This window comes from Diaporthe batatas, assembly GCF_019321695.1.
Source record: "Diaporthe batatas strain CRI 302-4 chromosome Unknown Contig00007, whole genome shotgun sequence".
Taxonomy (NCBI): Eukaryota; Fungi; Ascomycota; class Sordariomycetes; order Diaporthales; family Diaporthaceae; genus Diaporthe; species Diaporthe batatas.
Window position 1 is genome coordinate 1,219,493 of NW_025408554.1, and position 61,656 is coordinate 1,281,148.

Consider the following 61,656-nt stretch of genomic DNA (forward strand, 5'->3'; position numbering starts at 1 on the left):
TCCTACACCACCATCAACCGTACATGCAGGCCCCCGATAGAGCACCTACCTAGGTATTCGCCCCCACCCCGTGCCCATTTAAGCCCCTGGCCCGCAGCCAAGCCAAAAAAGAAAGGCACCCCCGTCAGAAACAACGCACAGACATGATGGAACTAGTGCAGGTAGATAGCCTCAGGCCCTGGAGGCCGTACATCTTGACAGATCGGCAGACGTCCGCGGACCTCGACAAGACAGCCGACAGGCCACTAGTGCCGCCCACCCTCGCTGCCCCCCCCCCTGACACCCCCTTTCCGCACTCCCCGGGACGAACCCCCCGGTGATGGCCGCCCGAACCCCGCGGGGGAGGCTGGGCTCCTGTTCCTTTTAGGGCTGAGCACCAGCCTGCGCGTCGGCGTCGCATGCAGCAACGGGTACGCCAACCAACCCTGAACGAACATGCCCCAAGCTGCGGCGCATGAAAGCACTAGTGTAGGAAAACATCGAACGACATTTGCCTGCAGATGCTGCAGCGTGTCGCATTCCTTCTCGTAGTCCAGTTCTTGAGGAGGCATGCTGCAAACAGAGAGGGAGAGAGAGAGAGAGAGAGATTGCGAGAGAAAAGACCGGAGGATGGCGAGGAGGGCTGGGGGATACGCCAGCTGGCGGGATATCGGAGAGGAGGGGAGAGTCTCATCCTCAGTATGGCCCCTCGTTCACCCAGGGGTTTCCTGTCATCAGGGCTGCTTCCTCGGCCGTCATATTCCTGCCGCCGAGGAACAGAGGGACCTCGATTCCCGAGGGGGGCTCGAAGGCGCCCCCTACCTGGCTGAGCGTGTAGGCCGGTTGCGGCGGGTAGCCTGTAGGTGACAGTGCCGCTGCCGCCGGGTGGTGGTAGCTGGCATCGTTGCGGACGAGAAACGCCGGCATGTACGAGTGGTACTCGTTTTCGCATGAGAGCTCGCCCATCTGCGAGTCGTGGCCGGAGCCCGGGGGCGTAGTTGGCTCGGCAGCAGGGTCGGCATCGCCTGCCAGCCCTTGCCCGTGCGTGTCGTGTGCGCTCTCCGGCAGCCGGGGCTGGAAGTAGTTGATGTCCAGGTGCCCTTGTCGGCCGCGTGGCATCCCGCCGTGTCCGTTCAGGATGGGAGGAGCTTGTATCTGAAAGGGGGAGGACGTGTTCGCGGCAAATTGGGCGGGGTATTCAGGGTAGAAGTGGCCGTCCTCATCTGCTGCATATAAGTGAGGCCTGTATTGCTGAAGGCGTTGGTTCCGCTGCCGAGCTGCTTCTTGTTGCTGTTCAGCTTTCGTTCTTTTCCGGTTCTGGGCGGCTTGATAACCACCTTTTCTGCCTGAGACGGCCTTGACGTTCCCATCGATCGCTCGATCTCCCCGCGTGTTCCGCCCACCACTCTTGCTGTTACCCTTGCGATACCTGGTGGTGCTCTCAACGCCGCTATAATACCTCGATTCGAGAAACCACTCAGTTGACTTTCTCCCATCCGCCCCCGAAGCGTCCAGAGACAGACTCCCGTCGCTGTTCAGGGGCGGCTGATTTGAAGACCGCTTCGTGAATGCCTACAGAATTGTCACTTGTCAGCCGCACTCCTTCCACCTCCACACACCGGTAAAAGAATCGCCTACCCCATTCATCGACAAATTATGGCGGATGGAGTTCTGCCACCCTTTTCCGGCACTCTTTGCCTTGTCTGTGTTCTCCCGGAACCACTGGTAGATCTCCTGCAGAGTCATCGACTTGTTGGGCCGTGACATGAAGGCTCTGTAGATGAGCTGCGCGTACGGCTCGTCATTCTTACCTCCCACAGGCTCAGTCGATGACCTAGACCTGCGAACATCCTCGGCGTCGTAGAGGTTTGGGTTGTAGGCCATGTCCGCGTCCATGTCGACATCAGGGTCAGAAAGTGGCGCCGTGTCCTCCCGTCGGATGCAGATGGCGTCGCTTCCCATGGCTAGAGTGCTGCTGCATGGAGACAGGGTTGGTATTGCGACAGCATCTGGGTGGCTACGGGGGTCGTATACCGGTAATCCATGTGCCAAAGGAAAGGCAAGGTCGTCTGCTTGGATGCTTTGGTAGGACAGTCCTGGCTTGCTCGCTTCCACAGTGTAGGGCGTAGAGGAAGACTGCGCTCGATCCACAGCTGAGATGGAAGTGAAGCAACTCGCGGGGTGGAGTGGCTGCTGGTACGGGGGATCTTGAGAGGGGGCGCAACACTCCACAGACGTCCATTCTTCCGCCCGCTGGGTCTGTACGTCCGGGTCATACAAGGATAGCCTGTCGCTGCGGTTGACGACATTGTAGGTGAGGCTTTGCCGACGGGTAGAGACGCTCTCAGCGGCTGCCTTGGATATAGTGTCAGGGCTGTAGCCGTCGAAGCCAGTCGAGTGGCCCCTCTGGACGTTTTGCAGCCGTTGCGACAGGGCCTCTGTGTCATATCCATCATATTTGGAATGAGGATCCAAAACCAGTTGCCGTTGCGTTGGAGATGAGCCATCGCGCCCAGTTCCATCTACTGAGCCGTCTTGATCATCAGACGAGGCCGTGACTGCCGCCGTGCGGCGCTGATCATGAGCTTGGGGAGGGATAGTGGCAGGCAGGTAGGTACCGTTGATGCTCGGGCTGACGTCTGTGATAGCCTCAAGAGATGCTTGTGTCGTGCAGAAGGAATACTCATGTTTCAGATGGACGTTGCCGCACGATGAGTATGGTCCGGAGGCGTCGGGGGAGGCGATCGGCGGGAAGCCACCCACGCTTTCAGCGTCTTGAGCCATCTTGTCTCCGTTGTACTGCATTACAATGCTCAGGATTGACGGCGATAGCAACTGCAACTCGCGATAAATGTGGTCTCTGTCTCGGCTATGAAACAATAGATGTTGTTGAGTCATCCGGATCATTCCTGTTTGGCGGCCAAGGTTGGGATAGAGTGAAACAATGATAGCGACGAGTCAAGAGGAAACCAGAGACAACAACTTGCGGGATTGATTTGGGTGTCAGGCAGGTGCTTGCTTGTGGTGCTTGATATGACGAACTGCAGCACGGGGAGACAATCCAGAAGCTGACGGTGAATGGGAGCCTGCAGACCGCGGCGTGTGTAGGTAGGAGCTCTGCTCGAACATTTGTGGTTCGGAGGATACTGCCTTCACTAATATCTGCTTTCCTCTCTCCTCCCTCCGTCCATCCCGTCCTTATTCGTCTTCCTCCGATAGGATGAAGAAGACGATCTGGGCCAGTGGTTGACCCAGATTGGCCTTCGATGTCACTCAAACCAAATGGGTCGTAAATCTGCCTGTAGCCCACATAAGGAACGCTATTTCCAGACAAAGACAGGCAAGGGTAGCCCAGGCTACGTCTTGGTCGGCATACGCTGAAGCAGACCTCGGGACAGGGGGTTTTGTGAGAGAGGGGTACATCTGAACCTTCGAGGAGTGCTCCTAGCGAATGCAAGGCCAGTGATGCAAATGACAAGTAACCTGCCAGCTCATACATGCTTCAACAGAGCCCGGTACAGTATACATTCTACTTTGTACTTCCACGCTGGGAATGCGGGGCTGACTGGTCCTCCTCTACACACAAACCCAGGCAGGTGTGTAAGTTAGTGTGCGTGCCTGCTGCGTGCGTGCTTGTGTGCTGGCATTGGTTGCGCGTGCGTGGGCGGGCAGTGTAGTAATAAAAGCCCATGCAAACGAGGTATGGCTTGCTGCCATATCGACACTGATGAGACGGTGTGGACTGGGCCAGATAGCATACTGTCGCCTGGCAGATGAAGGTGTGAGTTACATCTGAGGATCTGTTCCCACTGCCCCAAGATACTACGGGATCTCCCATGGCTGCTAAGCACCTAAAGTGCTCGCATATGTACCAAAGCAGCCACAAAGCCGTTGAGGCCACCCTACTCGCACGCCGGCCAAGGTGTCAGCCCAAGACGTAACGGGGGGCTCAGCCTGGGTAGCATGGGGGTAGGGCATGGGGATGTCATCGCTACCACTGAGCTCAGAGTGACACCAAGGCGAGGTAAAAGGAAACGTAAGGAAAAGGCGAGCTTTGTGGCACAACAGGCGGGCATAAAGAACTGTGTACCTTTGATAGAGGAAAGGTGAGGCTTGACATGGCTTCTGCCTGGCAGCTCAAAGAGACAGGTACCTAATCGTGCCTTTTGCCTAACGGAAGCCAGGCAAGTGTAGATTTGGGCAGCACTTCTCTGGGATGGTGACCCTCCTCCATCGTCCCCAGGCGGATCCGGGCTTCTTGTGCCTGTCAGAGCCGTGACGGCTGAGTCGCTGAGACGTACGGGAGGCTGCATTCGATCCCGCCAGCGCTACCAATGATTTCGTTTGAAAGAAGGCTGCGGGACAGACCATGACCATGTATCCAAGGGGCAAGAGATGTGGACCATTCCCGCTTGAAGGAAGATGGCTTGCATGAAGACGGGAAGGTGAAGCATCTGGAAGAGACTAGAAAAGTCGGTCCGGATCTATCGTTAATCAGTCTCAGCTGGGTCATGGTTGCATGCATCTCAAAGAATGGCCAGAGGAAGGGAGTGAGCCTCTTCAGCAATTTGACCTCACCGCCCCCGCTGGACTGCCTCGTGGGATGTCGACAGTGGATACAAACACAACATCCGCCCGAGTGTTGAAACCACGCAGTCGTGTACCCATTGGAGGCCAACGGTCAACCAGTGCAAGTGTAAGGGGACCATGATAAGGGTGTACAAGAGCAATTAGCGGCATCAGCCTTCCCAACAGGGAGCCGCAGGCAGCTGAAGGTGTCACAGGTCACTTGCCGGGCGAGCGCGGCCAGACTCGATGGCTGAGAGCATAACGGTGGCGCGGTTAAGATCAGTGTGTCGGGACGCGGACAGCGGGTTGAGGAGGCCGCGATAGTACCGGTGAGGTTTCACAGAAAGCCTATTGCCTGCCATTAGTTCCATGCGCCTCACACCATTTGCAACGTATGATGCAGTTACATAAGTGCCCGTGACAATGGCCATCACAACAATGACCACCCTTCCAGCATCGTATCTGTTTGCCCGCCAGATGATGGCACTAAGGATACCAGGTCTACCCCTGCCATGAAATGGCCTCATGTGGTTAAACGACTGACCATGTATTCGTTCCCTGCCGGCCCCCACGTCGGCGTGTGCATCAGACAGCTGACCTTTCAGGTGGAGGTACTCTTGGGCCAGATGCTTGCATGCACATCTCGAACAGAGACTCCTCGTCGCTGACGTTACTTTCTGTAGTAAATCTGCACAAAAGTCGTTAATCTTTCATCTGTCCTTGTGACATAACAATCGGGGCTTCATCGATTTCGCTACGAACCTTCTTGAACTGGAAATGTAATTGAAGAATGCCCTTTAGACGGTTCGGTCAGCAATTGTGCGATTTGACGCCAGCTGGATGGACAAAGTGACGTACCTTGTCAAAGCTGCTGCGGAAGCCCCGATCCCTCTTCGCTGAGTAGTCCCATTCCCGGTCCACGATTCGAAATGCAATGTCTTCATACGGCGGACCTGCGATGAATCGGAGCAGGCACGTATCCTCCTCTCCAGCCGCGGCAAAGGACTCTCCTCTCCGGCGGCCGCCTTCCCTAATGATCTTGAATGTGGGTGCCTTGGTCTTGTCGATCAAGTCGGGGTAGAAGATGTTGAACTTGTACCCTTGGACCACCTTGGGGGGCGGGTTGTCGTGATCGTAGTGGGTTTGGTTATATTTATTCCACTCGTATCCCATCTGAACACGATTGAAGTATTGGGGTTTGCGAGGTCGATATTTGTCGGCCCATTTCGGGCTCGCGGCGCTGGGGACAGCCTCCTCTGCCGTGAAGATCTCCTCATTTTCGCTTATCCCGCGCGCAACCTCACGTTCGTAGAGGGCCCTGGTAGCCTGGGAAAAGTCTTGCGCGCCACTCGAAGCAAACCGTGCAGTCCCAGGTGGCGGATTACTGCCCTCAGGGTCAGCGAACCCTGCACCAGCGGCGGCGGAGGAAGAAGCGGCCGGCGGGTTCGGCGCTCGTGAAGTGCTCCCTGTTGAGGCGATCACAGCCCTGGAACTGTCACCGCTAGCCGACGCGAGAGCATCAGCTTTGGCTGGGTTCACCAGCCTGAACTGCTCGATGCGGCTCTCCTTGACAGCTTCGCAAATTTTCTTGAGCTTCGCCTTCGCCTTGTAAACTAGCAGGTTTCTCAGGAGCCCCTGCCAGTAGTCGGTGTCGATCTGCTCGTCCGACTGTAATTTCGCCTTGATCTGCTTCTCCAAGCTCTCGAGTTGCTCAAACGTCTTCGGACCAAGAATCCTGTCGACGTCTGAGGATACAGAGCTGACTGCGCGACCTTCGTGATCATTTCCCTGCAACTTGGTCCTCCGATCGTTGCAAAGTACGAGAAGAGAGCTCCAATACTCGCGATTCCTCTGACTGGTCTCCAGGGTGTGGAAGGATTTGATGCCCTCCTCCAGCTCCTTCAGCGCTGCCAAGCTTGACCCATCCACTATGCTCTCGGGTGATGGCACTTCGATCTCGAAATCCCCCTCATCATCGTCGATGACGTCCCGGTCGCTGTCGATATAACGGAGATTGAAAGCCAGATAGTCGGCGGGTTTGGCCCGTCCCTCTCGGACTCGTATGTCGGCCTTCTTCTTGGACTGCTTGAGGACGAACTTGTCTTCATCGGCCACGAACTTCCTAGATTGATCGTCTTGGCTTAGAAAGCGGGCGGCATTGGCTGCGGCGTTCGAAGAGCTTGGTTTCGAGGGCTTGGAGATGCGGTTGGTTGGATCGCGCCGTGGGCCTGTGATGTCCCTGCCTAGCCGTTGGGGCGATTTCCCACCATCTATCATTGCCTGTCGTCCAGGGTCCATGGCTTTTGGCGACGGGTAGAGCAGCAGACTGTTTCAAGGAAAGGTTCGTGTGGGCTTGCTACAAGCGCCTCGACTTGCTGCTGTGACGCAAAGGTCAACAAGACGGGAACCAGTTCAGGTCGTCGCTTACCCCTAGACACGCCGGACACGCTTGGCATCAGCTTATGTAAGCGGGCCATCAACGACTCCAGGCTAGGACGCCCCCAACTGCACTTGAGCAATTGCATGAGATGCATGTGAATAGCCATTCAGACGAGCTGATCACATACCGTCTGACAGTTGATTAGGTACTTAGCTACCTACGTGACTCCTCAACGATATAATACGGTGAGCTGGATCAGCAGAATCAAATCTTTCTATTTCACTGCGTCAGTAAAGACTTTTGAGATTTGTCTCCCCTTCTGAATCGGAACATGCGCAAGTGAGCACGTAAGGACACATATGATTAACGCTAGCTTTTACGAACCCGACATGCCCATGTATGACCCTCTATCCTTCATTCTCAAATTCTCCCTCTTGGTCCTTGCCTGTATCAGCTTCTGAAGAGGATCCATGTGTGCAACTGCTGCTAGACTGGTGATCGTCATGGTTCCTTGAACTGGCGCTTGGGAGGGGCACGTGAGACGGAGGGTGAGCCATGGTCGTCACCGGGTCTTGTACACTTGTTGCCACCGGCAGGAGTGTATGGTGAAAGGCAAGTGTTGACGGCGGTGCGAAGCTTGATTACATTCTCGACGACCATTAGAGATGTGTGAGTATAATGGCACGTGTGAAAACGATTTATGATTATTATGTGGCAAATATCTTCCTCAAAACCAAATGCGGGCCGGAGATCTACTCCATCCCTTGCCAATAACCAATCAAACAACCCATATATCTTCAACACACTTTTTACTTCTCATTGCCCGTGGGTGATTTACCACTCAGCGTTGGCCATGACATTCCGGGTCTTCATGAGCTTGACCTTGCCAACGGCGCCTGGAGGAAGGTTCCTGCCAGCGGCAATCAGAGCATCGATTGCCGAGTTTCCGGTGCTGCCCTGGGCCTGGCCTCCTGCTGCGCCCTGGTTCTGCGCACCCGCAGCCTGAGCACCCGCGCCGGCGTTGGCATTACCGCCTTTAGCGTTGCCAGCTGCGGCCTGTTGGGCGTTTGCTCCGTTGCCAGCCTGGGCTTCTTCCTCCTCATCATCATTGGCGTTGCCGGCCTGGCCTTGGGCGTTCTCCTCATCGTCGGCATTTGCTGCGTTGCCAGCCTGAGCGTTCTCCTCATTGTTGGCGTTGGCATTTCCACCCTTGGCCTGTCCGTTCTGAGCATTCTCATTGGCGTTGGCGTCCTCAGCGTTGGCATCCTCAGCGTTGGCGTTTCCACCCTTGGCCTGTCCGTTCTGAGCATTCTCATTGGCGTTGGCGTCCTCAGCGTTGGCATCCTCAGCGTTGGCATCCTCGGCGTTGGCATCCTCGGCGTTGGCATCCTCAGCGTTGGCATCCTCAGCGTTGGCGTTTCCACCCTTGGCCTGTCCGTTCTGAGCATTCTCATTGGCGTTGGCGTCCTCAGCGTTGGCATCCTCAGCGTTGGCGTTTCCACCCTTGGCCTGTCCGTTCTGAGCATTCTCATTGGCGTTGGCGTCCTCAGCATTATCGTCGTCGTCGTTGGCTTGGCCCTTGCCCTTGCCCTTTCCCTTGCCCTGCTGCTCGGCTCCGGCCTCAGCTGTGGCATTGCCGGCGTTGCCAGCGGCGGCTTCGCCTATATTACTCGAGTTAGCGTCGGTGCATATGGAGGATGCAAGTATAGTGTCAGGTGGACTGAATACGTTCCGAGGGCTGTCAACTTACCAGCGGCGGCGGCATCTCCGGCCTCAGCACCTTTGCCCTTCTTTCCCTCCGCAGCGGCAGCCTCACCGGCGGCGGCGGCATCTCCGGCCTCAGCACCTTTGCCTTTCTTGCCCTCCGCAGCGGCAGCCTCACCGGCGGCGGCGGCGGCATCTCCGGCCTCAGCACCTTTGCCCTTCTTGCCCTTCGCAGCGGCAGCGCAGCCTGCATTGGCAGCATCTCCGGCCTCAGCACCCTTGCCCTTCTTGCCCTCGGCGGCTGGGAAAGAGTTAGTGAAGCCGTCTCTCAGGAATATAGACGAGAAGTCATCTTACCTCCGGCCTCAGCGGTAGCGTTGCCCGCAGCACCAGCAGCACCAGCGTCTGTGTGTGCAGTTAGCCTTCTACCCTACGTGGATGACAAGGTGATTCGACAAGGTGATCTTCTTGGGGCTTGTGGACTTACTGGCTGCCTCGCCTGCAGCTGCAGCCTCTCCAGCTGCGGCGGCGCCCTCGCCTTGGGCCTGCCCCTTGCCATTATCCTTGCCGTTATTCTTGCCTTGCCCCTTGCCTTGGCCCTGTTCCTCCTCGTCGTCGGCCTCGGCATCATTGCCCTGGGCCTCTTCTTGGGCGTCTGCGGCGTCGTCGCCGGCCGCGGCCTCAGCGGCCCCGGCAGCTCCGTCATTGGCCTTGCCTTTTCCTTGGCCCTTTGCGGCCTGCTCCTGTCCAGCGGCCGCATCAGCAGCATCGTCGCCGGCTCCCGCTCTGGCACCGCCAAGCAGGTCTGAGAGGGTGGAGAGTAGGTCTCGTTCCCTCAGGGCGTTCGCGTTGGCGTTAGGAAGGATGTCGCGGACGGCATGCTCGCCGCGGCGGACGTGTACGGTGCCATAGTTGGCCGAGACGGCCGAGCTCATGACGAGAGCTGACAGGACGGCATGCTGCCACGAGAAGTTTGTGTTGACATGCATAGTGACTGTGTATTTCCTGATATGGGTGGAATGTCTTATCAAAAGATCGAAAGAAGTGAATATAAAGTGGAAAAGGGAAGAAAGGAACGTCGTCTAGCCGGTAGACTGGAAAGAACCACTAAACAATCAAACCTGTAGGACGAAGAAGCTTGATGATGGCAGAACGAATAACGCAGAAACGGTGAGCCCGGGAATCTCTTGATATATCTCAACTACCCGAGTACCTGGGTATTGAAGAAGCACGAGCCATCCATCTGCCTAATTATGGTGTCACGGGCGACCAGTGCGATGTAGTCGTGCTCCCCGCCTCCAAGGTTCGATGCTGCTGGGTACGTACCGCTTGCCCCCGTTGGAAACGTGGTTACGGAAGGCTGACCCGAAACATGGCTAAGGACCGCGAGGTTGGCGATTTGCCAAACATCAACGGGATGATCAACGTCAGATGTTGATTAGGTTCGAGTAGGCATCGACTGCTGCTGCTGCTGCTGCTGTTTAGTGCTCAGCATTGCTCATAGGTGAAAAAGAAGGGGGGGGGGGGGCGTGTAGGCATGACCAGGCTCTCGACAACATTCTGGGATCGGTGCTTGGCCCGAGGCGCTGTCTCGGATCACTGCTTCAGGATCCCTTCTGCGCGGGTGAGGGAGAAGGTCATCGCCAATAAGATCCGCGGAAGATCTCAGGGAGATCCTGGGGCCTTGCGGTGGGGTGCAAGGGGAGTCAGCAGCGGTTGAGCGGCTCTGCGGAGACCTCAGGGGCAATGGGGCGCTGGATTTAAGGTTAAACCAAGGGTGTCACCCGTTGAAGCTTGGCCCTCTGGGGGGGTGGTCAAATCCCAGGCAACCAGGGCTGCCAGGCTGGAGCAGGCAGTGGAGCACTTGCGGGTGGGATCAGCAGGTCCGAGAGAGGGGAGCCAATAAGATGGGCGGCGGCCCGCCAAGTCGAGGCCCAGAAACGAGCAGAGTCAGGGCCGATCAGTGCTTGACCCGCCACAGCGGCAGAGCGGTGGAGGCCTGGAGGCTCAGCACAACGTCGGGGTAACAAAGGAGGCGTGGATGTACGGTCTGGGCGTCCCAGCACCCGGGGATCTAACATGACGGGATGCCCAGCAGTTTCACGTCGGCGTGCTGTGACAGCAGCTTCCCAGATGGCTGTCATGTCAACCACAGGATGCCAAGCGGGCGGCCAAGCAGCTAACAGGCTCGTAGCGTGCCTTTCAGACGATCCAGATAGGCCTTGGGATCTGGGCACGCCGCCTCTGTCGCCCAACTTTGGCATCTTGACACTCGGGATGAACAAACCCGGTCGTCAGGTTTTCATCCTGACTTCTATTCCTGTCCATCTCGAGCCAGCACCACACCAGCACCCCCGGGGCCAACCCCGTCGCATGGCTCAACGACACAAACATGGATTTGCAGATGCGCGTTGTTTTCCAGGCTTGGTCCTCAAGCCGCGGTCCAGCACCGCGGTACAAGCCAAGAGAGCCAATGTTGGTTGCGATTCGTAGATCCAAACCCGCGCCCACCCAACGCTGAAAATCATCTGGCATTTGCCCGGCTGGACGCAATGCAGGAGCTATTTCAAGCCTGCCACAGAACGATGCGCCTTCCAGACGAACTAGAGGCTTGCGTGACAGACAGAATGGGGAGGAGGAAGCGGCGTCCGAGAATCACAGAATCTTGGTACCGGTACTTCTTTCCTCTTTTGGAGCCACCAGGGCACGCACCATCGCACGGTGATCATCGTGCATCACCCGCGCGCATACCCAGGAATGCTCGTAACACTTGGGCCAGCATGGTCTGAGGAGCACACGTGCTATAACAGCCCAGGTGCCAACATTTGAACGTGCGTGTGCCTTGGATCACATGATTGAATGAGCTCGAGGACAGACAATTGCCGACGTGGAACATGCTGTGTTTCTCCTCTAGGACCGCCACGGTGTCAGTCAAGAAACCATCCGCTGACTCCCTCCCCCCCCTAGCGCCACAAAGGAGACACTGCTGGGCGTGCATAGCTCCTAGTAGGACAATTTTATTATTTGCGGGTGTCGAATCATATTCTGTGTGCTCTAATGCTCTTGACCTGAGAGTGTTCTTGGGGTCCCCGGGTGTGCCGGCGGCGCCTTGGCATAGTTGCCGTCTCGATCACTTGAGCCCGCCCGGCTTTGCAGCAGCGTTGTTCCATGATCACCGTGCATCATTTCCTCGTCAATGCTCTATTGTGGAGTGAGGGTTGACATCATGTATTGGCGTGTGGCGAGTTCATTCTGTTATGTCACTGTTTCCTGTTAGTCCATGGCCTCCTTCTCTGGGCATGTTTCGGCCCCTACAGGATTCCGCTATCCTTGCAACCCATCAACCACCACATATTCACTCGCCATGAACGCTGCAATGGCTGGAGATCGACAGCCTCGATTCAAGGTGGAGCGTTTGATCTACTTTCCTGTCTTGAAACCGTGATACTAGGCGACATAGCCTCAATCAATTTGCCCTCTCCTCTCCCCAAAGACAATTTGCATTCTGGCCCCTTAGCCCCTGGATGCTTGGGTCACTATCCTATGCCCTCGGGGTTAATACTTCTACTTCACCACCACTACCTGTCTCGTCTGCAGTGGATGGAAGCCTGCGCAATGCGAGGCCGCTCGCGGTGAGACGGTTCCGTGTCTCTCTTCCTCATGAAATTAAGCCTTTGTCAGCCCGAGTATCATGCGCTGATGCGTGCAGATTACATTTGCATGCATTATTGACCATCCCTTATGATCAAAAACCTGAGAGGGCAGACATACTGAATATTTTGCATGGTGCCATGCGAATGAGCCGCATGTTTCATGTAGATAGTCATCACTCAAAGCCGGGTGTAAATCTCGGAAATCCACGAGCCGAGAGTATGATATTTCTCTCCTTGGTCTGGAATCTGGGATGATGCTTTGTTCAGCCTTGCACTACGTTCTACCCAGGTACCTAGGTAGGCGAGCAATGGGGTAATCCAGCCGTGGTCTCATACCGCAATCATTATTCCAAGGGTTTCAACGGACCACAAAGGTTAACACGCACACGGACCACAAATGGCGGAATGTGAGTTTTTGGTAGTCATTCAACCATCGGAATCTTCAGCAGCCGACTGCTTCGACGAGGGTACAGGCTTCCATTATTCTCTTCCTCTAGGTCATTCTTATATTCATCCACTGTGATCTATGTGTTCAGCTCAGCACCCGTAACATTGCAGAACATTAAAAATAGCATAAAAGCTCGAGAAAATGATATAAACACTCGGTTCTGATCATGTAGGTCATCATGCGAGACACAAAGGCTGCATAGTCTACGCTATGGGAGATCATCCTCAAAAGGCTTGGCCTGACGAGCTTATCACCAGAGCTAGAGAATGAGATCCCACAAAAGATCATCCCATAGTCGATCATCTTATAGAGGATCATCCGCCTCTCAGCTCATTTCCATGGACCAGTTCGCTCTCACAGAGATTATTCGAATCGAGGATTACTATTCTGCTCAAGTGCTAGTGGGATCTCACCATTTACGATTTTGAAGTTACTAACAGTAATCTTATGGGTCGAGAATGTGGCCAATTTCCAGTTATTTCCATAATTTAAAAGGCTTCATAGTTCAGTCGTTGAGGTGCGGACTCCTGTCAACTGGTAGGGAGGACTACTCATGATTGCCAGGGAGAGTAGTAGAAGCAAATTTTCTAGTTGACTTGGCTAAAGTCAATAAATGGCTCAAATCAAACAAAACCACTCACATTATCCCGAGTTCACCGCACGTTTCTACCCATCGCCCCAATTTCACTTACTCAGTGGCAGACGACATTCTACCATCCTCGTGGGCACCAGCAGCGAGTCAACTTAAATGATAATGAGAAGAAGATCATTGGCATTTATGCTCATCGACAGGATACCGGATGCAATAGTTAGCGAGCACATATTTACTACTTTGGTAAGTCGATACCTCTGTACTATCAATGATAGCTTCCGAAGAAGTCCCCAGTCTTCAGAGCGAACGATGGGGACCATGAAGCCGAGACGGAGATGAACAACGGCATTGATGATGGCCCATTTCCTCAACGCTATCGAGTCGATCACACCCAAGCTCAAATTGGTGCTCCCGTAGGGACACACGGGATTATGGCATCTACCGTTCAGGGGGCATCTTCACCACGCCGCCCGACAAGCTCCCTCATCGGCACCATCGCCGCCGGCTGCGCCAAGACGGTCGCATACCCGCCCTTCCGGCGCCTGCTCGCCAGGACAAGCGAGAGCCAGTCTTGGACATGGTGTGAGATCTGTCCCGACGTGGTGGTAGCCTCCACGCCCAACGGCAGCGGCTGGTCTCTCGCCGCCCACTGGGCCATGTTCTTCGGCGCGTGGCGGCTCAGAAATGGCAAAGGGGGCGAGATCGCCTTTCCGGGCACGCTGGCCGCCTACGAAATCTGGGCTCCAAGTTCACGGAAGCGAGTACGAGAGCGCTAGGCGGCATCGTCGTCTACTCCTCGGCGGTGAGACCGGAGGCGTGTGGCGGCGGCAAGACCTTCGACGTGGCGGACACCGAAGGGCCGGGACCCACGCGAGAGCGTTGGCCGCAGATCGCGGTTCGATTCGGGCGTGAGTGACGATTCGAGATCTGCTCGCCCCCACCCCTTCACGTTCTTCTGTTGCCTGCCTCCTGGGCATCGTGCCTAGCTCTTCCCGTTCTCTTCCGATCATTTGGGCCCTAAGAATCTTGGGGCCGGATCTGCATTTGATTCGCCTGTCCGGCTTTGTACAACGTCGTGCTTGGGCACAGTGTCTCAGGGGAACGTGCATGGTGGTGAGAGCCCTGCACACTACACTGGCACACGGCTGGAGATACCATGTGCGGTCAAGATGGAGCACCTGGTTTTTATCTTCCCGAGACACCATGACAGCGAGTTCCTATCATTCTTGCCATTTTATTTGAGCGCATCCTTTACTAAAGTGGAGTCCCTGCAAAAGAGCTGGCACTGACTCTTTCGTTGTCTGGCCACTGGCAGTGAAAGGGGTTGCTTCACCGTCCGATTCCGCTCGGGGATGTCTTACTAGTTAGTGACTTTGCTCGCGAAAGCAGAAAATTGCCTGAATCAGCAGGCGTAAAAAGCGCCAGCATTTTGAATACGAGCCAGCTCGACAGATACGGTTGGTTACTGGCTCACATTTGATCGCCACCTGAGCCTTTGTCGGCTGCGCGCAAGAGGCTGGGTTTATTGAGAAGAGCAAACAGGAGGAAGCATATTTGAGCGCATTTGAACTTTTTCGAAAAGCTAGAATGGTTCCATAGCCAAGTTGAATCATTGGTGGGTTACTTCCAGGTCGTTACACGGTCTTGAGCACTTTACTGTCTTATCTGGCTTGGGATGTTCCCGACAGAGCTTTGAAACCGGGGCATCTTGTGCGACAAACATATAGCTGTCTAACTCGGAACCCTGCATCTCGTGAATCTTCGATCAGCCAGAATCGTTTTATGAAGATATTACACCATGTTTGATTTGCATTGTTTAATCGACCGTGCCTACTTATATCTGTACTTTCCCTATAAGTCTCGAATCGTGTCGGACGTACTAAATTGTTGACTTTCGTGTGGTACTTGTCTTGGTCAGCGTCAAAACAACTGCCTTTGCCTGCATTTTGAAGCAACCTGAAGAGCTACCGGTCTCCCCAGACGGGTAATCAACTCTCGAGAAATCATGCCAATGTGTAGGAGCATTCCGCACCGGAAACTGGCCGGTGCAATAGTTGTATCAGCTTCGGGTGGAGCTCAAAATACTAGTGAAATACTTTCCAGGACATGTCTAATCTCTCAGCGTCCAGAATACACAGTAAGATGTGGTCTGAGCTTATAGATCAACTGGCCCGGGAGACTAGAAGATATTTCATGCAGAAGGAAATGCCACAAAGGGTTCGTGCCAAATGATCGTAAATTCAGAGTTGGTGTGCTGGGCTTAGCCTTGCATTGAATATGTTCACAAAACGGCTTTTTCCCTTCCTGCTTCAGAGGCCTGTTTTTACAGAATTTTGAAAAGGGCCAAACTGCAGGGTGAGAAGTCTGACTATTATAGACCCGGGGGCCACGCCAACGCCGACGTTGTGCTGTGCGAGATTGACCCCACGTCCTCCGTCCGAGCTGACAGCTGTGCCGATGTCCGAAGCCCGCATATATATATATATCACACATATGAAGGACCCCTACGCAGCCGTTGGAACGTTTCGGGGAGTCAGACCGGATTAGGCAACATCTCTCGGCTTTTTCCTCCTAACTTAAGAAACTTTGGAAAATGGCAGCGCGACATGTTAGCTCATTCTCGTTGCGTCCCCAACGGCTGCTAAAGACTCAACAATGGAATTATAGTCTCCCCATCGAGACAAGATACTTGGCACCAAGAATTAGCAGAACTCATTCAAAAATGATGCACAAAAGCACATTTCGGCCAAAGACAGAGATTGACCGTAAACCGCCGAGCGAAACCTCAAAAGCAAAACGGTCAGAGGCAACGAACTCTAGGGGACGAGTGACCCGGTTCTGGAAAGACGCACCAAAGAAAAGACCATATGTTTTTCAAATGTGCACTTCACTCCTGATCTGGTTCACTGCCGACGTGATATCCCAGCAGATTGGAGACACAGAATACGATGCGGCACAAACCGGACGGATGTTGATCATCGGAGGCTCAGCATCGATTCCTATGTTCAAATGGTAACGGCAAAATATGAAATGAAAAGCAAACCTAGAGCACTGCTAACTTCATCTCTCAGGTTCTCGTTCATCTCCACCCGTGTTCAGGTCAGATCTGGGCTCCCTAAGGTCATCAACACTATCCTTACCGCCACGATACGTACAGCTATTACATGCTGCTTCATAACACCAGCCATGAGTGCCTACTTCTTCAGCATGCATTCTATAATGTTAGGAAACAGTATGGCAAGCACCTGGGAACATCTGCAGTACACTTTCCCAAAGAGTCTGGAATGGACGTTCCGATACTGGCCCATGGTCAATGTCATAAACTTCTCTTTAATACCTATACAATTCAGGGGAAGTTTCCAGGCATTGGCGGGCCTGGTATGGCAAACTTATTTGGCTTGGTTGAACAGGCGCACGATGGACATGGAGAAGGTTGAGGAGGGACAGTGCGAGTGTACAGAAGAGTCCAATGTGCTGATGAGTCAGGCACCGCTGGAAGCCCCAATTGAGTTTTGAAGGTGGGCACACTGGCCCATGGGATCATACGCTTCGCAATATGAATCGTAAAACCGTAGGTTAAAATTACGCAGTTGACGTCAACTGTTCTACAGCCAGACTCCAGGAACCAACAATCACACGAACTGAGAACGGGGGACAGCGACATGGCCAGCCGATGTTCAGCAATAGACCCGTTTACCATGATGAATGATTTATTCTCCCACATTCTCCCACAGTGCAGTCTCAGCTTGTGAGTCCAGGTCAATTCTCACGGTGAGTTGGTTGCAATTACCATTTGAGAGGTAGATCAATTCCATTCGTACATCTCCAGCTGCCCATGTGTCCGATCATTTATGCTTGAGGATGCCGGTCACGGTGTGTCTAGGGTCCTCGCCACCCCGCTTTCATTCGTACTGACTGGATACGAAGATATAGAGCAATACAAACAGGACTTCGAGTCAGTACGACGCATAGAACACACGAACCCAGCAGCCCATCGCTCGTGCATGGGATCTCGCGTTCAGGGTCGCACCAGATTGGCGAGGGCCGTTGTATTTACGACCCGTCCAATGCAAACAGGTGCAGATCTGGGCGCTGGAAAAGCGAGATTGACAAGCCGCCGTGGCTCTGCAGTTCAGGGACAATGTCACCCCACAACACATGTTGTCTCAGCCATGTCTGTCTCCGCTCTGGGCATGTGTTGGTATAGCACATGCACACAACCACACCTGCCCGCACCCACGGCTGCATGTATCTCTGTTCTCTCGCAGGATCAAATGGGTCTATCGTATTCTCATGCCCCTTGCCTGGTCGGAAAAAAGGAGCAGTCTCCCGATATCGATGACTCGGGGCGGAATAGGACCGAACGCCTGGGTTTTCGGCCGTACCCGGCTGGTCGGTCGTCTCCACCTCTGTTCGCGTGGTTGCTCCACACATTCCAGGCCAGAAGTCGGGATGGCCACGGTTCCAAGCCTCGCGTGTTAGTCACCGCGAAATGGTGGACCTCCTGAAGAGAATTTTTGCCTGCCGCGGGTTCTGTAATGGCGAGAGAAGTGAATGCGGTTTAGCACCAGGGCGGGATCATGCCGCCATGGCGCGCCCTAAGCAGAACATAGCCTTGGCCCCTGGTGCCAGCGCCACCTGTTCTGGGCTATTCCAGCTTGGATATCGTGAGCTACGGTGAATTCATAGTGGGGTGTCTTCCTGAGGGTCAGTATTTGACCTCCCCTGCCTGTCCAGACAACCCAATTATGAGACGGTTTCCTGCCAACTCAATTACCAGCTGCGTCTCGCCAAAGTCCGTCGTCCACTGTCTCTTGGGTGACTGCTGTCTTGCGCCTTCCCGAGACATTGCCTGCGTCACCAATTCACACCCAGCACCTGTCACCGAGGTACCTCACCCGCTCATGTACTGCGTCACCAAACGGAGCTCTGGGTCTCTGCCTCGACCATCGCTGTAACTCCCTTGCCACGTCCTCAGCTCAGTGCTGTCACCTGTCGGACATTGAAAAGAAGACCTCGTCCCACCCGGTTGAATCACGCACGATTCGAGGAACAAGCCCTGGAACAGACTCCGTGGGCAAACTGACCACACACGACTCGGACGGGACAGTTTGGAAAGAAGAAAGGACCTGCGAGCGCGCTGTCAGGCCTCTTGTAGGACCGGTCTTTACTGACTGCTCTCATTCGTCACTTCACCTTCTCATTTCCCCCTCGTCTCACAGAGTATGGCCTTCGACTCCCCCGATGCAGAGGACACCTGCTTAAAAAACCACCCTTATAGACACACCGTCTCGTCAACCCTCACCGGTGACGAGTGCACGCCGACCGCCTCTGGTGACCTCGAGAAGATAGACTCTCGTCATCATGAGGATGACGACCACATCGACGTCAACAGGGAGCACCGACGATACGGCGGGGACTTGATCAAGCATGAGCAGAGCCGCCATGACGCAAACGACTATGACCTGAGCCTCTCCAACCGCACGACATCAACCAGTGCCTACGCAGGCCGGGCGCCGTCAACGCTGCCTGAGCGCGTCGCCTCACGGATGTCGACCTCGTCTTCGGCGCTGACATTCCCCGAAGGCGGCCTCCAAGGATGGCTGGCCGTCGCGGGCTCGTTCTGTGCTATGCTCTCAGTCTTTGGGCTCATCAACTCATCGGCTGTCTTCGAGTCGTACTTTTCGGAACACCAGCTCGCTCACCACAGCGCCTCCGAGATCGGCTGGATATTTAGCATCTACCTTTTCTGCGTTTTCTTCGTCGGCATACAGGTTGGACCCATATTCGACCGATGTGGAGCCAGGTGGCTGGTGGCAGTAGGGAGTCTACTTATCGTGTTGAGTCTCATGCTGCTCGGGCTGTGTACAGGTGAGCAGCGCGTGCCAGGGCAGTTTTCACGGCAAGGTTTCAGATTTTGCTAACGCCACGTACAGAATACTACCAAATCTTGCTCACATACTCGGTGATGGGTGGCCTCGGAGGAGCCCTCCTCAACTCGCCAGCGTACGGAACCATCGCCCACTTCTTCGATGTACGGCGGGGTTTTGCAACAGGAATCGCCACCACGGCCGGAGGAATCGGTGGTATTGTGTTTCCCATCATGATGCAGAAGCTTCTGCCGCGGCTCGGGTTTGCCTGGAGCACTCGCATCCTTGGCTTCATCCTCTTAGGTTGCGCGGTGCCCTCGAATCTCTGGATCAGGACCCGGCTCCCTCCGAGGCGACAAATCAACAAGCCCGTTGACCAATCTGGTTGGCGAACCAAGATAGCGAGCGTTCTCCCGGACTTCGGAGTGTTCCGCGACAAGAGGTTCGCACTCGCCGCCACGGGCATCTTCTTTATGGAATGGGGCCTTTTCATCCCCATAACGTTCATCGTGTCATACGCCGCAGCTCATGGCAAGGACGCAACGAATTCTTACACGCTGCTATCGCTCCTAAATGCTGGCTCGGTAGCCGGCCGGCTCCTCCCCGGGTTGATGGCAGATCGAGTTGGCCGTTTCAACGTTATCATTATCACCATAACGTTGTGCTGTGCGAGTGTATTGGGACTTTGGCTGCCCGCTGGCGACTCACATACCATAATCATCGCCTTTGCCGTTATCTTCGGCTTTGCGAGCGGCAGCAATCTGGGACTTGTGCCTGTGTGTCTAGGCCAGCTGTGCGATGCGAGAGACTATGCGCGTTACATCTCCACGGCGAACTTCCTGGCAAGTTTTGGAACCCTTAGCAGCGTACCCATAGGAGGTGCGTTGCTCGGTGACGGTGGAAGAGACGGCTGGCTGGCGCTCGTATTGTTTTCGGGCCTGTCCTATTGTGTCGCCTTGTTGTGTTATGTGTCTGCCCGTGTTCTGGCCGTGGGATGGAATCTCAGGACTGTCTTCTAAGTGCAGAGACCCTTCGTCATTACGGAATGGTTGCATGCGAGACAGACTGGCCATGGTAAATAAGGGTTTGTACGCCGTCACTCGTATCCCGCAGAAGGGCTAGCGAATCGCTTTGTAGAATATCTCGTTCATAGCTGAAGTCTCGCGGCACGAAGTGCAATATGTTAATAGAAGGTACATATGATGCTCTGCTCACCGTATGAAGGCGCCATGTATGTCCTCGGACGTATACAGAATAGAAGCGAAACCAGATATGATGCTCTGCGAGCTATCAAGTATCTTGAATTGTTGCCTCTAAGAAGCGTCGACTGCTTTTAAAGGTAGGGCGGCCACTCACTGGATTTACTACTTTCAGTCCACTCAATGTGGTGTGGTGTATGTAAGCTTATACACTTCACCCACTACATCAAAGACTTTCGAAGCCTAGGTACCAGATTATAATAAGAAGCCTAACGTATGTAGTTTAGTAGGTTTAAACGTAAATAGGTTGGTATATAGATAGAGGGAGGAGGAGGGAGACTCAAAATTAACACGGATCCAGTGACTACTTGCATTTTACACATTGACTGCTGCGCAAAAGACGCCTCGGACAAAAGATCATGACTTCAACATTGCTGTGCCACGGTACCCTCATGTGAAGAGCATGGCTGACTAAATAGTGTTCACCATGGCTGCTTCAGAATGACAGATTTAGTCGCGAACCAACAAGATAGTACTCCATAATGATGGGGCTCACCATGAACTACTCTAGTACCCACCAAAGAAAGCAATGTATGGAAGTCCGCCAACTTGAAATCCAGCATTCATAAGCCCGTACCGTCACACTACAACCATACCCATTCCAACTTCGTATGTCGCAAGTGCCTTGTCTAGATGATACATGAAAATCGTCACACTCTTCAACGGCTGACCAAAATATGGGTCAGTCATCACTCGATCTATTGGCATGTCTTACCTGCCCACCGCATCGCGCTTAGGCAGGTTGCATAATCCGTGTTACAGCGTTTACTGTCACACTTGTGACCGAGCAAGCATCCATGGCTCTGTTTCACGAGTTGGTGCCGGCTCCAAGAGCGTACGGCCGCACGAACTCAATGTAACATGGGGGAAGATGATAATGAGGGTCTGCGTCGACGGACAGGCCTTCGGGCAACGATTACTCTCTCTGCGCGCGACAGGATATTTCTCCATATCAGTGACTCAGTGAAGCCACAAAAGTCTTGAGTTTGTGTCTTCTTGTCATGAGAACTGTTATGAATTTCAACACATCAATGTACTCCGTAGAGGTTGCTCGGAAGAACTATCAAAGTGAGAACGACGCTAAGATCATGACCGATTCAATGAACCTTTTCTGAGCCCCGAGGAGCGAATCTCGGTGTACCGCACGCAGCTAGAGCTTGAGAATAGACAAAAAGGTATGAACTCAAAAGTTTCACTGGTCCAATGGCTCCAGAGCGCCAGGCAGAGCTTATATCCCTTCAGCGGCTACATTGGAACTTCAAGTTCCGAATGCCAACAACCACCAGACCTCCCTTTGCCCCCTGAGAACTTCGAGGACAGGACAGGCTAGGTTGATCTTATGCCCGGTTTGCTGCACGCGAGATGAACACCTGACACGAATTAAGAGATCGAGTCACATTGGAACCCAAACGCTACCAAGCACCATTATGTCGATGTAATCGCCCACATGCGCAGCTACGAAGACCTTGAATTGCGAATTCCCGCGGCTGAGGTTATCAGCACTTCAAATCATAGTATGAAATCCAGGACGGCCACATTTCTCTTCCCTTCAGTGCCTTCCACATGCTGCCCAACAAACATGGATAGAACATTCTGCTCCAACCTCGGGCTATCAATGAGTGGTTCGCCCGAGAAACCATTGCCAACCCATACGTCCTCGTACTCCGAATATCCCTGAGACTTCGCTGCTTTCAATATTCGTACAGCCGGTGCACTTGTATGAGGCAGAATAAGCAGCAAGTCGCCGGTTTTCGTGACTGCCAGTCGACCTCGCCGTGGCTTATCTATAGGGCGGACAGCCCTCGATGTCCAGGACCCTGTAGGCAGCGATTAGCTCACATCCTCAATAATTATTCAGAGGAAATGCTGAAACCATGGGAGCTTACCACTAGGCGTACGGTAGTAGTGTCTCCACACGTTGATGCCGTCCAACGTGTCGCGATTCAAGATGTGGACTCCACCGTCCTGGTCTACCGCCTGCGCCTCCTGATTCATCAACCCGCTGCCCTTGGGAATCTCAAAAGCCACGATCCCTTCGGATGAGTTATCGATGGTCTCCCCCTTCCTTAGGTCAGCAATCACACTTCCCTGGCCGTTCTTCCACGTATACCCCAGATCCTCGGAATAAGCATAGCAGATGTTATGATTATTCTCTGCCCCATTCGGCCCGGCCTGCTGTTTATGCTTGGTATCATTGGGGTCGTCCCAGCCTTCGTAGTGCACGAAGCCCCGGTACACCCACGTCACATGCAGCCTGCCATCCCTAAAATCCCACCCGTGGACGTATGGGTTGCTCTGCACGCCTGTCAACGGCGTGCCGACAAACTCCCAGAAGCCGGTCGAGGAACGGTACAGATAGAGATGGTCGGAACCGAGGCCGGCTTTACCATCGCGTAGGGACATGAACATGGTGCTGTCGCCCAGGGCGCCAAGGCGTGGGTAGGTCACATAGCCGAAGTGCTTGTGGGTGCTAGGGAGGCCGGGCAGATAGTCAAGGGTTGGTGTGAAGAGTGATGGGGACCACTCGAATGCCGCGGGGTCTTGGGCGACGCCACGTATCGAGTATCGGTATCGTAGGCTATGGTGAGTGTCAGGTCGCACGAGGCTGACGGAGAAATCACGCGCGAGACTCACACGTCACAGTGATGGTCGTAGGAAAGATGGATAGTCCCGTCCCCCGGGCAGATTCCAATTTGGACCGTGTTGTGGCCATCATCCGTAGTCTGCGGGTAGTCTTCGAACACAAGGACTTGCCATGGCCCTGAGGGCAGCTGTCTCCTAGCAAGATGCACGAAAAGAGGCTCTGGAGCCGGGCCAGTGCTCAAGGCACTGTAGAAGACAGCATACTGCCAGCCAATAAAGGACGTGATGGCATCCTGCTGGAATGCGTATCCATTTATGGCATGATTCCGATGGGCTGGATCATCCCCTAGCACCGTGACTTCTGGATCCGGCAGCATGGTTTGCGACACCTGACAGGCTTGACAGGCTGATACCGGACGACGTACAGAGGCGGTGCCAAGACACCGGTTTCCCACGAGGTACAAAAGATGGGATTTCTGTTGCGACAGGGATCTAACTCGGTCAGGAGGAACCAAGCAACTAGGGAGGCCCGCGGGACGGGAGCCAATTGTTTTCGAAGCCTGAGCTCCCGCGTGGGCACTTGGCGGCTCTTCTTTAGACTTTTTGGGGTTAAATACCCAGGAAGACGGGATCGATTATAATTCGTGGAGAAACTAATCGCCGTCGAGATGGTCGCTTCGTGGATGCCTTGGCATATAAGAAGACTCTCGATCGTCTCTTGGCCAGGGTTGCTTGATATCGACAGGACAAAAGTCCAGGGACACCAAGAGGTTGGAACTTGTGGGGCGCAGCCGTGGAGGCGGTTGATGTGCTCACGTGGTGGGAGACGTTGTACGGAGTAACAGCAGTCTTGCTCGAAGCCATCGTGCTCGCTTTGCCGTACCCCGAGAACCCCGATGTGGCTGTACCTGCTTAAGTAGGTAGGCGCTGGGATAAAAACGACCGAGGGCGACCTAGCCTCTGGGACCGACCAAAGTCTGCGACCGATACCCAAGGTGCCCGCCGAGACGGGCCAGCGTCGCAGCGGCGACACGAGAAGCATCAGAGCAATTCCAAAGCAGTCGACAAGTCGCAGACATTTATTTCTTGGAAAACCTTATCAGCATTACTACCTTCTATTTGTCCTATCACTTTTCCGGCCCCTTTTTCCGAGGCAGAGACTGCAGCGAAAAAAAAGACAAGAGGATCAATATGCGGAGAAGCGATCCACTTCCCCAGATCTGCCCCGGATTGGAGAATGAGATGTGCGGAGACCAGGGGTCCATGTCTGCCAAGTTTCTAGACCCCAACAACGCTTACTGGCAACCCTCCGGCTAAAGTCGCCTGATTGGCAAGCCAGCCGGGTGTATGGCCCGTTTCGACCCTGATCTAGTGTCCTGTCCGACTGCTGCCAAGGGTATAATCTGTACCGCTGAGGAGAACAACAGGAATCAGCATGGCTGATCACCGTAACCCCGGGAAATCATGCCATCTGATCACAGAAGCGCGCTCAGTTGGCCCTTGGGATCTTGACGCCTCCCCGATCCTCCTCGTCCTTAGGGCAGCGCGTGGCTCTGGCCAAACACCCAGCTGCGTCTCCGCCTCGTCCAACGACGCCAAGGTGGCTTAAGACTTGCCCCGAAATGGGGACCTCAGCTGGGGTAACATTCAACCTCCTTGGTGGGAAATCAGCCAGCCGTCTTGGAACGAGGACAAGCTTTTGCGTGGTGAGCCTTGAGGATGAAGCCTCTGCCGCCCTCCAACGGCCTCGGATGGCGGCGTGATGGGGGCCTGGGGCCGTGTGGGGAAGCTGGCTGGGGCGGCCCCCGGGACCACCTTGCTGCTCGACTCCCAAGCACTGGGCACCCAATTCATCCGGATGCATCGTGGGGTGGCCAGGCTCTAAGGTGGTATCTAGTGCAGGTTAGACACCTTATTCACCGAAGCGAGCTAGGCACGCCCACTCTCACACGCGTGGCTATATGAGACCTCGCATCTCCGGCTGCATGTTGTCTCGAAATTTGGACCGCTCCCCGATTTCCTGTCGTTAGACTTCTCTTTTTCTTCTCACTCCGACCAGTGGGAGAGTTCGGGTCGTAATCCAGCCTTTATTGGTCAGATATCTTGTCGATTGAGACGTGTATCCAACCCCTCACCTCGGTCACACAGACGCAACCTCCTTCCAGACCGACCCGCGGCAGCTCGCTGCCCACCGCCGCCAGGATGTCTATCGGAGTCAAGATACTGCAAAAGATCGTCAAGAATGAGGCTATGGCCCATGACCCGCCTGAGATCTATGGATGGCGCGTATATCTACTGGCCTTCTCAGCCTGCTTCGGCGCCATGTCCTTCGGTTGGGACTCGTCCGTGATTGGTGGTGTCATCGTGATGGATCCCTTCATCAAGGACTACAACCTTGGTGACCCCAAGAGTCCAGCCTCAGCCAACCTGTCCGCAAACATCGTCTCCACCCTGCAAGCCGGTTGTTTCGTCGGTGCTCTCGCCGCCAGCCCTCTGACCGACAAGTACGGTCGCAAGTGGTGCCTCATCGGTCTGTCCTTCATCGTCCTCCTCGGAGTGATCATGCAGGCTGCTGCGAGCGGACATCTGGCGGCCATGTATATCGGCCGGTTCATCGCTGGTCTCGGAGTCGGTGCCGCCTCAGCAATCAACCCACTGTACGTGAGCGAGAACGCGCCGCGTGCCATCAGGGGCCTGTTGACGGGCATGTACCAGCTCTTCATCGTGACTGGCGGCATGATCGCTTTCTGGATCAACTACTCGGTCAACGTCCACATGTCGGGCAAGGTCATGTACATATTCCCGCTTGCGATCCAGGCGCTCCCGGCCCTGCTGCTCTGCTTCTGCATGCTCCTCTGCAACGAGTCCCCCCGCTGGCTCGCCCGCCAAGACCGCTGGGAGGAGAGCAAGAATGTGCTGGCGCATTTGCGCAACCTCGACACCTCGCACCCCTATCTCGAGGAGGAGTTCACCGAGATCGTCGAACAGCTCGAGCACGAGCGCCGCCTCATCGGTGACGCGACGGCTGCGAACCTGCACAGGGAGATGTGGACCATCAAGGGCAACCGCAACCGCGCTCTCATCAGCATCGGCCTCATGATCTGCCAACAGATGACGGGTACCAACGCCATCAACACATACGCCCCGACCATCTTCAAGAACCTCGGTATCACAGGCACGTCGACCAGTCTCTTCAGCACTGGTATCTACGGCATCGTCAAGGTCTTGAGCTGCATTTGCTTCTTGCTGTTCCTCGCGGACTCGTTCGGCCGCAGGCGGTCGCTGCTGATGAGCTCCATCGCCCAAGGTGTCTGTATGTTCTACATCGGCCTGTACGTCCGGATATCGCCACCGGTCGAAGGCCAAGCCGTGCCCCCTGCAGGTTACGTCGCGCTGGTCTGCATCTTCGTCTTTGCCATGTAAGTAGCCGGCCCCTCCCCGGTCCCCTGACAAAATTGCTACGCAGGAGCGCGCAGACTAATCACCGCGCCGCAGGTTCTTCCAGTTCGGCTGGGGCCCAGCATGCTGGATCTATGCCTCCGAGATCCCGACTGCCCGTCTCCGATCCATGAATGTCTCATATGCTGCGGCGACCCAGTGGCTCTTCAACTTTGTCGTCGCCCGAGCCGTGCCAAGCATGCTCGTGACCGTCGGCGAGCACGGCTATGGGTGAGTTGCGCCCCCGCCTCCAGATCCCTGCGATTGCAAGAAACCACTTCTAACAGGGCTTGTGAATACAGCACATATCTCATTTTCGGCAGCTTCTGCTTCTCCATGTTCTTCTTCGTCTGGTTCCTGGTGCCTGAGACCAAGGGTCTATCGCTGGAGGCCATGGACGAGCTTTTCGGCGTCACCGACCACAAGGCCCCTTCTCTTGAAGACGGCATCGGCTCGCGGGATGAGAAGCCCCACCCCGTCGCCGAGCAGTCGGAGATCCAGAGGGATGACAAGTTGTAGACGAGGGATTAATAAGAACTTCAACGTGCGCTTCTAAGTAGTGAAGCAGGAAGTCTCGTTCCAATTTTATAGCTTTTGGGTATCCGTATTGAAAGAAATGACTGGCACCGTTTCACTTTATTGCCGCTGTTGCACTCTATTGCCGCTGTTGGTGACTTCGAAGTCGAGAGAGGGGTCGCATGCACGCGAGTCTCGGTTGTCATCTTCTTTCGTCGTCCTGACCAACCGTGTAACCTCTGGCCACGCCGCTCCTCCCTTCCTCGATGGGGGCACTTTTCTCGTCTTCGAAATCAGTGCCAAGTCCTTGCCATGTCCTCTGCGATCGTAGGTATTCTGCGCCAGGGCTAAACACGCCGTTGATAGTTGCCAATTCCGATTTCGCTCGCATGGCCAGCGCATCTGATTGCTTGGCAGTTGCTGGGGCCTTGTCATTCTCGTTTTCCGTGTCGTCCTTGGCTTCGCGAGCCGCGCGAGCCGCCGCACGCATAGGCCGAGCATTGGACACGAGCCTGCCCGTGCGGAGGTCGAACACCGGTACATCGTCCTCGCTGTCGTCCGTGTCCAAGCCTGGTTCACCGTCCCCTTTGTCCTTGCCATCCGTCTTGTCCTGCCCTGTGCCTTCAGGCTTCTCTTCGACGGCCTTTACATTTTCAATACCACCCCACCAGCTCAGTCCCCAGACGCGTTCCTCATCCGGCATGAGAGCCACTTCCAGCTCAAAAGGTGTCAGGACTGGCCTGTAGAATCCCGCGTCCTCCTCCACGAGGCTGCTCTCCCAGCAACCGACGACCACCCAGCCGTCCATCTCGGCGAAGTTGGCCAGCTTGGCCGAGTTGAGCTTGCCCACGACGACGGTGTAGCTCTTCTTGCCCGCGGCGGCAATCTGCTTCCTTATCGCATCGATTGAAGACAGGTAGTTGGCCACTGACAGCGTGTTGACCAGGATGCCTATTATTCCGGCGGTGGTAAGGTTCAGCAGCTTCGCATATCGGCGGCCGAGTAGGGCGCGGGTCGTTCGGGCGGGAGAGTAGTACGAGGACGGAGAGTCGGGTGTCGAGTAGATGTGTAGAGAGGCCACGCGGGAAGAAAGTGCCAAGAGCAGGGCGGTTGGCGGTGATGAGACGTGGAATATGGAGTACTGCTTCAGGTCGATTCCGGACGTCTCATCAACGACCACCTGGGTATCTTCCGAGTCTAGGATCATTCGGTTCGGTATGGGACCCAAAGGATCGCGCTGTATGCTGGTAGAAAGCAGCTCCTTGTAACCTCGTTCCCGGGCGCGTCGATACAGTTCGGGCACATGGTCCTGGTACGCAACGTCTGCCATCAGGACAATCTTGGATTCCTTATCCGGGAGCTCAGACTCGAGGGACTGCAGGGCGTCATCGAGGTCGAGGGCATGTTTGGTGAAAACGTAGATGACGGGCAGCCTCGAGGTTGGTGACAGGCAGGAGCGGCCAAAATGAACGACGACGTGGGCATCGACGTGCTCGGCGGCTATCTCATCGACACAGCATGAGCTGTAAGAGGTGTCTGCAAGGATGTATATCTTTTCCTGCTGTTGGTCCTTGCCGCCCGAGGATTCCTTGTCGCCGCCGTCCTCTCCGGCTTGCGGTGTAGAATCCAACTCTTGTTGCAACAATGCCACGACCTTTGGGGCATCGCCCAGCATGTGATCGGGGAACTGAAGGGCGATCCGCCTGTAGGTGCCATGGCGGACCTCTCGGGCAACTCGTGCGACTTCGTATGTTTCTCGAATCTCGTCGTCTGACCTCGGGCCGCGAGCGTCGGCTACTGGTTCCTGATACTCGAAGAGATGATCGTCTGGGGTGGAGAGCACCGGCGCTGCCTTGAGTTCGTTGGCCATGGCGCTTTGGGTTGGGCCCTGTGGTGTGTGCCTCGTCCTGAAAGCCGGTCGAGGAACGCGCCCGTGATGAAGCTCTGGGTCGCAATGTCGCGTGAATCCATGGTGGGGGCGGGGTAGGAAAAATTTCAGTAATCGATGGCGGCGTTATTGGTGGATTAGGGCGGCCTTGGCGACCTGGCTCAGGGGTCTGCCTACCTGGGGGGGCTGAGGGGGAGGTCGTCTAGGCCTTCCGACTCCCGCAAAGCTTGGCCTTCAGCCCTACCCAGATACCACATGGCTGGTGTCTCCCGTCTCCCAAGCACGAAACTCGTTGGGAAGTCTAAGAGCAGATATCGGACGGGCGTGGACTTGGCCTTGTCTGCTGAAGTGCCCAGGTGGGCAGAAACACTCCAGATTCCTCCCCATGCAGTAGATGCGATTGCCGTGGTCACATCTCGTAAACCAGAACAAATACATGCTTGTGCTTGTAACGGGCGCGTTCGCTTGTCCCTGCAATCGGTGACATAATGTCGTGGCCCTGGTCGTCGTCCCGTTTCCACCGCTTCATGAACGACACGTTGCATTCTCGACTCTTCAACTCTGCAGCCCCAGTCTAGATGCTCCAAGATATCACAACCCCTTGGAGCAGAAACGATGGCCTCATCCAAAGCGCCCAGTCCTGGGCCACCGCTCGAGAAGCCCTCAGAGCCCATGGGAAACATGAGCCTGGACGGCGTCTCGTCGAACCAGCTATCCTCTCCTGAGCACAACCAGGACCACTTGGATCAGGATGAAAAGACAAGCAGCAGTATTAAACGGTTTTTTGGAAACATGATGATTGCCAGGATTGGCCGCGCTTCCTGGCAGTCCGTGGAATCTACAGCCAGAATTCCCTTTTACCTGTCCCCATGGGGTGACAACACACCCTTCACCCTCCCGAATGTCCGCAAGCGGGATCTTGCTCTTGCAGGAGTTTCCCACTTTGGACTCGACGCCCTGGGGGTCTCTGCCGTCACCATCATGGAAAAGGCCGTTGAGGAGACTGCCGAGCAGGGTGTAGACGAGGGCCTGGCCAGGATCACGGGCAGATACGGCAAGAGACATGAAGTCATACGCAAGATTGGCGTGAACAGCGTCACACTGAAAATCAGGCATAAACTCTTTGGAGAGGGTGCCGAGCTCGTCTTCCAAGGAGTCAGGAGCACCGACGACTGGATGGGCTGCGCCAAAGGATGGTTCTGCCCGTACTTGGTAAGCGGCCTTTGGATACAATCTTTGCCCCTCGGAGAACGTACATGCCCCTTGGCCATGTTGTGGCCCACCTCTCGCTTTGTTGGAACGAAGCTACTCCCTCGATCTTTTGAGAGCTGACTCCGTGTGCTGTAGTACGCCAGCGGGAGGGAGCCAGAGATACCAAGACGCAAGGACTTTGCCATGGCCCGGCTTTTACGGCCGCGATTGGCGGCGGATGCGAGCATTGCGCCAACATTGCTGAGCTCGTTTACCGACGCAGACACTCCAATCCTGTCGCCGCTTGGTTGTCCTTGGGAGGACCCGAGTTTCAAGCCCACGGCGCCTGCCTACCCAAAGTTCAGGCGAGTGGCTGTTTTTATCACAGGCATCTCACCGTATCGATATATCACAACGCAGACGGCATGGTCGCACTGCAGGATACCCAACGAAGCAAAGCTGACCTTTCATTTGTTCACACACGTCCCTGCCATTGTGCTACCGGTTAGGGACCAGTCGCCCATTCTGGCCTGGAGCCCCTGGACGATTGCACAGATGTTTCAGAAGAAGACCAAGTACGGAGTTGCGATGCATGTCCAGGAGCTCTTGGACTTCATCGAGACGACAATAGACGAGGAGGTGGCCAGGGAGAACCCAGAGTGGCGAGACATCGTGGAGGCTGCCCTGAGGTCAATGCTGAGCTGTGTTCTGAGCGTTCCAGATGCTATCTGCGAGGCATCCAAGAAGAATTGTGAGCTCGAGAGAGCTGGTGTCGTTTTCTTCAGATATTAAGGCTGCCTCGCAAGGCACTACCTTCTCGGTTGCATTCCAAGGTTGCTTCAGCATAGAAAAACTCGTGTCATGTTACCAATAGCAAACATTGGACACGGATCACGGCACAGATCTCAAATGTGGCTTGACTCAGGTCCACTGATTCGTGGAAGATGGTCCAGTCAAGACCAACTGTTTCGAGAACTGACATATATCGCATGGTCAGTGACTGCTTGAACACTGTTTTATCCTTGGCGCAAGGGAATCTCCGTCGAATAACTTGATATTGACGCCGAGGTTCTACTCGGGGGCAGGTGCACGAGCTGCTTTGCAGCAGGCGGCCTCTCTGTCTCTCTGCCCCTCTGCAGCGAAGCCTGGTTCAGCGCCGGAGGCCCTACTGATGGCAACCACACGTGTTTCAACTTCTGGGTAAACATTCGAGCATTACACGGCTTGGCCACCGTGGCACCCTTGGCCTGCAGCACTGCGAACGGGCTCGTAGGCCGTCAGGGTCTCGCAGCTTCAGCAAGCGAGGACACAGCCACCTTACTATTCACACTTGGCGCGGCTCACTGCAGGCAGGGACCCTTGACCCACTCCAGACTGAAATGCAACGCAACGTGTTTGTCTGTGATCCACATGTTGACTAACGAAGACCATTCTCGAAACCACTCAGTAGTCCCCACAGGGCATCACCAGCCCTTGGCGCCCTGTGATGAGGCGGCTGAGCCGCAGCTTATTCGGTGGAGATCACAGGTCACCGCCCACGTATTGACGTCAAAGTCTCCCCCTCGCGAGACGAGTCCCCCTGAATCTCAGTGGAGATTCGCGCGGGGACGGATTTGCAATCCGGAAGTCGGTGAGAAGTTGATACGTGACCACATGGCAGAAACGACGTATAAAGAAGACGACCTTCCCCGCGAAAGGCAGCACATTCAGAGTCTGAAACACTATCTCAGGAAACAAATCTCATATTAAAGTTCAGCCAGGCTATCTCTTTACCAAACTCATCATGTCTAACTTCCACCACACCTGCGAGATCCCCAGCATCCGCATCGACGATGGCCACATCCTCCGGTGCCGTGTTGCCCGGGAGGACGGCGAGTACGTTGATGCCGACATCGACCTGAACTCGTGCATCGGCAATGACAACGGTCAGTCCAAGGCTCCCTGTCATCGGGTCTTTGTATTCGAACGTGAAACTAATGAAATACAGGCCACTTCGCTTGGGGAGGCCAGAGTAAGACGAACCCCTGACGCTTTCAAAGTGCCCAGCTTCATCCAAGCCGAACACATACTAACGAAACCTTCTCAGACTTCTCCGAGACCGCTGAGGATGTTCGCTTCCACATTGAGGGCGACAACCAGCCCATCCTGCGTGCCAGGCTCCAGACTATCGAGGGCGAGTATGAGGACCGGGACATCAACCTGACCGAGAGGATCATGAACCGTGATGGAAACCTCTGCTTCGAGAACTAAATAGGCCATAAGCATGTGAAGTCGTCGCAAGACTTGAGCAGCTTCTGGAATTGAGAGCAAACCGACCAAGAGGAGCCTATGTCGTGATGAGGTCCGACAATAAAATTGACTTCCAAAGACTCGTTTCGGTATAAATTGTGACGATGGGCCGGATCTACTTTTTCTATGCTGTAATAAGCCTTCTTCAACAGGCCTGATGATATCACCCTGCAAAGTTCAGACTTCTGTCATTCTGAATACCGTCTCCAGTAGGTATAAAACACAGCTCCAAGCATACATGGCACTGCAACTTTAATATCAACACCAGATGCTTCACTTACCCCCTCGTAATCACTGCTCACCCTTCAAGACGTAGTTGACCACTAACCTGTGCAGGTCCTGTTGCTTAGAGAAGCAAGCAGCGTGGATACTACCCTAGGGTAGGATGAGGATTAGCTCAAATATATCGCCATCGAAGACAACGACACGATAGCACTTGGCGCGATGTAAGACCTGCTGCCTATGTTGAGCAGGGAAAGCAAAAGTCTGGTAATGAACATGATAATAACAGCTCGGGAGGGAACACGGTACTTGGCGTCTACATTGCCAAAATACTGCGCTGTTCCTGTATTCGAAGTCAGCAAGCGCGATACCCTAGGGTAGTAGGGTGTAAGGAACCAAAATGCTAGTAGTACACAGAGTAGAGTACTTATATGAACTCTTACATAGAGGAACATGGAGTTGTGAGGAGCTTCCAAACCCACCGCCGTCCTGTGCCCAGGCCCACATGAGTTGTGACAGAGAACAGGCCTGTTTTGCTCCAAGGGGATGTATCAATCCTACCATACCTATCGAAGAGAGTTTGGCGGCTCCGTGGAGCACTTCAGTGCACTCAAGCTCTATTTCTATAAAAAGAAAATTGGACCTTCTTGCCCGCAAATACCAACTATCGGCGCCAGTTTCAGCTCGAATGATCGTGATTAATGATTTTGCCCACTTCATCGCTCCCCTGTCTCGCTCAGAGTGAAGGTAAACAGTTTGGAAACCTGAACCATATCATTTACAGGCATTTAACCTATACTAAGTCCCAAAGCACACGGACTGGATCCTGGGTCCGCCCGGGGGGGGGAGTTGGGTCCAAGAGGTGCGACAAGTCGAACCCGGCAAAGCATGAGTTCAAAACATGACTTAATCGCTGTACGTGTGCATGTGACGATTGAAAGGTCCCAGAAAATAAGTTTTCTTCAGTCTCAATAAGTGAGGCGATATCAAAAAGCTTTGTAACGAGGATCCATCGAAGAAAACTGCTACAGTCGCCTCCGTTGCCAGGCATCAGCTTTGATAGTACGGCGCCCAACAGCTCTCTGATCTGTTCACTATAATTAGTCGTGCCCCTTTGCCCAGAATTGCGAATCGCGGGTAAGAGTCGCACTGCCATTTCTAGTTAGACACTTGCGAGGCTGTTTCCGGTTAGTCAGATACGAGATGGTCACCCGTGCACCAATCAATGCTGAATGCTGCCTACAACTTATCTACTATGAGCTAGGTAGCCTATTCTTTGCGATTTAGGGTCGACGCTCATGCTTACTTACATGCTGTCTGATCCTCCCAGCCTAGCCGCTTCACGGGTGAGTATGCCTGTCAGCAGCGCTGGATCTCGACTCCCTGCCCAAGTGTGGCTTGGATGGACCGCCCGGGCGTGTCATACCGGTCCCGAGAATGAGACCAGGACCAGTTGACCACTGCTCAAGTGGCTATCGGACTGCCTCGTATGAATCTAGCCCTTTTCGAAATGGGACCGTGAGCCTGCAGGCTGAGAAGGCACGCCCACCCTCAGAGTTAATGTCGAGACTGCTGATTGTGGATATTATATATCATGAGACTGGAAGCCCCTGATACTTAGGTAGCAATTAGCCAAACAATATTCATCAATTCCATTAAACCCATCTAGAAGCCACGACACCGTCGCTTCGTTTACTTCTACCTCGCCATCCAATCCAGTTCTCGAGGTCTCAAATTTACGTTTACAATCAATAACATGTCTGGCCACTGCCCTCTCCAAAGTATTGTCAACTGCACCGTAGAGACCTGCCCTCTCAGCTGTGGTCAGGTGGATTACTTGCCAACAGTTGCTGGAAATGCTGTCTATGCTGCGGCTTTTGGTCTGCTTCTGATATTACAACTCGGACTGGGAATCAAGTACAAGACCTGGGGATTCATGGTCGGTATGATCTGTGGTCTCGTGCTTGAGGTCGTAGGTTATACCGGCAGGATTCTGCTCCACGAGAATCCATTTGACTTCAACAACTTCATCATGTAAACCTTTCCCTCCTGCTGCGGAACCAATACTTGTCAAATTTTGAGAATAGCACGCTGATTACCGTCACAGATACCTCGTCCCGTTGACAATCGGCCCGGCCTTCTTGACCGGAGCTCTCTACCTCTGCCTCTCGCGCATAATAATTGTTTATGGCCGGAACATCTCTCGCTTCAGCCCGCGAACCTACGCAATCACATTCATGACAAGCGACTTCATCTCGCTCGTCCTTCAAGGCGCCGGCGGCGGGCTCGCAGCCACAGCGAATTCTCACTCTGCGAGCGAAACGGGAAGGGCTATCATGGTTGCCGGGGTGGTTTTCCAAGTTGTCTCGCTGATTATCTTTATGGCATTATGGCTGGAATTCATATTACGCCTCAGCAGAGTGGGCGAGGGAGCCAAGAACGTACATTTCACCGAGCTGAGAGACACGAAGAGGTTTACTTGCTTCCAGTACGCACTTGCTGCTGCTGTCGTGCTCATCTTCATTCGTTCGGTCTACCGTGTTGCGGAACTGCAGCAGGGTTTCAACGGGCCAATTGCCAATAACGAGGTTTCTTTCATGATATTGGAAGGGCCGATGATCATACTGGCAGTGCTTGCGATGACGATTCTTCACCCTGGTACTGCTTTTGGGGGTCTGTGGGAAAGGGCGGCTTGGTCTGTTCGGCAACCGTCCAAGGCTGCACTGGAAGCGAGCGGCTCGTCAATGAATTATGTGCACCTACAAGGGAAGCATAAATCTTGAAGACGTCGCGATAAGGTTGAGCGTCGGAACATCTTGGCGATCATCGATGCCTCGACAACACTGAAGCTGCCCAGGGGGCGAGGTGCACCCAAATCTAAGCAATATGGGTAGGAAAAGTGTGAATTCTAGACACTAGAATCGCGATCTCTGCCTTTCAATCCGAGGAAATATCATAGATCTTGCTTCCATCTCCAGAGCGATGTATTCAATGAGTTCTCGCGCATTCATAGCTTCAAATACTCTGTACTTGTCTGCCACTCTCCCAGCAAGCCCAATGGCTTCGTCTGGAACACGAACTCGATCGTGCCTGGGCAAGCCGGACTGGGCACTACAGTGAAATCAACATTCCGAGAGTCAAAAGGCGTCTCATTCGGGTTGTAGATCCGTGATTCATCGCTGGGAAGAGGAAGCCCATACACTCTCGAAGTCTCGGCTGGCAAACCACGTTCGTCGAGCTGCATTTCTTCCAGCTCGATCACGCGCTTGGCCGTCACGTACGCGTAATGTCCATTCCAAAGACCTTCCCTCCGAGGCGCAAATTTCAGCAATTGCAGCGCACGTCTTCGTATTGTGGGATGACGGCACTTAAGCGCGGCATAATGAAGAGGCCCGAGGATCTGTATCTCAAACGACAGAGGTTGTGGTGCTGGCCTTTCCGTGTCGGGCTTGGCGAATTGCTCGGCATAATTCACAAGCTCTTCAAAGTCCTTGTGGTAACAGTCTGTGGCTGTCTCGCCAGCTATAGTGCAGACTCGTATCCAAATGTAGATGACTTTGTAATGCACGAGAAGTAGGTTGAGCGCGTCTTGTTGAACCGGCTTGCCGCAAGTCTCCAGTTTTTCAACAAGCCTGTTCAGCTGGCCGTACCATGCATCCAGCCTTGTTTGAAGTTTGAACTGTTCAACGAAATCTTCCATATCTGTTTCGAAAATAGCTGCTTTGGAGATGGCATCGTTCATGAACCGAATGCAGATATCCGAAATCTCAACGAGCCGTCGTCTAGAATCTGTAAGGTCCTGGTGAGGAGAGTCTTCTGTAGCCGTGAGAAGGTATATAGGCGGCATCATTCTGGCGGCCAGAGAGCAGAGCACGTTGAGACTTGAGAACACCGGAACGATGTGCTCTTCAATGACGTTCAGATCATTTGGCGACATAGTGGATATGGATCCACGGCACGACTCGGAGTCTGTATGGAATGTGCGATGGATCGTGGCGAGAATGTTGAAGCCGCTCTGAGCGTGGAGCAGAGCAGTTTCAATGTTGCCTCTGAGGAACTCGATACATGTGAAAAGAAGGCAGCAGACCAGAGATACCAAGTGTGAGTCGGGACGCTTTTGAATCTGAGCTGAAAGGCTGTTTACTGCTGCTCTCCATTGCCGCTGGCCCTCAGGATTGGCATCAATATAACCTGCTGGATTTCGTAAAGACGATTCGACATCTTGATAGATGATGCTAATAGCTGATACGGCATGTTGGACCGCTGGTTCGGAGTGTGATAACTGCAACACAAGCTTGCTCCAGAATTGTGAATTAAATTGTCCATCCAAGCTCACAGCAAGATTCTGGTGGAAGAAGCAAATGCCGTGGTCACTTTTGAAGAGTAGCGGCCGAATTTCGACAGGAGGCAAATACACTGTGAATAGGCGGCGACGTGGTGTTGCCACACATGCGGTGCTGTACTCACAATGTCTACCTCCAACTGTACATCGTTGACAAATAGGCTTTCCTTCATCACATTTGACTCGTCGAGCTTTACAGGTAATGCATCCAGTGCGAACTTTGGAGGTGCTTGCTCGGGTTCTCTTCGGCTTAAGAATTAATTCCTGTGTCATGGTGGATATGGCTTGGTAGAGGGAGAGTTGGGATTCTAAGGAAGACCAAATGAATCAGAATGAAACCTTGAAAGTGAGGATACGAGGGGCACGCCAATTGGGGCTCAAACGAATAGGTCAATGGACACCAGTAGAGGCTTAGAATAAGGGGCACGGCCAAGTTTGAAGCTTGTATTGCGGCCTGAGGGAAAGTTGCGACTCATGATTGATTCGGAACAAGTACCAAGGGCTCTCACATGGGGAAAACGCGTTCTTATGTACTGCGCCACAGGCCTCCATAAGCGCTAGTTCTCGAGGCGGAGTTTAAGGATGCCAAGAATGGATTGGCGCGCACTGCATGTCTTTGTTACAAATGACGCTCACAATTGCAGAGGCATTAAACGTTTGATTTGATATAATGAGAGGGTGTATCTATGTTCCAATATCACAGCATGGTTAACTGAGCCCCACTGGAATGTTCCGTATTGAACCATCTGGTGGTCTCATAGGGTAAAGGAACACCAGAGAAGTTTGGAGCAGTCCTCGATACTCTGGGTAGGCAAGTAATCAGGAGATGAGAGCACAACCATCGGCATTGTCTCTTTCTTAAGCTTGTGTCTTCTAACATTTACCACTGTATGAAGAGCCCACATCATGATACACCTTCAGGACGTATATAAGGAAACCTGTGAAACAACAACCTCAGGACTAGGTAGCTTGCAAGTTGGAAGGAAACGTGCTGTCAGTCATCAGCAGGGCAGGCTTAAGGGATTATACAAGTATGAGTACCAGCATCACATGAATTTTGGAATTCCTTTCCCTTCGTCTGATCAAGAGCCGTCTGGTGGGGTCGGTCGCACTAACGTTGGAAGAGCTCTGCCAGACCCCATGGTAAATCACTGCAGCTTGCCGTGCAGCGCACTTGATTTTGGATCAAACGAAAGAAGACCGAAACAATAGCACACAAATCACAACTCAGGTCAGTCCGAAACCCCTTCAAAGCTGGTAGCAGCATTCTCACAGCTTGACCAGGTTTACGGCAAGCCGAACTGAGTCCCGAGGTCAGGTTGAACCAGCTACGAAACACGACAGGCTCGAGGTCAGTCACTGGCTGGCATCGCGAATTATCACGGTGCGTGCCACAACAACGGCCCTTGCAGTCGACGACCTTTCAACCAGGGTAGCACCTGTTCCTTCACATTCAAACAAAAGTCAAGATGGCGAGCAGCAGCAGCAGGATTATGGATGAGTTTGCTAATGTAGACGTCCTTAAGTCACAGCCAATACCCATTCCAGCTCTTTCCATCATCATTGAGAGCACTGGAGAGATGGCCTTAGCTATCAACCATCATTGGTTTGTACTTCAATCAGCTCATCAGGATCCCTTTGCCAGTGCTGACGATACAAAGCCCTGTCTGTAGCAAGAAGGGCAACAGGCGATGTGTCAAGCTAGGGCACATCATCGAGTGTGACATTCACAAAGGCAAATTTCATAGCCGACTCTTTGTGTGCGTGTCATGTTCTGAAGCCTGTGCCCGCGAGGAGAAGGCTATCAAGAGAGACCAAGGCTCTTGCAGCGGTGATGACGGGGATGACGACAAACAGCAGAAGAAGGATCGGAAAGGAGGCAAACCCAAGCCCTCCCACCAAAAGACTATCAAACAGCTTCGGAGGGAGCTGAAAGAGGAGAAGAGAAAGTCATCCGCCGACTAGGAAACGGGAAACACCATCGACATGCGACCACGCCAGTAATGACAGCCTCAAGGCTTAATGAGACACACGACCCTGAGACGAGCACAAGACTGGATGGAAAGACGGCATGAGCTATAGAATGTACAATTGGAATCAACTTGACCAGAGAATCGCAGCGTGTTGGAGCCAGGCTGAGGCCAAGGACCAGATGTTGAACGTGTATGAAACTGAAGGCTGGAATTCGGGCATGGCCGAGCCAGCATCGTCCATCTTTTCCCACATTCTTCAGTGATCATACCGCAGGTTTGAATGTGCTTTGTCTCCTAGTGCTGCCTCTGTGGCCGAAATGCGGGCTTGAAACCAAGAAAAAGGCGTCTCGGACAGGTTCCAGCCCACTGGGGGCGAGGCGGCCACGTTCGGGGCCGCCCAACCAATCCCTCGGCTCAGCATCCGATAGATTGGAGCACTGGCTGGGCCCCGCGATCTCACCTGGATTTGGAATTTGTTGGCTGGCAGTCACCATTTCTGGCCGGCCCGGCCTGGACCTGCAATGGGTTGGTGAGGTTTGACCTTGCGCCATGTGGGCCAAACGACCTCAAGACGGCGGTCCACTTTGCCGCCCCGACGTGGCCGCCTCGCAGCACCACCGCTCAACCAATCACCCTGCGGTTCCTGAATGGTCTGGCCCAAGGTTGGTGGCCGTTTCTGGCCACATGTTTCCATGCGTGCTCATGTGGTTTCAGACCAGGGCTTCTCCGGCTACGACGGCGCTCACTGTGAGTTGAAGGAGCGGTTCAATGTTCCCAACCAACTATAACAAGAGCGCCGATCCCGTCCTTACCCAGCCTCTCAGGTTCAATTCTTCACCAGCACCACCCACACTCATTTACCAGTCCTTCGTTTCCGGGTCGCATACGCCTACGCCTTCAGCCATGTGTTTGCATTCCAACTAGAGTCGGTCATTCGGGCCCACGACCCCATGCATCCTCGCCCGTTCATCCCTGCCGTTCGTTTAAACCCTGGGAGTTACGACTTGCACTCTTTCTCACTCATCTACACGAGCAATCGAGACAGTAGATCACAATCATTTTCGCTTCGTTTAACCAGTCGACCGTGTCGAACACATTCTTTTACAAATGATGGATACATGTTAATGCCACTCGCTCTCAACCACACTCATTCATTACCTTGAACCTTGTCAACTACACCAGAACCAACCAACTACGATCAATCATTTCCCACACTCCTTGAGTGTGTTGCCTGTACATGGATCTCCGAAACTCCCTCCTTTTGCATTCCTCCGGCGTATCATGCGAACACCTGGCGGTGTTTTCATAGAGCCATTTGATTCTGTTGCTTGTCACACAGCTCCGTTAGTAGCACCTGGACTGAATAGCAAGTCGTTGATCGCTAATTGTACTTAGGGCTATTTTTCTTATTTTTCCCACTTAGAAATGGACATTCTCTCGTTTATCTTCTGTTCATTCAACACTCTTTCATCCCCGCGGAGGAACAACAACCTTGTATGTGTCGGTGGCTTTTGATAATTTGATCAAGGTGAGTCTACGCGCGGGCCGAGTGCAAGCAAGCACCTGAGCCCTGGAGGTCTGAGTTCCACTGACTTCTTTTCTAGAATAATTCCACGACTTGACGACCTGAAATTCCGCATCTGACGTTCTGAATATTTGCAGTTGCACTCATCCCTCATTCCTCGCATTCACGTTAAATATCACGGCTCTCCATTCATGATTCACCAACTCACGACGCTCATTCCGATAATGGCATGACAAATCACGCATTTCTGATGTCCTTCAGACGAAATTAACGATACATATCACACTCGCTTGTATATAGTCGCTCTTTACATATTAGCTTTATATATAACATAACGCTAAGGTTCTATATTTGTAATTATATTGTGTTTATTCCATACTATTACTAGTGTGGGTGGTTTCGTTTTTAATCCCTATATATATAAAATGTATGTGGCGCCTTTATACAGTGGTAAACGCTCAAGGCCCAGCATTTAAAGAAATACAGTGCCAATAACAGTGGAAAGAGAATATAGTACGTGGGCACGTGGCTGAGCCTCGTACCGCACTACTATTACTAGTATTATACTTTTTAAACACTACCTAGGTAGTTTTTAAGTATTGGCTACTGTATGCATGGAGCCTTTGGATTTTAAATATCTGGTTTTGCTTCTATTCCGCAAATGTCCGAAGATATAGAAGTACATGGTGTACCCTAGGGTAGCTGCACGGCCTCCAGAAGTGGCCCTTATCCATCTGCAGACCTACACCACAACGTGATCTGAACGACCGGTGGCTCACGCAATAAGTCGCGATGGCAAAGTTTGCCCGGGCTTAAGACGCAGCAATTGGCCGACCTCGGGAGTCTTGTTTCCCCCTCCCTTTCTTCTGAATACTACAAATGTCAAAATGTCTCTTCTAGCCTTTCCGAGTCAGGAGCATTAATGTGTCTCAGACCTGAACTTCTCAGATGGCTCTGCGGGCTTTGCACAGTCCCAAGTTTCGATAAGTACGAATAATTAAGGGGCTGCTTCTTCCCACAACTTCTAGAAGTATTGTGGAGCTGGGCCCCTGGAGAGGCATCAAAGCCCAACGCTGGCGAATTATCGTACTGTGGACGCGCCGTCTATCATGTCGACTTCCGATACCGTTGTTTTCGTATCCTATTATGGATCTTCAATGGGTCGCTGTGTATCACAATACTCGTATCGGAAACACCATAATTCCATCAGTAGGTATCTGTCTCTCCGTTAACCCAGAAGAAGAGAATCGGTGTAGCGGCCGGGTATTTTCTTAGCCATCATTGGTGGAGAGCGTCATGATCAACTCCTGTTGCCAAGACTGGCCCAATAAACCAAGACTGAATTGATTAACTCGGTAGCACCATTGGTGGAGAAACCCTGCTGGTGCCCACTTAGGAAACCTCAACTTCTGTTCTCAAACCGTCCTTTCATTTCCAGGCTGAGAACCTTGGAATGAGATTATATGACGGCCTTCAAGACCCTCAACACTCGCTGGTATCGAGTGATTTCGCTGTAGTTTACCTGGTCTACAGAACCCTTGCACCATGTTTGAAGCCACTATTGCCCTCCTCTTGCTAGTTCCCTGCATTGCAGGACACGGAGTGCTTCAGAAGCCAGCTCCTCGCAAGGTATGTTGCCGTAGGGACACCGGAGATCATATTTGCTGAACAAGTCTAACTTGACCGGATGACTAGTCCGGTGACGCTACTCTGGCACTCTGCGGCAAAGCGGTTACGGACAAACTCGACTCTGGTAAGACATGTCCCACGCTCAAATCACCCATCAGCTCGATTGATGATCCCACAAATTATCATGCTTATTCATTGACACATTCAGATCCCAACGGTCCCATCGAGAACTCGGTCAAGGTTGCAGACGCAGATTACAAGTGCAACCTGTACCAGTGCCGCGGCTACCAATATGAGGACAATGTCGACAAAGTCCAAGTCTACTCAGGCGGCGATGTAGTGACATTCCATGTAGACCTTGTGGCAGCTCACAAGCCCGGCTGGGCGGTAAGACTCCCGTATCCTATGTCGGACTTTGTCTCTCTGCCTAGGTATCGACTTGCCGACTTCAGAGACTGACTATGACAACAGAATGTCTCCATCATTGACCTGGAGAAGAACACTGCCATCGGTAGCCCCGTGAAAGCATGGGATGTGTGGCCAGACGATGTCCCCGGCGGCGGAGACGATGGTTCGTCTATATCACAACCTTGCCGAACTCCGAGAACAGGGTCACTGACTAGAGCTTATAGTTGACTTCAACATCACAATCCCGGACGGCCTTGGGTCCGCATGCAACGTTGGCGGAAAATGTGCACTGCAATGGTACTGGTGGTCGAACAGTAACTCTCAGACCTATGAGAGCTGTGTCGATTTCTATGTGAAGGAGTAGCTTATCGGCATGTCAGCTCAGTAAAGAGTTTCCATCTCGAGAGCTGCTACTCACTCGCATTGGCATTTGTTGGTGCGATCTTCTTTACTCGGGGGACAGCATTTCGGTTTTCTGCCTACCCTCCTTCCCTTGTACATATGTTTCATGGTGCCAATATATGCAGCATACCTAGGTAGCTAGTAGGCATACAACATGACAATAGGTCACTGTCGATCAGCTTGTGTCCCATCTGCATTTCCCCGCGCCCCAACAACCGAGTACCGGACACGGTCACCCTCGCCCAGACACGTCCAATCCGGTGCTTTAAGCTTCACACAAGTACTTTTCATTCATAACATATGCTATCTGCGTATCCCAAAACTTTCCTGCGTTTAACTTTCGATGATAAAACATCAATAGAACATTAACAAGTATCGCCTGCACTCACCCTCTCCACTCCGATCATCCCACCTAGATTGTGCGGAGAACTTCGAACACCACTGGCATAGTCCGTCCCAACAGAAAGAGCTCGATAGAATGACTACCGAACGCTCCCAACTGACTTCAAGGGTGATACCCTCGATCGTTCTTGGAGATGGTGCCCCGGGCACTCTTTCCGGTCCACCGCCACCTCTTTCACAGAAGGATGCTCGTTCTAGGGCTTTGGAGCGATTCTCGGTCGCCGACAATGCCATTGTAACCGGGGGCACAGGCGACCTTGGCTTCACCGCGTGCCGCGCTCTGCTCGAGCACGGCGCCAAAGGACTGGTGATATTTGACCTCGACGAGGCGGAAGGCGCCGCCAAGGTAAACTTGCTCAGGGAGAGCTTCCCCGACGCCAAGGTCGAGTTCATGAGGGTAGATGTCACGGAAGCAGACACGGTGAAACGGGCAGTGCAGGAGACGGCCAAGATCCTCGGGGGCGTGGATGTGCTCGTCTGTTTCGCGGGCGTTGTTTCCACCGTTCACGCGGTCGATATGACCCCCGAGCAATTCCGACTCATTGTGGACATCAACCTGACGGGATCTTTCCTTTGCGCTCAGGCGGCAGCCCGGGTGATGATCGAGCAGAAGCGACGAGGGAGTATCATAATGACTGCCTCGATCTCAGGTCATAGGCCGAACTATCCCCAACCTCAAGTCAGTTACAACGTCTCCAAGGCCGGGGTCTTGGCTTTGAAGGATTCGTTGGCTGCGGAATGGTGAGTACCGTGATTGCCCTCTTATAAATCTTCGTCTCTCATATTATTAGTGCGTTCCAGGATGCATAGCTTCAGTGTTCGTATCAGCTGATTAACATTTGCTAGGGGGGTTTATGGGATCCGGGTTAATACGATCTCGCCGGGATATATGAACACAATCCTTAATGAGGGTTCGATGCTGGACTGGCACAAGACTCAGTGGTTTCACAAGCACCCCATGAAACGCATGGGTGAGCCTGAAGAGCTCATGGGAGCTGTGGTCATGCTCGCCAGCAGGTCTAGCACTTACATCACTGGAGAGGATATTAGGATTGATGGGGGCCACCTGATCATGATGTAGGCTCCCCGGGGTCATTTGGTGGACGTATTGAAGCATCGATACTATTCAAGTTATTTCGTAGAGGGAAAATTTCTAGTCTTTCGCTACTATTCACGGACTCGGATGACACCTCTGTGTTGATCAGCAACCCCAGCTCACTTAACTTCTTCCTTTCAATCTGTCTTCTCTGATAATGTCGGCCGCCCTCTCCGCCACAGCATAGACGGTTGACTGAATGTTTCCAGCAGGCTCGAGTGGGAAAATACTAGCATCGACAACGCGCAGGTTACCAACACCATAGACCCTGAGTCGTGTGTCGACAACGCCACCAGCCTCCTTGGGACGCACTATAGCATTTAGAGTCAGTGGTGAAAGATATCAAGGAGCAGCCTCATGCCGATACAGGACAGAATAGGTCATAAGATAGGTATAACCTGTCTTGGGACCTGTGGCTGCCTGGGCTTTTTCGGTCGTTATAGGCTGAGAATATGGATTGTTTGTTCCTGAAGGGTAAAGTGTTGGATCCAGAAGATGCTTACTAGAAGTACTGCCGCTGAGGTGGAAGACTGAAATCTGACGACTGCTGACGACATCTCTTGCAGACTCCAAGTCGCGCCCACTATTCTGGAGACGCTTGCCGTTGGGCTTGAGGATATTGGAAAATGGTTTGGTGTTGATTAACTTCTCCACAAACTGGACACCCTTTGCGAGAAGTTCCGTGTCCACCCTCTCGGAATTGTACTGCGGATCCCATATGGGCTTGTCTTCCACATTTGGAGAGACGATATGACAATTTCCGCGAGAAAATGGGTGATTGAGAATGGTCATGACGGTAATGTAGTTCTCGGGTTCCACAGGCGTGATGTAGTCCCTCACAGATTGAGGGTTATCTGGAATAATCAGTTGAGTAGGGAACAACATTAGCTGATAAGCCGGCTCCGTGGTCGTCTCTAGGGCATCCCTGATCACTTTCCGGTCCACTTCAGAGCAGTGGCTTAAAGTGTCACTCGTATGGTTTTCACCGTGAGATTCAAAGAACTCGGTGCGAGCTTCGCTAGACAGGACACCGGTTGAATCGACCACTTCATATTACCCAGGTCAGCAAACTTCAACTTTGAGCTATGATCAGGACATGGCAACATACTTGGTACGTATGCCGAGGAAATGATACTCTGACCCAAAGGCCCATCCTGACTAGCTTGGTACTGAGACACGACCGCCTCAAGTAGACCAGGATCCCGAAGAATGTCCCCGGACATGATATTGTCCGCTACCTCGAAGCTCTCGCAGACGATGGGATGATCCTGCAGGTTGCAACCGACGTTTGAATTCTCAATGATGACTGGGATGTCTTGCTTCGTCAAGATTTCCCTGTCACCTACGCCAGACAGCTCGAGAATCTGCGGGGTCTGGAGAGCGCCAGCGGACAAGATTACCTCGATCCCGGCGCGAATGCAACGCGTGACTCCATCCTTGGAGCGAACTTCCACTCCTTTAGCAATCGCTTGACTCGTCGAATCATCTGATTTGTCCAGAATGATTCTACTGGCTAAAGTATCTGTCAGTATCGAGAGGTTTGGGCGGGCTCTGACCTCTTCCGTCAGGTATGCAGATACTGCTGAGGCTCTGGTCTTTTTAACAGGGTCGATGGATGCGGCTTGCTGAAACGCTCCCACTGCGACTCCCGTCCTTGGATCAGAAGTCAACTTCAGGCCCAGCTCCTCAAATGCATCCATCCATGCAGTGTTGTTGGGTCCAAATCCGTCCCCGAGGGACACAGCAAGTGGACCTGATTCTGCATCCGAGATACAAGGGTCGTGGTAAGAATCGGTTCTGCATGCTTCTCTTGCGACTTTAGACGGCAGATGTGTCTTGGCGAACTTGCGGTAGTAGGGCCAAAGAGTTTCAAAGTTCCAGCCATGGTTCCCCAATGTCTCCCATGCATCAATGATGGGTTTTCCAGGATAAACCATCATCGAGAAGTTCAGAGCAGAGGAGCCTCCAAGCATTCTGCCTCTGGCCTGGCTGATGGTACGATTGTTCAGGTATGGCTTGTTTCGGTCCAAGAGTGTGAGTACAAATTTGTGAAGTACAGTGAAGTTGGTATTTTACGAACCTGTGGGACTGAGGAGAAATTCCAATCGTATTCATCTTTTCCATACAAAGCTCCCATCATTCCGGGTATGACAACAGCAGGGTCTTTGCTCTTGTCCCCTCCTGCCTCGACTACGAGCACAGAAACATCAGGGTCTTCGCTCAGACGAGAAGCAACCACAAGGCCAGCAGTACCGCCGCCAACAATGATGTAGTCATACAAGTCATGTAGTGCCATTTTGATATTCGATGCGTATAGCTTTCTTGCTTTCACGGTGTTGGGCCAAAGCTGCTGAAGGGTGAAAAGGCATGAGGTACACCAGGAAAATTCTGAACTGGCCAGGATTTATGTGTGCTCTGAAATCAAATGATCTGTTCAAACTGTTCGATATTCCAGATGCTGGCATGCAGATGGGTGGATACAGACATCAGCACTAAGGCCTCAAATGGAATTCTGATTACATCCTGGATCGCCTTGAGATAACAAACTCAGGGGCGGTGCGCAAGTCATTAGAGGGATCTTTGATGCTTAACACAACATCTGATGACACATTTTGCAGTGTCTTGAAAAATGTTACGAATTTGGACGGGATCTTAGGTACTGGCAAAACTGAATATGCGTAAAGAACAATGCATTTAGGGTGGGACACCAAATATAGCTTTAATGATAATGAAAAAGTGTCCAAGCAATCACATCCCTATCAAGACAATTGTATCACAGCATTTTCCTTTAGGTACTGAAGCCGGGGGCGAGGGCTTCGCACCCGGGTCTGGGGGCCTCCCGCCCCGACCTCGCGGTTTACGGTTTGCTTGCAATAATCAAGAAAGAAGACAGAATGGTCACTTCTAGGTACTAATCAAATAAGAATAAGGAGGGATGAATTCTACTAAAAAGCTCTTAGGGGAGAGGTACCTATTTATGTAGCCTATGTCTAGGGCCGCTACCGGCGGCCATTAAGACAGTACTTACTTAATAGCTATAATATATATAAAATAAATCTTATATTAAAACCTATTATTCTACTATATTCTAATAATTTTATAATTTTATAGTTTTATTTATAAATATATTAATATTTTTAAAGTTTTTTTATTATATTAAGTTTTTATTAATATTTTTTTAAATATTAATTTATTATTTATAATATTATTACTTAAATAATATATTAAAAATATAATTTAATTACATATAAATCAAAACTATATACTATATATATACTTAATATACATCTAGTAACTATCTAATAAATTAGCTAGCTACTAGAGTAGGATTTTAGGTTAAAGACTTAAAGCTTCTAAGCAGTATATCAGACCTAGCTGCCACAGTATCTGGGTACCTAGGTACATGGTAACCCCCCTGTTAGGGAGGGATAAGGTCCCAGGGGAAGACCCTCATGGCGCAACGTTCTCTTTTGGCGAAACCCCTCATGGGACGACCTTCTATGCAAAGGATATACTTATAGGTACCTACTTCAGTAGATCTGCATAATCATGGTGGATGGCATTTTCCCTCACAGATGTTGCGAACGGCAGCCTCGTGCGAGTGTTGAAGCAGGCAGGATCCATGTGGCACTCCCAGTGGTGTCTGATCCCGCCATTGGCCCGTGCACCCTATGGAGAATGACAGTAGGGACCAGGGAAGCTACCGTGTAGGGTGGGTTGCACGTCACCTCCCTAACACATGCCAGCTGCCTCGAGCTTGTGACCACACCTTTCGGAGGGTGGTAGCGTCTCCAACATCAACCTGCACAGCCAGGAATCTTCTTCCATCGTTGCTTGATGCTAACTGTGATTTGCCTTGCCCTTGCCCTTACCCTTTCCGCTTCCCTTTCAGAGCAACAAGTGAACCAGCACTACTAAATGCTCCCGCAGAGAGTCGCCGTCAAGAGCTCGCGAAGCCCATGCGATAAATCGATTCAAGGTCAACGCAATCATGGCATCGAAATCTTCCTTCCTCCCACGCCTTTCCCTTTCTCGTCCCGACAGCTCCCTGCCCTTGTTCAACAGCCCGTCGCTTTATCCCGGCCTCCAAACACAGCACAGCGAATATGACCTAGACGAATTATCGCCACAAGCGGAAAGAGACGATCTCCTTTCGCACACATTTGACGGGCCTGCGTCGTCTAGTCTGCCCTCCAACCGCAAGCCTACGGGTTCCTTGAACCGCCGACCATCTAACTCTTCCTCCGGCGGCTCTACCGATGCAAAGATCCGCAAGGAGAGAGGCAGCGGCAGAGTGCTATTTGCCGGGCCCCCTCCACCTATCGCCATGTCAAGGGTTATGTACCGTGATACGGAGGAACACTACATCGACGAAGAGGAGGAATCAGGGCCAGGCGCCGCTTCATGGCTCCCTAATACCGCGCGGAAGGCCATCAAAAGCGTCATATGGGATCGCTCAGCCGTTCACACCTCGCGACGCCACGACGCGGCCCCAGTTACCTACGATCGAAACTCAGTGTGGCGTAGCCTACAGAGGCGTGAGCGCGCTATAGTTGAAAATGTGCAGCATTTCCTCCAGATCCAGGAGGATATCCTGACACGCGTTCAGCCCGGCGACGATGTCCACGAACACAGCAGTGGCAGTGCCACCCCAACAAGTGCGAGCATTTCTTCGTCGCGGCGGCTGCACCGGTCGGTAATAGAACCTGCGACGAGGTCGGGACCGGCCGGAGAAATCATCCCTGTGCGCCAGCCCCGACGAAAGAAGGCCGGAATCAGTGACGCGAGGAAAGGCATTGCAGCAAGCATGGCAGAGCTGGCGAATTTGAAGGTGGAAGAAGACGCATCACTACTGAGCGCACTGTCCACAAGAAAACAGGCTCTTGCGAAACTGCGCAAGCTGTCCACAAAACACGACAACGTTGCGGAGGAGCTGACCGCACTGGAGACAGACGAGGCGGAGCCACTCGCCAGGGAGCTTGAGGATCTTGGAAGTGAGCACCGCGGTGTGTGTTCTGAGATCGAACATCTACAGAAGAGACTCACTGAACTGAGGACAAGACGGCGTCACTTGGAAAGCAGAATGGATGGTGTCAGGAACCGACGCGAGGCAGGGCTGAGTGGGTACAAAAATGCGCTCAGAGAGATCGAAGATACGACAAATACCTTCCTCACGCGACCGCCAGTGAAGCCATTGGATGTAGAGGCACTCGCTGACAGCACCATGTCAAAAGAGTTGCTGCCGGCCGGAGGTACCGAGTTCTTGCGTCTCCGCCCTGAGCGACGGACAGTTGACATGGCCCGCGAATGGTGGGAAAATGAGATCAGTATTCTGGAGAAGCGGAAGGTACAGGTAGATATAGAACGAGCCGCCCTCGAGGAAGGCGGGCGGGTCTGGGAGGAGGTCGTCCAACTCGTCTTGGACTTTGAGAATGAGCTCCGGAAGCTGATGTCTGAAATGATGGCGTCGTCGATCCACGGCGGAAAGGGCGACGACCACGAGTTCCCGCCAAAGGAGACGATCCTGAAATTGCAGTATGAAAAGATCAATACCGTAATAACGGGTCTGGAACAGCGGCTGCACATTGCGGAAGACAGCGGCTGGAACCTGCTCATTGCTGCCATCGGCGCGGAGCTCGAGGCCTTTAAACAGGCACAGAAGATCAATAGGGACATGCTCAAGGAATCCGGCATCATAATGGACGGTCTTGGCCCGAGCGACATACCAAGGGAGAACTCGGGTGTATCGGCAAGCACCAATAATTCTTTTCATACTGTCAACGGCGGCAGCGCGAACCTGAATGAGCTCCAGCAGCAGCTCCTTGACCTCCCAAACAATCGGGAGGATGACTCGGCTGAGAGCGATAACGAGGTCCCTGCGGACTTGTTAGTCGCACAATCAGAGAGCCAGGAGGGACACCACGGGGACGAGAAGACCGACGAAAGCGACAACGAGGTCCCTGAGGACCTGTTGGTTGCGCAAGTCGCTAGTGACAACATTCCGTGATAATAACGAGGGCAGAGTAGACTGTGATTAAGAATTATAGCAATGGTAGCAATGAGAGCAGGAAATTATGATTATGAAGATGATACACTCGCCTCAAGTCTACAGGTACTACGTGGGTGGTTACTTGTAAGGTGTTTTGCAGCAGATTCCCCAGCTGGAGGTCTGCCCAAACTACTCATACTTAAATAGGTATCCTGTGGCAATTTGTCTCCTAGGAGGCTGTTCTATAGCAGACTGTTATTTCGCAGAGACGCATAATATAGTGAGTGCAGGGGATGCATGAGCTCTGCTCCTATATGATATTGCACAACGGTTAATTTGTGATGAATAGCACGCGGATCAGACGTGTGGAGTACTTTAATAATTTCCAACGAGGGCAGAAGAGCGAAAAGCGGAGATGGTCTCCTGCCATGGTATTTCAATGTTGACTTGTGAAAGCAGATAAACAATTCCTAGACGCCAGCCCTCGTAAACCCATATGGCATCCAAGACAAGCTATGGTCGTTGTCCTGGCTTGATGATCTTGTGGAGGCAGTGGTCATTATCCCGTACCATGATATTGCCGCCCTATATCTACCTGTTCCGCTCGAACCAGCCGCTCTGGCCGGCGGTCACAACAGCCCAGTCCATCGCCGTCTCTCCTACAGCCAGGTACCGGCTAACCCATTTCTGAGTCTCGTTGCTGTCACCTGCTATCTTCTCCGACTTGAAACTGGGCCTAGGAATCCCCAGCCCGGGGCCGGAGTTAGCCTCTTGTTGTCCGGCTGTAATTCTGTATACAGATGGCGGCGTCTGGTTGGGGGTGTTGGTGTTGAAGGGGGGCAGGCTTCACTCACGTCAAGCCGGTGGAGCGTCGAATTCCGGCGAGGATGGTCGAGACTGTACGAGGCCGCGGGTCAGCTGCTGCTTCCGCGACGATGGTCAGATACTGTATTTGCGGGAGGGGGCCTACTAAGGATGGCATCGACGCCATAGTGGACAAGTCTTCCCAGCTTCGACCACAGCCCCAAAGTCAGCAAATCGAGGAGCTGGAGAGATGTTGTTGTTTAGCACCCATGGCGCATGTGACGATGCATGGATGGCCGGCCATTGGGCAGAGGAGGGGCTGGCAAGATCCATGGATTGGGGGTCCTGGGGCGCCGCAAGGGGAGGGAGGGGGAGGGGGAGGGGGGAGTTGACCCACAACCATCTTGACGTGGCTTTTGTCTTGACTCTTGTTTGTGAGGCAGACAGGCGAGGGCGAGGCTTTGGGTGATGCGGCGGAGGGGGATGGGACGTAGGGACGTAGAGGCAGGGAGCAGGTGGGTGGGCTGTTTGGCTCTGGTCTCGGCGCTTCTGCCGGAGTTATCGTTTACGCAAGGTTGAGAGGTCTGGGTGGATGCTCGTGTCAGTGTCCGGATGGTGCTGTGCAGATGCCGCCGGTGTCGAGTCGTTGATGCCAAGGGTAGGAGGCTCGAGGCACGAGGGCGCAGGTCCCGCGAACAGGCACCCCCGGTAGCTTCCGAAACCGCGGCAGAGCATCCGCGCGCGAGTACCGCAGTACCACAGTACGTACATCCCACGGGCGGGGATTACATAATGACACAGACCACGCAGGTGCAGCTTGTCACCGGCAGGCGTGTGTTATCGCGGCCTGGTGATTGGCGACGTGGAGCTCCGTCCCCGTAGCCCCCATTGCATTGGGAAGGAGGGGTCGCAAACCACAGCAGCTTGGGTGGTGGGCAGCAAGTGGGATGTGGCTTTTTTTGGGGCGGGAGTTTGGGGGTACATGAGTCTGACACCTGCTGGCACGGGCTGGCTGCATGGCATGTTGAGATGGAAGCCCGCTTCCAAGGCCCGTAATGGAAGCAACGTTGAGGGACTTTTTTCTTTCTCTCTGTGCATTTTTTTTTCCAACAGCTCCCAGCTGCAGCCGAGACAAGCCAAGCAATCGCAGGATTTCTAAAAAGGGCTGCCCAATCCCATCAGTTAATAATAACTCTCTCCCCCCTCGCCTCCTCCTTGCGGAACCTCCTTGCGGAGCTCAGGGACCAAGCATCTCGATTCTCGACACTCCCAAACTTTACCGTTTACCACAGCACAAACCTTAGACTCGACAACCGCGTGTTGGAGCCGTTTAAGCCGGGAACAGGTGAGCTGATTCTCCAATTAATTGTGACTGCCCTCAGTCGGGGATGACGTTGGACTGCGACTGTTGAGGCTGGCGGGCCGTGGACTGTGCGGCAGGCCTGGACCCCGCCAAACGCCCTGACACCCCGGCAGCCTACCTAGAGCTATGCTGCGTGGTGTGACGGTGGCAGCATTCCCGAGACAGCTTTTTTCCTCGCCGATATACAGGCTGCCCATAACCCACCTCGTCCTCCCTGCCTTCTTTTCCTTCTGCGTCGCCATCTCCTTTTCTACCACTCGGACCCTCACCGAGCACAATAAATCAGTCACGACACAGGGCTGACATTTAAGATCCTCACTGCACCAGACCAGACACCCATACCGGACCTCCGTTTGCCCCTCTCGACTCAGCTCTCGACCTAAGATACCTGCAAATATCCCGCATCCCCGAAACCAAAAAAAAAAAGTCAGCATCAGCTCTCACCTACCAACCTCTTTCTGTTCCTGCCGCTTCGCCTTTCTTCGTTCACGCTTTTACCTTGAAGACTCTCGATCCTAACTCAGTGAATCCCTCAGCCCAACTGACAAGATGGCCACTGCTCTCGACCACCTTGCCCTTGGCGGCAGAATCGACTGGCTCGCCTCGCTCGACACTGCCTTCCAGCCCGCCAAGAACTACCGCCGAACCTCCATTGTAAGACTCCCGCAGTACATGCAGGACCTGGCTTCGTAGTGGGCACCCAAGCTAATCGTCAATACCAGATCTGCACGATTGGCCCCAAGAGCAACTCTGTCGAGGTTCTGAACAAGCTCCGAACCGCCGGTCTTAACGTGGTCCGAATGTAAGATTGCCCCAGCCCCAGCTGTAGCTCCAGAAACAGCTACCCCGTGCTTCCGCAAGGCTAACGCGAGACCTCCAGGAACTTCTCCCACGTACGTGTTCATGACACTTGTCCGTGAACCAAAAGACAAGATAAGCTGACGGCCTTTAGGGCGAATACGAGTACCACCAGTCTGTCATTGACAATGCTCGCGCCGCCGAGAAGTCCCAGCCTGGCCGCCAGGTCGCCATTGCCCTTGACACCAAGGGACCTGTACGTGAAGGTCACCGCACAATGATCGGAAAATAGAAGACTTACCATTGCGTGAATAGGAGATCCGAACGGGAAACACAACAGGGGATGCCGACCTTCCCATCTCCGCTGGCACAGAGATGAACATCACAACCGACGACAAGTACAAGACGGCATGTGACACCGAGAACATGTACGTTGACTACAAGAACATTACCAAGGTCATCCAGAAGGGCCGAACCATCTACGTCGATGACGGTATCCTGGCGTTTGAGGTGTTGGACATTGTCGATGACAAGACCCTCCGCGTCCGATGCAAGAACAACGGCTTCATCTCCTCAAGAAAGGGTGTCAACCTGCCCAACACTGACGTCGATCTTCCTGCCCTTTCCGAGAAGGACAAGAACGACCTGCGCTTCGGCGTCAAGAACAACGTCGACATGGTCTTCGCCTCGTTCATCCGTCGTGGTGAGGACATCAAGTCCATCCGGGAGGTTCTCGGAGAGGAGGGCAAGCACATCCAGATCATTGCCAAGATCGAGAACCGACAAGGTCTGAACAACTTTGCCGAGATCCTTAAGGAGACTGATGGTGTCATGGTCGCCCGTGGTGACCTTGGTATCGAGATCCCCGCCGCTGAGGTGTTCGCCGCCCAGAAGAAGATGATTGCCATGTGCAACCTTGCTGGCAAGCCCGTCATCTGCGCCACCCAGATGCTCGAGAGCATGATCAAGAACCCCCGCCCAACTCGTGCTGAGATTAGCGACGTCGGCAACGCCGTCACTGACGGCGCAGACTGTGTCATGCTGTCTGGCGAGACCGCCAAGGGCTCTTACCCTTGCGAGGCCGTCTATGAGATGAGCGAAGGTACGTTGCTCCCACGCCGCAACCCGTCTGAAGGATCTGGTGCTAACACACTGCTGCAGCTTGCCTCAAGGCCGAGAACACCATCCCATACGTCTCCCACTTCGAGGAGCTGTGCTCGCAGATCAAGCGCCCCATCAGCGTCGTCGAGTCTTGCGCCATGTCTGCCGTGCGTGCGTCGCTCGACCTCAACGCCGGTGGTATCATCGTCCTCTCCACATCTGGCGAGTCCGCTCGTCTGCTCTCCAAGTACCGCCCCGTGTGCCCCATCTTCATGGTGACCCGTAACGCCAGCGCCTCCCGGTATGCTCATCTGTACCGTGGCGTGTACCCCTTCCACTTCCCCGAAGAAAAGCCCGACTTCTCCAAGGTTAACTGGCAGGAGGATGTCGACCGCCGTATCAAGTGGGCTGTGGCGAGGGCTAAGGAGCTCAACGTCCTGTCCAAGAACGACACCGTCGTCGTTGTTCAGGGCTGGAAGGGTGGCATGGGTAACACCAACACCCTGCGGATCGTCAAGGCTGACACCGAGGACCTCGGTATCGGCAAGCTCGAGGGCTAATCGGTCGACGATTGTCTGGATTGCATCTCCTAGTGTAATGGATGTTTTTGGTTGAGGAAAGTAAGAAAATGAGCCGTCTGCGCTACACAAGGCGCTGCGCCGCAATGGTATGAGGCTGTATGCTTTCATGAGGGATACATCGGATAGACTTTAGCAGGACGGAATTGAATGGAAAAAAAGAAGAATTCATGACCAGCTTTTGTTTCCCGTAGCAGCCTACCGAGCTGGTCGGCCCGCGAGAATCTTCAGCCGCACGTCATATGAGTGTCTAAACACTCGTGGGAAGTACTGGGGCCGGCTTGCTGGAAAGCAGGCAGAGACCTTGCGGGTCGTGATTTACCCACGGTTCAAAAACGAGGTTCAGAAGATGCAGCCAAGACTTGCAAGACAAAGATGGGGCCCTGTCTCATTATATCCCCGAACGGGCGAGTGGGAGCGAGCTTTGACCTCGGTACTTCCCTCCGTTCCTGCCCGAGAGGTCTCCATATTAGCTCCCTGCCCGGCCTATCACTGCACTCTCTTGGACTAATGCAGCGGGATTATTTCCCCATTTCTGTCTGTCATGGTATTTTCCGTCGAATAACATGGGAAATTCTAAAAATTCCCATGGCTGCTTGCTACCGTGTTTCGGGTTTCCCTTGTGGGTTGCTAGGTGGGTGTTCATGGAGAACCATGTGGTTGTCTAGACCCTTAACAACCGCCCCCCACCAAGCGACATGTGTCCCGAGGTCAATTCAATCAGCCTGCCCACCGGCCTCAAGCAGCCGATCATGTGCTGTAGGGCCTAACCCGCGGCCCGTGACCTCTGACAACCTCAGGAGTTATGCCTGGAAACTAATTGATGTCACATCCTTTGTCCGAGTTCGTCCTGACTCTGCATTGTGCACGCATCAGACGAAGTGCAGAGGCAACCTTCGGGAAGTCTAATCCTTTTTCGACGTTTGCTTCATCACGGTCAATGGGCTGAAGATGGCCGTATCGGAACGCTCGATAGGTCTTTCGTCTCAGTTCCGACTGCCAGTAGGCTGCAAAGACTTCAGTCTGGCTGTCTTTGCAGGCCCTTAGATTCTTGTCTGTAGGAGGAGGTCACTATGCGAGATGCGCAGGTACCTAGGCACTCAGTAAATTTCTGTCTATACTAAGAAAGACCTCGGGAATCACTGGCCAGTGTCAGAGTGTACCAGACTGCTGGGTCATCACCTTCGATATATGCCAGATACTAGTGCTAGGTACAAAGCCGTGCACATTCCTAAGCTTCTTCTAGCCATGCGGTTTGCTGTCTCATTTCCAAGGCTGTCACAGACGCACCAGCCATACTGCTTCTCAGAGAACTCTACCACTAGTATTGCTAGTTATATAGGAGTTAAACATGCTCAGAGTGTCTCATATAAATCAGATATTGAGAGGATCAGTTAGTGACGTTATCACTGGGTAGGGATCATTTTACATCTCTTGATCTGGTGATTATCAGTGTATGAGGACGCACACTGGTGAAGCGATAGTCTTGTTCACAAATTGTGTGCATGTGCGGTAACATCTTAGACCTTGCTCTCGTGCTTCTTTCGGATGCTGCACTGCCCTGGCATCAGGCCACTTGCTTATGCTAATTCCATCCATGATTTCGGGAAGTACTATGCAATCATTGCATGCTACACAATTCCCCATTCCCTGGCTTCCTTCCTTCACTCAAAACGACTGCCACCTGAGGGCCTGGGCCATGAGATCAACACAACTTGACATGTGCCAAAAATGCCGTAGCTTTGAGTGGTCTTCTTGCTATTACCAGCAAAGCCATGTATGCAAGAGGACTTTCTATCTAGATTCTAAATGACAAGAGATCACTTCTTACTGCCACGGCATGACCTAACAGATGACCTCAAGCCATTAAAAAATCTATCAGAGGACGACAGCACGGCAATGATGATGTGACAAGGTCGACCAAGCCTCTATCCAGCAATGTCATACCACATCAGCCAGGAGCAACAACTGTGCAACATTTGGCAAGGATCTTGATAATAGCCTCTTCTTCCCATACTTATATCAGAAACCCCTGGTCGTATCGGCTGTCGTGCACCTGTAGACCCCAGACACAGGACTGATCTGGAGCGTTTCTTGCTTCTCCAACGAGTAGTCTAGTGGCCTCAAGTGGCCTGACTCCTGGGACATCCAATGGTCTTTTCTGGAAAGGTGGCTTGTGAGATCGGCGGCGGTGTTGGTTGCCATAAGCAACAAATCCCGGTTCGTTGTGGACCAGTCAAGAGCCATAGATCACGTCAGCTGGCCAAGAAATACCTAGGCAATCAACCCAATCTGGGCCCACGCCCGCACAACGGCCTGAGACTCCAATAGTGAGACAGCCTACCAGAGCGGAGATGATTGACGCCCCGACACCTTCAATACCAGATGCCGGGCCGGAGCTCATATTTATGCAGCGAATTATGCAGCGGCTTGAGCGGAATTCGGCACCGCTGCAGACCGCAACTAGCCTTGTGCAAGAGGTTGTTGTGTGCGAAGAAGGCAGGAGGGGTGGCAAAGCCGGAGTTCATTGCTGATGTGGTGTGAGGCGGGAACGGGTTTCCGTATTCGCATCCTTGCTCGGTCTCGGTCGCACCGAGCATTTTCGGTTGTAATTACATTCAGACTAGTAGATGCATTCTCCTGCAGAAGCTATTGATGAATTCCGTCCCGTTGTTGAAATCTGTCAGACCAGTTCGTTTCTTGCCAAAATTGACGTGACATTTGTTCGATCGAGGTCATATCTGTAACTCATGTTACTACAAGCTTTCCTCAGTGACATTGTATGCGCCGTACAGTCCTTGGACGCCTGTCATAAACACACCATCGGAAGCACAGTGTCACTCGGCTGCAATAGTAAGGTCTCGGCAGTGCGCGCCGAGCTGGGATAGCACCTGCAGAGAGGGAGCTGAGTTTCTCGGCCTGAACCGTCCCTAATTTGTGAGCCTTCAAAACTTTATACTGCTGAAGCACCCAAATCGCTTCACCATGGAATAGCATCGAAACACCACCTTCGAAATGGCTGACAGGTCCAGACATAGTAGCAAGGGTTGCTGCACCCTATGGCTGGGGCAAATCACGGCGGCGATCCAGGCTCATCACACGATGATACCATGGCAGACCATCACACCACATCAAGCACAACGGAGACCGACTACGAGAAGCACCATGAAATAGTGCATGATGACACAGACCGAGAAAATAAGATCGAGATCGCAGCAGCAGAGGGCCATGACGCAGACACCCCTTCCAACATTGGCTACCTCCTCGACGAGCGAGGCGAGCTGAAGAGGCAGCGTTCCATCGCTGAGCAGGCGAGCCTGGCGCTGGCCAAGACCAGGAGTAACGCGTCCCACCACCAGAACGGCGCCAGCGACCTCGAGAAGGGCGCCACGACGGACGGCGACGGTGAAAAGGACGCGCACGCGGGCGAGAGCGATCCGAACGTCGTCTGGTGGGACGGCCCCGACGACCCAGAGAATCCTATGAACTGGCCCAGCTGGCGAAAGGTCCTGACTTGCACTATCATCTCCTTTCTGACCTTTGTCACGCCGCTCGCGTCCTCCATATTCGCCCCTGGCGTGCCGGAACTGATGAGGGACTTCCGTTCCGACAGCAACCTACTGGCCTCGTTCGTCGTGTCCGTCTATGTGCTGGGCTTCGCATTTGGACCATTGATCATGTAAGCAACTTCTGGATACATATTTTACCCCTTCAAGAACAAACCTTGCAACATACACTGTTCTTAGCCCAGAGAACACAGACTGTAAGGGCTATAGGTTCCAAAATATACTATGCCTCCCTTCTAGCCTATTCTTTGCTGTGTTGGTATAAAGCTAATCTTCTGTTCTTGGATGGCTAATTCCTAATGCTGCAGGGGTTCGTATTCACTATGTACTCCTTTTCCAGTCTGTTTTGCGAGAAAACGCTGCATGTATCAGGTGTCTGTGTCCTTGAGCAATGTGTATCTTTTTCACTTGGGCCTCTGAAGAGCCATTTTCCCAAGGACCGACAAAAACTATCGATGAGGACCTCAGTCTTCCTGTCGAAGAATTAACTGACACATCTCTTAGCCCCTATGAGTGAGCTTTACGGAAGGTCAATTGTCTATCACGTCAGCAACGTGGGTTTCGTGGCCTTCCTCGTTGGCTGCGCGCGCGCCCCAGACTTGAACAGCCTGATTGTCTTCCGGTTCTTCTGCGGCTGCTTCGGCGCCAGTCCGCTCACAAACGGCGGTGGCTCGATCGCCGATATCATCCGCCGTAAGCAGCTCCTGGAAACGATTTCTGCCCTTTGACAACAAGCATGCCCCATTCTTAGCCTATACAATAAACACTTTAGGGGCTGTAGTTTTAAAATCTCGTGGCCTACTCTTTCCGTGCTGATATGAAGCTAATCCTCTGGGTCTCTGATGGCTAACTCTTAATGCTGCAGAGGAGAAGCGAGGAAGCGCCATGGCTGCATTCAGCATCGGCCCACTGCTCGGCCCCATCATTGGTCCCGTCGCCGGTGGGTTCCTCACCGAAGCCAAAGGCTGGAGATGGGTGTTCTACGTGCTGGCCATGGTAGGCGGTGCTGTGACAATCATGATGTTCATCTTTATGCGCGAGACGTACGCCCCCGTGATCCTGCAGCAGAAAACCCTCAGGCTGCGAAAGGAGACGGGCAACGAGCTACTGCGGTCGAAGCTCGACATCGGCTTATCTCCGCGCGACCATTTCTATCGCAGCATTGTCCGGCCTTTGAAGATGCTCATCAGATCGCCTATTGTTGCGGTCTTTGCGGTATACATCGCAGTGGTCTACGGGTACCTTTACCTCATGTTCACTTCCATGACAGAAGTTTTCCAGCAGACATATCATTTTAGCACCAGCATCACGGGTCTTGTTTTCCTTGGAATGGGCGTTGGCTCCATGGCTGGACTTGTCTACTTCTCGGCTACATCCGATCGCCACATCCAGAAAATGTCGAAGCTGGAGGGAAAGGGGATGAAGCCAGAATACCGCCTGAAGCAACTACCAGTCGGCGCTTTTATGCTCCCCGCTGGATTCTTCCTTTACGGATGGACCGCCCAATATCACGTCCACTGGATCGTGCCTATTCTAGCAACTGGCATCATTGGGATGGGTAAGCAGCTTGTGGATACAATATCTACCCCTTCAAAAGCAGGAATACCCTACTCCTAGCCTACTGGACAAATACTTCAGGGCTGCAAGGTTTCAAGATATGATATGGACACCCCACTCTTTCCCTTGTTGATATGAGGCTCTTCCTTTACTTATTTGATGGCTGACTGCAACGTGTAGGGAACATCATCATTTTCATGAGCCTCCAGCTGTGAGTGAGCCCTTGCAGAAAACCACCCGGACTGTTGTAGCTACGATATGAAGACGGCACTAACGTAAATCTTTATACAATAGATACCTTGTTGATGCGTTCACCATATTTGCCGCTAGCTCACTCGCCGCCAATACCGTCGTCCGATCCGTAGCAGGTGCTGTGTTGCCGTTGGCAGGGTTGTCGATGTATGATGTTCTAGGTTTGGGATGGGGCAACAGCTTGTTGGGCTTCATTGCACTGGCGCTGGCTCCATTGCCTTTTTGGATCAGTGAGCAACTCCCGATTACCATTTTCACGCCCGCTCGAGGAGATACACACGTGCGTTGAAGGCTAACTCTGATTGTTACAGTGGCCAAAGGAGAGTGGATGAGGACAAAGTGGGAGCTCAAGGACCTTTAGACGGGATTGCATTTCCTAGTCGTTTGATTTTGGTATAGGCGCCACATACATTTTATATGTATGGGGATTAAAAACGAAACCACTTGATTTTGGCATATCGGGACTAACACGGTCTCTAGCATGAAGGCGCCTCGTGACCATGGCTTTTGGCATTCTTACTTAGATGCGTCGGTCTCCGTCCGGCTAATGGGTATCAGTCAGTATTCTGGATTTTGCTTCGTTATAGGTGTCTCTCAGGATACTTGTGGGACAGGCAAGTAGACACCTGTTACATCCGGTCAGAGATCACTAGGAAGATTGCAAACCATTGGAGCTTGTCCTTTTCTCACTGTCACTACAAAAGGTTTCAGGAGCCGCCGTCACATTGGTCAACCGCATTTGCATGTGAGTGATGGACATGTGAATCCGCTGGCACGTATTAATTCCGTGTTGCCACAGACTCGGCAGAGAGACCATTGTCTCGTCTCGACCATTAGCCGGCCAATCTGCCATAGTAGATAGCATATCCATTATCGGAGTCGAGACTCAGCACCCCTGCATCGTGAACCCCCGATTGTTTCTGGAGTGTTTCTCATCTGCACAATGTTTCCAGCCAATTGGAACAAAACCACGCAGGGCGCTTATTGTCAAATCCGTTGGAACGGCCTTGGAGCCTGCCTGCGCGGGGTGGGGGAACAGATCCACGGTTTCACGGGCACCTGCGTTCTGTTTCAAGATCGCCCCCCTCGGCAACCAGACCCCAAGAAACTGACAGGGGCTGCCGGGGCTACCCCAGCACACCGCGAGCCGCAATGCTCGGACAGCCCCATACAAAGGCGAGAGCGTTGTGGTTGCCACTTGGCGAAACCAAACATTGCAGCATCCATCCCTCTTGCGCGTCCTTGCGAACTCCCGGCTCCCCAGAGGCAGAGGCGAAGGCATCCAGACTC

General features: G+C 53.1%; 17 protein-coding genes across 17 annotated transcripts; 9 read left to right on the top strand and 8 right to left on the bottom strand.

The window, feature by feature from the left end:
* Positions 1-349: 349 nt before the first annotated feature.
* Positions 350-2,886, bottom strand: KVR01_007039 (uncharacterized protein; the record flags this gene model as incomplete). The annotated part of the gene is made up of 2 exons (XM_044787644.1): positions 350-1,551; positions 1,618-2,886. 2 exons carry the CDS (start codon positions 2,884-2,886, stop codon positions 676-678), a joined length of 2,145 nt encoding a protein of 714 aa, XP_044644470.1. The 3' UTR covers positions 350-675.
* Positions 2,887-5,218: 2,332 nt separating this feature from the next.
* On the bottom strand, positions 5,219-6,846 carry KVR01_007050 (uncharacterized protein; the record flags this gene model as incomplete). Its single annotated transcript, XM_044793973.1, has 3 exons — positions 5,219-5,236; positions 5,311-5,343; positions 5,407-6,846. 3 exons carry the CDS (start codon positions 6,844-6,846, stop codon positions 5,219-5,221), a joined length of 1,491 nt encoding a protein of 496 aa, XP_044644481.1.
* Positions 6,847-7,762: 916 nt separating this feature from the next.
* Positions 7,763-10,162, bottom strand: KVR01_006726 (uncharacterized protein; the record flags this gene model as incomplete). Its single annotated transcript, XM_044781447.1, has 4 exons — positions 9,120-10,162; positions 8,990-9,037; positions 8,679-8,933; positions 7,763-8,589 (listed from the first exon to the last, which is right to left on the bottom strand). Exons 1-4 carry the CDS (start codon positions 9,619-9,621, stop codon positions 7,763-7,765), a joined length of 1,632 nt encoding a protein of 543 aa, XP_044644157.1. The 5' UTR covers positions 9,622-10,162.
* A 6,041-nt stretch (positions 10,163-16,203) lies between these two features.
* Positions 16,204-16,841, top strand: KVR01_006604 (uncharacterized protein; the record flags this gene model as incomplete). The annotated part of the gene is made up of 2 exons (XM_044784778.1): positions 16,204-16,328; positions 16,397-16,841. 2 exons carry the CDS (start codon positions 16,204-16,206, stop codon positions 16,839-16,841), a joined length of 570 nt encoding a protein of 189 aa, XP_044644035.1.
* A 1,709-nt stretch (positions 16,842-18,550) lies between these two features.
* KVR01_006658 (uncharacterized protein) lies at positions 18,551-20,277 on the top strand (the record flags this gene model as incomplete). Its single annotated transcript, XM_044784922.1, has 4 exons — positions 18,551-19,196; positions 19,262-19,498; positions 19,598-20,165; positions 20,223-20,277. 4 exons carry the CDS (start codon positions 18,551-18,553, stop codon positions 20,275-20,277), a joined length of 1,506 nt encoding a protein of 501 aa, XP_044644089.1.
* A 1,570-nt stretch (positions 20,278-21,847) lies between these two features.
* KVR01_006778 (uncharacterized protein) lies at positions 21,848-23,414 on the bottom strand (the record flags this gene model as incomplete). The annotated part of the gene is made up of 3 exons (XM_044786204.1): positions 21,848-21,919; positions 22,372-23,032; positions 23,302-23,414. The coding sequence occupies 3 exons, from the start codon at positions 23,412-23,414 to the stop codon at positions 21,848-21,850; spliced, it is 846 nt and encodes a 281-aa protein (XP_044644209.1).
* A 711-nt stretch (positions 23,415-24,125) lies between these two features.
* KVR01_007025 (2-(3-amino-3-carboxypropyl)histidine synthase) lies at positions 24,126-30,248 on the bottom strand. The gene is made up of 2 exons (XM_044793879.1): positions 30,136-30,248; positions 24,126-30,078 (listed from the first exon to the last, which is right to left on the bottom strand). Exon 2 carries the CDS (start codon positions 28,859-28,861, stop codon positions 27,194-27,196), a length of 1,668 nt encoding a protein of 555 aa, XP_044644456.1. The 5' UTR covers positions 28,862-30,078; positions 30,136-30,248; the 3' UTR covers positions 24,126-27,193.
* KVR01_006577 (uncharacterized protein) lies at positions 25,240-26,994 on the top strand (the record flags this gene model as incomplete). The annotated part of the gene is made up of 3 exons (XM_044785549.1): positions 25,240-26,456; positions 26,533-26,706; positions 26,778-26,994. 3 exons carry the CDS (start codon positions 25,240-25,242, stop codon positions 26,992-26,994), a joined length of 1,608 nt encoding a protein of 535 aa, XP_044644008.1.
* KVR01_006819 (uncharacterized protein) lies at positions 29,495-30,862 on the top strand (the record flags this gene model as incomplete). Its single annotated transcript, XM_044782932.1, has 2 exons — positions 29,495-30,091; positions 30,227-30,862. The coding sequence occupies 2 exons, from the start codon at positions 29,495-29,497 to the stop codon at positions 30,860-30,862; spliced, it is 1,233 nt and encodes a 410-aa protein (XP_044644250.1).
* Positions 30,863-31,853: 991 nt separating this feature from the next.
* KVR01_007014 (uncharacterized protein) lies at positions 31,854-32,320 on the top strand (the record flags this gene model as incomplete). The annotated part of the gene is made up of 3 exons (XM_044793205.1): positions 31,854-31,995; positions 32,058-32,081; positions 32,157-32,320. The coding sequence occupies 3 exons, from the start codon at positions 31,854-31,856 to the stop codon at positions 32,318-32,320; spliced, it is 330 nt and encodes a 109-aa protein (XP_044644445.1).
* A 3,268-nt stretch (positions 32,321-35,588) lies between these two features.
* Positions 35,589-36,518, bottom strand: KVR01_007060 (uncharacterized protein; the record flags this gene model as incomplete). Its single annotated transcript, XM_044781913.1, has 2 exons — positions 35,589-35,760; positions 35,782-36,518. 2 exons carry the CDS (start codon positions 36,516-36,518, stop codon positions 35,589-35,591), a joined length of 909 nt encoding a protein of 302 aa, XP_044644491.1.
* A 1,985-nt stretch (positions 36,519-38,503) lies between these two features.
* Positions 38,504-38,888, top strand: KVR01_006938 (uncharacterized protein; the record flags this gene model as incomplete). The annotated part of the gene is made up of 2 exons (XM_044781265.1): positions 38,504-38,529; positions 38,585-38,888. The coding sequence occupies 2 exons, from the start codon at positions 38,504-38,506 to the stop codon at positions 38,886-38,888; spliced, it is 330 nt and encodes a 109-aa protein (XP_044644369.1).
* A 3,078-nt stretch (positions 38,889-41,966) lies between these two features.
* KVR01_006843 (uncharacterized protein) lies at positions 41,967-44,343 on the top strand (the record flags this gene model as incomplete). Its single annotated transcript, XM_044783280.1, has 7 exons — positions 41,967-42,050; positions 42,117-42,174; positions 42,259-42,389; positions 42,522-42,621; positions 42,683-42,818; positions 43,371-44,003; positions 44,109-44,343. The coding sequence occupies 7 exons, from the start codon at positions 41,967-41,969 to the stop codon at positions 44,341-44,343; spliced, it is 1,377 nt and encodes a 458-aa protein (XP_044644274.1).
* Positions 44,344-44,481: 138 nt separating this feature from the next.
* Positions 44,482-46,756, bottom strand: KVR01_006542 (uncharacterized protein; the record flags this gene model as incomplete). Its single annotated transcript, XM_044787534.1, has 4 exons — positions 46,439-46,756; positions 45,467-46,373; positions 44,862-45,404; positions 44,482-44,669 (listed from the first exon to the last, which is right to left on the bottom strand). The coding sequence occupies exons 1-4, from the start codon at positions 46,652-46,654 to the stop codon at positions 44,482-44,484; spliced, it is 1,854 nt and encodes a 617-aa protein (XP_044643973.1). The 5' UTR covers positions 46,655-46,756.
* Positions 46,757-48,101: 1,345 nt separating this feature from the next.
* On the top strand, positions 48,102-50,448 carry KVR01_006676 (uncharacterized protein). Its single transcript, XM_044786146.1, has one exon. The coding sequence runs from the start codon at positions 48,350-48,352 to the stop codon at positions 50,363-50,365; it is 2,016 nt and encodes a 671-aa protein (XP_044644107.1). The 5' UTR covers positions 48,102-48,349; the 3' UTR covers positions 50,366-50,448.
* Positions 50,449-50,661: 213 nt separating this feature from the next.
* KVR01_006985 (uncharacterized protein) lies at positions 50,662-52,013 on the bottom strand. The gene is made up of 4 exons (XM_044784528.1): positions 51,549-52,013; positions 51,318-51,393; positions 51,202-51,244; positions 50,662-51,083 (listed from the first exon to the last, which is right to left on the bottom strand). The coding sequence occupies exons 1-4, from the start codon at positions 51,552-51,554 to the stop codon at positions 50,939-50,941; spliced, it is 270 nt and encodes an 89-aa protein (XP_044644416.1). The 5' UTR covers positions 51,555-52,013; the 3' UTR covers positions 50,662-50,938.
* Positions 52,014-58,050: 6,037 nt separating this feature from the next.
* Positions 58,051-60,727, top strand: KVR01_006771 (uncharacterized protein; the record flags this gene model as incomplete). Its single annotated transcript, XM_044790515.1, has 6 exons — positions 58,051-58,670; positions 59,072-59,250; positions 59,423-60,115; positions 60,295-60,325; positions 60,409-60,596; positions 60,678-60,727. 6 exons carry the CDS (start codon positions 58,051-58,053, stop codon positions 60,725-60,727), a joined length of 1,761 nt encoding a protein of 586 aa, XP_044644202.1.
* Positions 60,728-61,656: the final 929 nt, after the last annotated feature.

What these genes read in the sequence shown, in the direction of transcription:
- KVR01_007025 (XM_044793879.1), bottom strand. Translation starts at nt 28,861, where the DNA reads ATGGCCAACGAACTCAAGGCAGCGCCGGTGCTCTCCACCCCAGACGAT.
- KVR01_006676 (XM_044786146.1), top strand. Translation starts at nt 48,350, where the DNA reads ATGGCATCGAAATCTTCCTTCCTCCCACGCCTTTCCCTTTCTCGTCCC.
- KVR01_006985 (XM_044784528.1), bottom strand. An exon ending in TGGCGTCGATGCCATCCTTA is followed by an intron (nt 51,245 to 51,317) that starts GTAGGCCCCCTC and finishes GGCCTCGTACAG; the next exon opens with TCTCGACCATCCTCGCCGGA. An exon ending in CGACGCTCCACCGGCTTGAC is followed by an intron (nt 51,084 to 51,201) that starts GTGAGTGAAGCC and finishes GGGGATTCCTAG; the next exon opens with GCCCAGTTTCAAGTCGGAGA.